We start from the raw sequence: 69,932 nt of genomic DNA on the forward strand, positions 1-69,932 counted from the left end.
GAATTGATAGCACATCTTTAATCACCTATTACAATTACATGAGAATATTGGCTGATTTAATTACAGGCCTTGTGGACATGAAACATTCTTGCTGGAAAACCAGCATATTGACTTTTGCTGGTTTTTAAGTGGACATATCATGCTTGTTTCTCCTTTTCACTATGCCAGACTAGGATGCCTGTAGAGCATTTCTGCCCTCAGTACAAGTCATTTAGTTCCTTCATTGCCCCACAATAGCGTTCTCAATATCCTCGTTTTAGGCCATTCTGAAGATCTTGTTGAAACGCTCCGTTTGGAGAATGACCTCCAGTAACCTCACAACGTCACAGCCCTTTGTGCTCTGATTGGTCAGTTCTATCAGAGGGGCGGAGGGGGTAGAGCCAGGGGGTGGTTTTTGCAGCATGGCAGCATTTACAAAATCGCCATATTGATTGGGGCAGACCGAGCGAGTTTGCTGTTTGCCAAAACTTCACCGTGAGGCATTGATAGCACTAATAAAATGGCAGAGTGTAGGATACGTCCTTTTGTTTTGGACCCCGAGTCAGACCCGGACGGTTCTGCAGCTCAGGAGGAAGAAAATCCACCTGGACACAGATCATCTCAGGACGCTTCAGTGTGGTGAGTCAAACCGGTACTGTAACATGTATAGTTTATACGTTTATACTCGGCTCTTGGTGGGTGTATCCCTCGGTGGTGGTTGTGTGACTAACTGACATCACAGAGGAGGAGCTGCTTTATCACATTACTCCAATAATAAGAAAGGATCCTCGTGTCGTCACAACGGTCGAAATCTTGCGGCCAACTGGCAATGACCTATTTTCAGAGACATCAAATCTCGTTCTAGGATATCAGAAAAAATACAATATCTCATTTTTTGAAAATACAGGGGGTGTAAGGTCTTGTTTTCAAATTTATTATATTACATGAAAGTATCAAATCAGGGATCAGCATGATATGTCCTCTTTAAGGAAGAACGAGTACAAGTCACTATACTCCCTCCAGGTCTGTGTACATAAAACCTTTTACTTTTTTGATTTGATTTTTTGAGTATTTATTTTAATTCCAGCCTGTGCAATTTGAAAATTGCCCTCTATTACATTACAATGTTGGTTTCAGTTCAGTTAATTGTTCATCCCTAGCAGAGAACCAAAAAGAGCACTCACGAGCAGCATAAAGAAAACTGAATGAGGGGACCAGGACCCTAGAGGTCTCTGTGGCAGAATGTTAGATGTAGACTGTAGCTGAATTAGGGCAGGAGGGATTTTTATACTCCAGTTAACCGACGACACCACGGGGAGACGCTGAATTCTGCCCCAGTTTGCTGCACGCGACTGTCAGAGAGGAGGGATGTCTCAGGTCTGAGTGAACGCATACAGTCCAGGTCTGAGGGGTCCTGGTACAAGGTTCAGACTAAAATCTAACAGGTACAGTTACTGCAAGAGAATACAGCTCAAAGTGAACTCTGAGGGGACTTGAAGGTGCACAAAGTGTTCATCGCTGTAATGAAACCCTGAAGACCCCTCTCTGCTCCTCACAGACAGCCAGTCAAAGTGAGGCTATGGTTTTGGACAGGGTCTGAAAACCTCACAGTAAGACTCCCTGAGGCCAGGTGGAGGATCACTATATAACCTGGTGTGGCCTCTCAAACAGTTTTTGTCATCATCCTTGCAGACTGAAGGAGTTATTAGTCTACCTCCTATTTCCCCTCTCAGGTTATTTGTGGAGCTTTTGCTTATTTTATAGTAATTAAGATCACACTTTGAGCCCCAAAAAATCAACCTCAAAAATACAGATGAACCCTTTAATATCGGTGCAATGTGCTCCTCTCTGTTTTAAAGACCACAGAGTGACCAAACCCTGCAGCTGTGTGGAAGAAATCAAGCAGGAAGAAACACGGCCCCAGTACTCCTTGAGCAGAGCTGGTAAACAGGCTAATCATCATGTAAAATGATTAAATTTACATAAATATTCAGGATTCTTTGGTCCTGGCCTAAATCTGTCTGCAGCTCAGCTTATCCACAACCATCAAAATCCCCAACCCTGGCATCAATCCTGCTTATTCAGGTTTCAATGAGCTTTTACAACCTGATGGAAATTCTTCAAAATCCACAATAAAGCCTGAACCTGTGACGAGGAGCCCAAGCCTGCTGCTGCTTTGACCAAACACTCATATTAAGGAGAGCGTGCCTGAACATCTCAGCCTGAAATTTAAGTTAGATATCAGATCTGAAACTTAGCTCTGAACGGGTTTGGCTCCAGATCTCAGGCCTCACTCAGAATCCCTGAATCCCTGAAACAGAATCCTCATTCATCCACTTGTTCATTCACCACCTCAGACTGAAGAGTCATTCCCAGTGATATGTTAGTCAAAGCTCAGTCCAACTCCATCTGCCAAATCAATCTATTTACCAATCAATCTTCAACAGACTTCCTGGTTAGTGTTTGTCTTCTGACTGGAACAGCTCTCTCCTCTCTGCTGCATTAAAGCTCTCAGCACATTAAATCCTTTCTCTGACGTCTGCTTATAATGCAGAATCATCCATGCACTCTGAGTTCCAGGCTGGCCTCAGTAAACTCCAACATATGATCACAGGGTGAGGGGGGACTGTGTCAGCGTGCAGGGGCAAAATTCAACAACATAACACATGTATGACCTTAACCCTTCACCTGAACATGCAGAAAGAAGAGGTTTCACCCTCTGTCTCTGAGGTGGAGTTAAACACTTCCTGCACAATGAGCATGGGTTTTGGGTGTGGGGGTCTGCTGCCCTGAGACATGACAGGTTCAGAGATTTACCTGCAGGACGTGAGGCAGAGGGGTTCTGTGTGAGACAGGCAGGCAGGCAGACAGACAGACAGACAGACAGGCCTGCATGTCTGATGATGCTGAATTTGAAATGACGCCCAAATGAAGCTTGCTGCTGATAACGGGGACAAATGAAGCTCCGTGGATTAATGCAGCACTCTGTTTTTGGGCTCGGTATCGGTGCATAGACCGACAATGATGTTGGGGACTTGCAGCTGCCGGAACACGCCCATGTAATGTGTAATGCTATATGAATGCCACGCCTTGATGCTGGTGTCAGCTCAGCTCGCCCGGCCTCCGATCTGCAGCACTGAGCGCAGGATCCGGCTGGAGAGGCGCTGTCAGCCGGTTGCTGCTCCCCGGCGAACCTGCGCATCCAGGCCGGGAGTGTGTGTGTGTGTGTGCTTTGCAGGCCCTGCGGCGTCACATTCAGCGGAATAACACACACATGTACTATGAAAAACGAGGCTCGCAGGCAGGAATCTAACATATATGCGCACATGCAGCGATGCACCGAAGCATCTGCGCTGAATGAGGCTTTTTTCTCTATGAAGCGTTTTCCCTGTCACCCCCACCCCTTCCCCTTTCTCTGCAGACACATGCAGCCTCTCAGGGATTCAGTCAGGATCAGGATGCCCCTCCAAACCCCCCTCAGAAAGGCCCACATCAGCTCTATTTACAGAGTTTAGTCCTCAACTGAGGCGGAAAGACCGGGATCACACAGGGTGACTGAGCCTGGTGGGGAAACGTTAAGGTGAAGGAGAACTGGGCTACTTACTGAGCGGGTCCAGCGAGAATTCAAGGGGAAAAACCGCAGCCAGCAGCCGGCAGACAGATGAGCTGAGTCGAGAGAGACACCTCCAGCTGGTCCCGTCAAAACCGCCTGCCGGTTTAGTCCCGGTTTTCACCGAGTCCCCTTTCCGAGATATCCCAGATTTCCCTGATTTCCTCTGGTGCTGCTGCCACACTGGATCCCAACACCGATCAGCTCAGGCGTCAAGGTCGGGGCAGGCGTGACGGATAACATCCGGGCGGCACTTTCACAATAAAAGCCTCCTTGAGTCTGGATAAAACTAAGTAAAGCTAAACATGGTCTTTAGTTTTTAGTTTGATTTATTTTTCACTCATATTTTTGCATTTCGTATGGTTGAATAAGGTTTTACTGGTTATCCGTGTTACATTGATTCGTTTTAGTTCAGTTTTTTCATTTTTATTATTGTTATTATTATTATTATTATTATTATTATTGTCATTATTATTATTATTATTGTCATTATTATAAGTTAAATAAAATGGGCCTTCTAATCAGGGCTTGACATTAACACCGGCCAACCGGCCAAATGCTGGTGGATTTCAGCAGTGGATGGTAACACCGCCGCTCCCACTGGCTACTTTGGCGGGTTGAATTTTTTCTCAAACATGGAGCAGAGAGACAAGCAAAAAGATGACTCTGATGATGAAAGCTCTGAGGAAATTTAATTTAACTCTCTTCATTGTCATTCTCATGAAAAAAGAAATGATTTTCTGATTACAATCGTTAATAAATATTTAAGCAGAGAGTGTCTCTTACTGAGTTTTTATCCGTTAAATTAATCCCCTTTACCATTTTATTATAAGCAATAAACTACTATTTTAATTACTATGTCATTATAGACTGCATATTTTCATATGAAAGCAGCACAATGTTACACACAGCTTTACCAGAGCTGAACACCTGATTAAGGACCTGTGGATTTTAACATTGATGTAGTCTTGTTTTGAGTGTGCATAGGGGTCATTTACATTTAAAGAGGTTGTAAATCTTTTTAAAGTAAACTCTAGCATGTCATCATCGGCTTTAATCATATTGAACATAATTATCCAACAACAAACTATGGCCAGTGAAAATACTGAGTGGCTAGTAACTCAGGGATACCACTAGCCACAGTGGCTGGTGAGCAAAAAAGTTAATGTCAAGTCCTGCTTCTAATAAAAAAATTAGACCACATCATTTAATTTAATCAAGTAAAAAAGATTGCTGACTGAAGAGCACTTTGGTCTTTGTGTTTGTGTTTGTGTAGCAAACTCACAAAGAAAAGGCTGTCTAATATTTTCTCCCTACGGCTTTGTAAACACAAACATGGTGGGGAAAAGTGAAGAGAAGTGGAAGTCCTGTGTCTGACTCAGCAGTTGCAAAGGGATTGGAATGAGACATCTCTGGAAGAATGAGTGTATTTCCAAATATTAAACCATGACACACATAACTTTCTGCTGAGTTAACAATTTAATCTTAAACTCTGAGTCTCTTCAGCAAAACAAGAAGCAAGATAATTTAATGAACTCTTATTACACGAGGAGCTGCGAAGATGGTCAACAATCAGTGTGTGTTGATAATGGGATTAAAGTTTCACTTTCACAGTGATATTATAAATGTATTCTCATGCGTTTGCTTATCTTGAAAGAGATTTTTAGAAAATGTTCTGTTCTCAGAACTTTAGATCAAAGTTACTTCCTTTAGTCAGAATCAACATCCTAATAATACCACAGTAACTGTAAATTTATGGAGAAATCTTGTGAATCACGTCATGGCACTGCCTGATAATTCAGGAGCTCAGCTCTAGTAGAAAATGTTCATTTAAAAATGAAGAAGGTATTTTTCCACCATCCCACCAAAGAAACTCAGCTTCAGTCAGAACAGGAAACGGATGAGCTGGTTTCTAACCGCTCTGGGTTTTATTTTGAATAATGGGTAACCTTATTTCCGTTGTTGTCGGTGTCAACTTGTTGTAGCCTGAGCTCCACACCGGATCCGAAAAAAGAGAAAAAAGAAAAAATCATCGGGAGCGCGGATCCGTGCCCTCCGCGCTCCCGATTCCTTGTTCCCTGTCCTGCCCAACCCAGAACGGGCACCAACCAATCAGGCCTGGTGATGGGCCTATTCTATTCTATTCTAATCTATTCTATTCTATTCTATTCTATTCTATTGTACATCATTGGGTTCTGTACTAATTACATCATTTTTCTGTTGAGCTGCCTAACATTCATTTTTACTCATTGAAGATGATCTTATAAAAGAGATGACTTTTGTTGTGATATGATTTGTCAAATTACGGTAATTAATTAGTTAATTAGTTAATTAGTTTTCGTTTTGGTTCGATTGATATATTTCTTGAGCTGCTCTCCATAATCCAACATCCCTTCTGTTTCTCTTTTTCTGGATGTCACACACACACACACACACACACACACACACACACACACACACACACACACACACACACACACACACACACACACACACACACACACACACAATTTGATTTAAAGCAGTTTATAAACCAAAGCCTGACCTCTAGTGGTCGCAGACTGTCAGTGTAAGTCTCAGTGAGGTGGAGGTAAAAAGATTTCCTGCAGTCTGAAAATTGTGCTGCTGATCTTTCACATATTTCTCATGGCCAAACATTTATCAGCTTATCCTGATCCACTGACTTAACTTAGAATATTTTAGCTTCTTTTTTTATTAGTCTTACTCAGAACCCATGAAACAAAAACTAAAGATACAAAAATTATTCATTGAGCATCTATGGAGTTTAAGATTTTATTTACTGTTTCATGGTGTAGTAAAACAAACAAAAAAAACCTCTCCCTGGTGGAAATCTTTCACAGACATTGATCCATATTTTAACTCTCCCAGGTTTTCTGTTCATAGATCTGGTTGTTTTTCATCTCTTGTTACAATACAAATCTTAGGTTTTTATAAACCTTGATTTTTTTTCCTGTAATCTTGGGCCAGTTGTTCAAATAATATAATCCGGACCAAAATGATCCGGATTTGAAAATCGCATTTCTTGCTATCCAGGATCAGGTAATCTGTCTCAGTTTTATACCGTTTTTTCAAAGCAACGCTGGATTGGATCACCCTGATCCAAACACACAGTTTTCAAGAATACCAAATCCAGATTACCATTGCTCTGAATGGGACAACATATCATATTGTGGGCTACCAGCTCCATAAAGAACAGCAGGTAGAAGTGCCAACATGGGGTCATTGTAGGTGTTTTTTTTTTTTGTTTTTTTTTTGATAAAAAAACAAAAATAACATAACATCCACTTCCATTTTCAATTTCCTTTATGACCCCTCATCTGATGCACAACAAATGAATAACATTTTTTTTTTTCAAGTGGATATTTTGAAACGCCTGAAATGTTAAAAAAAAGGCTAAATGTCCATTAGTTAGATAAATTAAAATAATAATAATAATAATAATAATAATAATAATAATAATAATAATAATAATAATAATAATAATAATAAAGTTAAGGGTTCTTCTTCATCTTTGAGGAGAGTCCAGCATTTTTAAGCTCTGCTTTTAGAAAGCAGATCTGAAGTTTTTCTCTAGTTTGCTGCAGTTTGCTCAGTTTAAATTGCTTCTGCTCTTTCAGTCTCCCTTTGTTTTTACTTTACTGTACTGAAAGGCTTCATTGGTAGCCTAAATTAACTTTATCTACTTTATCACTGTAACAGTAGACAAGGGTTAGATGTTTAAACAGGTCAAGTGCAAAATACAATTAAAAGCATCAACACTAAATTCTACGAACGTTGTATCATTTGACCAGTTTTAAAGTTTTACTACATTTCCTCCCTGAAATCCAGGTTGAAATCCTACCCCCGTTGGGATCCAAGTGATCCAAAACCTACCGAAGTTTTCTGAACAACACTATTTTAAGGTTTGATCTGGATTAAAACTAGGCTTGGATTACGTGATCTAATCTGATTTTGAAATTCTTTCCCTTTTGAACAACCCATTTTCAGAATTTAATCCAATCCGAAAACCAAAGTCTGATTGGTTCAGAGCCCACCACAGCACTGAGACTGCGCTGCTGAAAGTAACCAACGATCTACTTTTGGCTTCGGACAGTGGTCTTCTTTCTGTGCTTGTCTTGCTTGATCTTAGTGCCGCTTTCGACACTATTGATCATTGCATTCTTCTGCAGAGATTAGAGAGTCTTCTTGGTATCTCAGGAACCGCCTTAGCCTGGCTTCGATCGTATCTTTCGGATCGACATCAGTTTGTTCATGTGAACAACGTCTCTTCTTTGCACACCATGGTGCAATATGGAGTTCCTCAAGGTTCAGTGCTCGGACCGATTCTTTTCATCTTGTATATGCTTCCTCTCGGCACTATATTGAGGAAACACTCCATAAACTTTCACTGCTCTACAGATGACACTCAGCTTTACTTGTCAATGAAGCCTGAAGAAACCAACCACTTATCTAAACTTGAAGCATGCCTCAGAAACGTAAGGTCCTGGATGAGCAGAAACTTCTTACTGCTGAACTCAGAGAAGACTGAAGTCATTGTTCTTGGACCTTAACATCTCAGAGAAGCTTTCTAGAACAACATCGCCACCTCAGACGACATCAGCTTGGCTTCCAGCACCACTGTCAGGAACCTGGGAGTTCTTTTGGATCAGGACCTGTCCTTTAACTCTCACATCCAACAGGTCTCAAGGACGGCATTTTTTCATCTTCGCAATATCAAGAGAATTAGACACATCTTGTCTCGGAGCGATGCTGAGAAACTGGTCCATGCTTTCGTTTCTTCTAGGCTGGACTACTGTAACTCTCTTTTATCTGGCTTTCCTAATAAGTCTATTAGGACTCCTCAGCTGGTTCAGAATGCTGCCGCTCGGGTACTGACTTGGACTGGGAGGAGAGAGCACATCTCTCCAGTGTTAGCGTCTCTACACTGGTTACCTATAAAATCTAGGATAGAATTTAAAATTCTTCTTCTGACTTACAAAGCGCTTAATGGCATCGGGCCATCGTATCTTAAAGACTTAATCGTTCCGTATAATCCGTCTAGGTCTTTGCGTTCTCAACATGCAGGTCTGCTCGTTGTACCTAGGGTCTCTAAAAGAAGTCTGGAAGGTTCAGCCTTTAGTTATCAGGCTCCTCTTCTTTGGAATAATTTACCGGTTGAGGTCTGGGGGGCAGACACGGTCTCAATCTTTAAGAGTAGACTTCAAACTTTCCTTTTTGATAAAGCTTACAGTTAGAGCTGGGTCAGATCTGAACCAGCTCTTAGTCATGCTGCTATAGGTTTAGACTGCTGGGGGAACTGACACACAGGGCTCCTGTTTCCCTCTTTTTCTGTCAGTCTTAATGTCCTGCTATAGTAACTGACCATACACCTCTCTGGGAGGATCTGAGTTTGTCTTGTAGGTTCCTGGGGATCAGTGAAGTAGACGGTCTGCTGCTGTGCTCCTGTCCGACTCCTGCTGCTACGGCTTTGGATTGTTGCCGGGAACGGCCTGCTGGTTTCACCTTAACTGTCGCCACAGCGCCAAACTTCGGACTGCGTCTGTTTCTCTCCCCCCCCCCCATTCTCTCTCCCACTCTCTCTCCTCTATCTGTCTCTCTCTAACCCCATCAGTCTCTTCAGATGTCTGTCTAACATGAGTCTGGTTCTGTCCGCGGTTTCTGCCCGTTAAAGGGAAGTTTTTCCTTGCCATTGTAACTTGCTAAATGCTGCAAAGTCCTGTACTCATGGTGGATTAAGATAAGATAAGACTCCTTATCTTGTCTTGATGTTGGGTTTCTGCTAATAAAATTTTATTAACATTTACGGGTCTAGACCTGTAAACGTTTTTGTAAAGTGTCTTGAAATAACATTTGTTATGATTTGGCGCTATATAAATAAAGATTGATTGATTACATTTGAACAACTGGCCCCTTGGGATAATAAAGCTGGGTTTCCTGCTGTAACATGTCAATCCACCCTGTCATCATGAGTTAACAATGCCATCCCAACACTTCTACAGCTTACTGTCAGACAACATTTACTATGGGGAAAATGTTCATGCTGTTATGATGTTTTTCATCATTTTATTAAAAAATAAAACCCCTCATGGATTGAGCTTTAGTCTTCATGTTTGATGTGTGGAAGTGTTTGTGTGTTCAGTTAAAATCCCAGGGTGACAATAGGCAGAGAGCAGAGGAAGGAAGAGGAGGTGGAACAGGCTGCAGTTTAACCACAGAGTAAAACATCACATCTGCGTGTGTGTGTGTGTGTGTGTGTGTGTGTGTGTGTGTGTGTGTGTGTGTGTGTGTGTGTGTGTGTGTGTGTGTGTGTGTGTGTGTGTGTGTGTGTGTGTTTGTGTGTGTGTGTGTGTGTGTGTGTGTGTGTGAAATACGATAAAACACATGCCTGGTTGGTATTAAGCTGCTGTAAGAACAGAAACTCTGACTGTGAAGGCATTAGACGTTTCTCAGATCAGTAACTGTGATGTGTGTTATCACCTCGGTGCGCTGCAGGAGGAAGACTGACCTTTTTTTTCTGGCTGTCAATAATAATAATAATAATAATAATAATAATAATAATAATAATAATAATAATTATTATTATTATTATTATTATTATTATTATTATTATTATCAGTAATTCTTCATGCTTTTTTACAACAATCAAGGTCACTTTACAATCATTTATATAGAGTTCAAACAAAAGAATACAATAAAATCTTATCAAAACAGACAAAGAAACATCAAGTTGAAATAAGTCAGTGGGGTTGGAAATGCACTGAAAGGTCTTTGTCTTGAAATTTGTTTTAATGTGAGGGTGGAGGGTTATATCTCTCAAACACTGATAGGTTTGTCTTTAATCTCATTCACAGGAATTTGGAGACAGAATAATGAAGTGAAACCACAGACAGAAATTTTCCCCTGAAGGGAAATAAAATGACTGCAGGTCTCCGTATGCTCTGACAGGTAGACCTTTGTCTGCAGCTCAAACACACCCTGCAGTTAGAAGTCGGGGAGTATTTAAGACGGATTAGATAAAGGACCAGAGATGTGACATGGTCTCTTTCAGGACTCTAGTTGGGACCACATCCAAAGAGTCCAGAAAGTGGCACTGAGGTCAAGGACCTGAGGGCTGGAGCACGGAGCAGTCTCAGACTCATGAATCCAGGGACAGGTGGGTTAGGAAGGCTGAGCTGGTGGATTTGAGTTGTTGGAGGGGGAACAGTGGGTCTGTCACAGGTCTGACCATGATTCCTTGGTTCTGGGTGTGTTGAGTGATCTGACACCAACAGCAAGTCATTATTTCATCTGATATTCATTTGATATTCATGCTGTCACTTAACTCAGGCTCATGATGATTTTTCCACCGAAGTCTTAAAATGTGTGATGATACCTTCTTCTCTTGGTTCTGTAGAAATACTGACAGCAGCAGACTCTAACCACGGCTCTCGGGGTGACTGGATCCAGTAGTGCTGACTGCACCTCCTGTAAAAACAGGGTTTAACCCCACAGAAAGTTTCCAGGCAAAACAAGAGCAGTGACGTCAGGAAGACACCAATATCATCACATCAGCACTTTCAGCACTGAGACGCAGAACTGTTTCCACTGTTAGTGCTTCATGTGAGAAACCCAGCGGCACCATCACAATACTCCGCAGAGGCAGAAAAACAGAGATTAGCATGTTGAGATCATCTTTCATATGAGCTGGCATGTTTCACCGTCATCTAATCTTTAAAGCCTGAATAACTCTGTTTCAGGGCTGCTGACAGGTTTTAACCTGGGATCCAAAGTCTCACTTTTCACCTCCTGCATCCTCAAATGAGATTCCTTCATGAAGTTGAGTCTTTCTGCTCCAGTGAATGAATTTTATTTTACATACCAATGCACAGCCTTCCTGATGTCAAAACTGAAGCCTCAAGGTCGACAACAACACATCCTTATTTCAAAATCATACTAAAGAAGGCTTATTGGAGGGTGGTGTGCATGTTTCTGTGGAGGAGGAAACTAATTTTTAGCCAACCAGGAGCAGATGAAGACATGCTCGGACAGACGAAAGGTTACAATATGAAAGCAAGGTCTCCAACCTGGGTTAGAAAACTTTTTTTTTTTTTTCATTCCTGTTTTCACTGGGAAATAACTCACTGAGGTGAAAAGTCCCCCCTCTAAGAGTGTGCTGAATGAGATCAGTTACTGAGTCTCTGACAGAAGAACAGCAGACACACCAACAAATGTGTTTCATCATAAAAACATTTAAATACATGACGCAATGAGAAATACATGACCAGTGTTTGTCTCTAATCAACCAGAGAACTCTTACAGCCTGACGAGTCTGACACAGAGTCAAAGGAGGAACTCTAAAATGGCCCTCCTCTGACCAAAGTTATAATAGTTTTGGATTTGTCATTATAGTTTAGTTTTAGTTAGTTTTGACATTTTATTTTCCATTACAATTTAGTTTTAATTAGTTCCAGAGCGGACATTCTAGTTTTTATTTAGTTTTGATTTTTGCAACAAGGCTTAGTTGTAGTTTAGTTTTAGTTTATTTTCAGTTTAGTTTTAGTTTTTCATACCTTATTAACCAGGTGCAGGATTCAAAAAGGTCAGAGTAAATTTTTTGTAATACTGTTTATTTTCAAGTCAAACATAGTGCTGACTGCTCAGTCAATGCTGATACTGAACTGTTTGCTGCTGCCTTAAACACAAGAAAATAATATAAACTTGATATAAAAAATATAACATAAATTATATAAAATAGTGTTTACATAAATGACATAAAAATAATATTAACAAAAATTATTTTAAAAATAACAACAATATAATATGAGCTTCAATAAATAAAATACGTGGACTCTGTAACAATTAAACTATTTCAGATGCTCTGATTCATTGCTTCACTATGTTTTGTCGCAGCACAGCGCACAGCCAGTCAGTGCAGTAAACAAGCACGTCCCAGTGCGTCGCTATGATGGTGCTGTGCGGCACCGACAACTGCCGAAAACTGACAAAAATGGTTGGGAAAATGTGTCAGAATAATTCAAATCCTAAAGGCTATTAATGTTGTCAAAAACTATAACTAAGGACATTTTGTCTTTAATTTTAGTTAGTTTCAGTTAGTTTTGTGAACACAAGATACAGTTTTAGTTTACTTATTGTTTTTGTTTTCTTTTCTAGTTTTTATTAATTTGAGTTAACTGCAATGTATTTTAAATTTTAGTTTGTGTTTTTAGTTTCGTTTTAGTTAACTATTACAACCTTGCATCTGACCCTCCTCTGACCCTCCTCTGACCCTCCTTTGACATTCCTCCGACCTTCCCCTAACCTTTGTAGCCAAAAAGACCCCAGGAGAAAGTTCAGTAAGTTTCTGAACTCTTCTGTCTGATTATGCAGTGACGTGCTGAGACTTTTTGAAGGACATACAGCACGTTCCACCTTATCAGTGATTTGGCTTAAGGGAGGTCAACAGCACGCAAGGGGGCAACTGCGCCCCCTTCTTCCCCCCTGTTCACATCACTGGTCCAATGAAGGTGAGGAGGTTTGAAGGACGCAGATTTTAGACAGACGTGTGCCAAGGTTATAATAGTTTTGGATTTGTCATTATAGTTTAGTTTTAGTTAGTTTTGACATTTTTTTTCATTACAGTTTAGTTTTATTTAGCTTTGGAGCGGGCATTCTAGTTTTTATTTAGTTTTGATTTTTGCAACAAGGCTTAGTTGTAGTTTAGTTTTAGTTTATTTTCAGTTTAGTTTTAGTTTTTTCATACCTTATTAACCAGGTGCAGGATTCAAAAAGGTCAGAGTAAATATTTTGTAATACTGTTTATTTTCAAGTCCAACATAGAGCTCACTGCTCAGTCAATGCTGATACTGAATTGTTGGCTGCTGCCTTCAACACAAGAAAATAATATAAACTTGATATAAAAAATATAAACAGAAATTACATAAAAATAATGTTAACATAAATCATAAAAAAATAATATAAAATGAGCTTTAAAAATGAGAAACTTGGACTCTGGAACAATAAAAGTAGACTCAAATACAATTAAAGTCAGACTCACATGCAATTAAACTATTACAGATGCTCTGATTTATTGCTCCACTACGTTTCGTGGCAGCACAGCGCACAGCCAGTCAGTGCAGTAAACAAGCACGTCCCAGTATGTCACTATGATGGTGCCGTACGGCGCTGACAACCTAAAACAGCTTAAAATTGTCGTAAAAATGGTTGGGAAAATGGATTAATTTAAATCCTAAAGGCCATTAATGTTGTCAAAAACGATAAATAAGAACATTTTGTCTTTAATTTTAGTTAGTTCAGTTGGTTTTGCGAAAACAAGATACAGTTTTAGTTTACTTACCGTTTTTGTTTTTTTTTCTAGTTTTTATTAGTTTGAGTTCACTGCAATGTTTTTTAAATTTTTGCTTTTGTTTTTAGTTTTGTTTTAGTTAAGTATTATAACCTTGACGTATACATGTGGAGGACTGAATGATGCTTCACCACGTTCAAGCTGGACCAGTTGCCTCAGATCAACAGGTCTGGGGCTCCTGTTGGGTCTAAATAACACAGTGTTTATGTTTTCACTCTTCGAATTTCATGTTTGAAACGCTACCGTTGGTTTTCTTCTTTTTATCCCCACTCTTTGACTCTTTGACCCTTCCTCCTGAGGACTAATAAAGGTTTGAATTTAAAGACTCTTTTCTGGGCCTTTCCTCAGTATTTTATAAACTTTTAAGAGGAAAGTTTGAACTCTCTCCTGAAGCCAGAGTGGAGGTTTAAACTGTGATGGAGCTCCAGCTGTTTTATTCTCCTTGATTAAACAGATAAAAATCATTTTAAAATTACTCTTTTTTTTTTACTGTTTTAAATTATAGTGTGTGTAATAAAGAATGAGTCTTCTCTTCTAGGTATTTTAAAACCAAAAAATTCTTTGAATTCTTTGAATGTCAGTGTCAGTTTCTGTCAGTTTCAGTCTCTGTGTTTTTTTAAGATACAAAAAAAAAAAAAAACTGAAGGAAAAAGTTTCTGCAGAAGCTCAAGCTCTCATCGTCTCTGCCGGTAAAACACCTTCTCATTTCCTGCTGCCACGCACTTTCCATGACAGCTCAGGTTGTCTCTGCTCCGTTATAAAGGGTAGGCCTCAGGGTTTCTGCTCTATTTAATGACTTATCTGGAGTGTGTGGGTGTTTTCACCACACAGTGAGATTTTTTGAGCGTCTGTGTTTTTCGGTGTATCTGTGAGACCAGCAGGATGTTTCTGATTCAGTGTGTGATGCTGTGCAGTGTGTGTCTGCCAGTGTGGAGCAGTGAGTATCCTCTCTTACTGATGGATTTATCGTTTGATTTTTTCAGCTCCCATAGAAACATCAGTGTGAGTTCAGTCTGCTCACACAGTCTCTCAAACAATGGGGCCGTTTGCTGGACCTCAATCTGGACCCTGGAGTGCAAAACCTTGTTTGGGTTTTTATGTTTGGAGCCGGGCAATGAGACGCAGAGAGAGGCAGAGAGAGGGGGAGTTATTCCATGGATCTTGGACTTACACATGACACAGCTTATCATGTAAACTTTCATGTTTCTGCAGGACAGCTGGCTGGTTTAAGGGGGTTGAATGGACTGACTCAGTGCTAGAGGCTGCCCCGTGTGGTCATTGAAAGAACTGCAGTTTGTGACACTTTGCATTGTTACCTGTGTCTCTCCCTCTCTTCACAGCCCTGCAGGTGACTGTGACTCAGCCATACAGCATGGTGAGCACCAATGGCTCAGCTCAGCTTCGATGCTTCGTCCACCTTCCTCCCTCTCACCAGCTCCCTGAGCCGGAGGAGCTGCGGGTGAGTCTGCTGAAAGGCCTACACAGCTCTCAGATGCTCTGTGTGTCCACACTCAACTCCACAGAGCCGACAGCTGCAGGTGTGCAGAGAGGACAGGTGGGCACAGTCATCCAGATACTCTGACCTGACTGCAGAGAACCATTTATCCACTGTTGGGGTCGAACTCAGTATGCATGTGTGTTTTCAGGTGCAGTGCTCTGCTCAGCTGAGAGATCGTGCTGTGGAGCTGTCAGTGACTGGGCTCAGAGCCACAGACACTGATCTGTACCGCTGTCAGATTGAGGTCTTATTCCCTCCCCCGTACCTGCAGCTCAGAGGAAACGGTACCCTCATTCACGTCCTTGGTGAGACCTCTACTGGGTTTAAAGCCCTGTGATTCTTTATCCACAGTACACTCTGAACCTCTTTGTGAACCTGTCTGTGAACCTGTGTGTAAACCCATAAGTGAAACTGTTGGGCAACCTATTTGTGATCCTGTGTGTGAACATGAGTGTAAACCTGTGTGTGAACCCACAGAGAGCTCAGAGTGTCCTGTGCAGGAAGCTCAGAGAGGGACTGCACACTGGGCCGAAGAAGAGGGTGAGGAGCAAGATGAGAGGTCAGCTCCAGCCAGTGTTCCTGTGGTTGTCCTGGTGATACTGGTCACTGTCGCTCTGCTCTTCATCATCTACCTCCAGGTGAAGGTTCTTTATGTCTTACTCAGGTCCTTCTTTAATTTCTAACCATCAGTGAGTGGTGGTCTGCCTGCTGTCTCTGTGTTAGTCTGATGGAGTTGCTGTTCACTGCGTTAACTCTGACTGTCCACCACCCACAGGCCCTGCAGTGTAAAGATCGGAGGAGGGAGATGGTCAGACCTGTACCTGTCCCAGTCCCAGTCCCTGGAGTGGTTTACAAAGGAGACGCTGCCTTTTCCTGTTAGACCCTGAGTCTGTGTGGTCTCCTAGCACTCACTGTGGGACTGAAGCTGAGTTAATCTGCCTGAGAAAACCACCAGGCTGTGATCCTGGTGTGTGTGCATGTTTTACTTTATAAGTATGAAAATAATGTTTACGTTGTAGTAAACAGGAAATGATGTCACCCTGATCTGGTATCTTTGTGTAAAGAACTTAGCTAAAAGTTTAATACCTCAACATGCGAGTGTGTTTTGTGCTTGTAGATGTGGTTTGTCTGTCAGTGTCCAGTCTGTTACCTCGGGTCAGTGAACCCATGCCCTGACATGTCACATGATGCTGCCTGCTTTGAATAAAATTAGCGGCTGAAGAAACAAACCTTTGACAGACCTGATGCTTTAAAAAAAAAAACGACAGAAACAACCAACTTAAAGCTCACAGATCACCTGCACAGAGATCCACGAGACAGCAACGTGTGAGGAATAGATGTTCTTTAGGATGGAGCTCAAAATGTTTCTGAAGCAGTGTTAACCAGAGAGGAGAGTGTCATCTGCATACAGGTTAACAGCCCTGCAGGATTCACACAGATGGATGTGCTTTATTAACAAGAAACAGTCCAAGGACTGATCCCTGGGGATCCCCTGCACAGACAACACTAACAGTAGGGCCCCACTCATATGGATTTTTGAGACTGGTGTCAATTCTGATATTTGGTGGAAAGAAATTCCGCTAACTGATTATTTGGCCGATTAATATTTATCAGTCACTTAATAAAATAACTTCTCCTTTGGTTCTTTTTAACACTGACAACAACATAGATGTGAACTACATGTGATGGTTTGTAAACCAGCTGGGTTTTCTAGGACCCAAAGGGAGACGGAGACAAGAGCAGAGCAGGTTTGGGGGATTTTATTGTAAGGTTTGGTTCAGATGGTGACAGAGAGTGGGGCTGTTGGTGAGCTGCTGCAGAAGTAATCCTCAGAGGCACTGGGAAAAGAAGGAGTGTCATCAGGAAATCCAAAAAGACACACATGCACCAAAAAACATGAGAGATACTATCACAGCCTGATTACCACAGTGAGAGCAGGAATTGACTGGCGCTGGCCCATTTCTCCAGCAGAGCTTAAGAGCCGAAGCTCCTAATCAGCCAACTCAGGGCAGGTGTGCAGAGTGACGCCACAGGAAACCTCTGGACAGCTCCACAGAGAGGGGAGGGGGGAGGAGAGAGGAAGAGCAGCCTCACCACAGCCAGGATCATGACACTACAGGCTGATCATTTTACTGTTTTACTACACTTGGTCCTTTAGTATTTGTTTAACTTCACATTAGAGGGGAACTTTCAAGAACAAAATGTGCAAAAAAGTATGAAACCCAACAAGTCATAACAATGCTTTGAGTTGTTTGGAGTGTAGCATCTTTTTCTTGAAGGTGGATTAGGGGCTCAACATCTCCTGCAGGTAGGGTCTGGATAGACCCTGAGTTAAAAACCCCCGCCCAACTGTTTTCTAAATTAGTTGTCTAAAGCCCTGATCCTCTCTGTCCCACATAGGGATTGGCTGTCTTTCTATGGGCAACAAGTGTTTGGGCAACTGACGCATTTGTCTTTAGGTGTATGTGGCACTATAATGGTGACAAAAATACTAAAATAGTTGCCCCCATTTCATTTTTTTAAGGTCACACAAGACTACTGTTAACATCTGTCTTCTTAAATTATAATGTTTCACCAGCAGAGGGCGCTCGGTGCTTTAGGTGCCGCATCAGTAGCTGACGTGAAGAAGCAGAAGAAGTTAGTATTACTGAGACCGAATGAATGCACCGAGTCCTCCTGTTTACTGTGTTTTGTTTTGCTTTACAGGTAAGGTTGGGATACAGACAACATCTGAATGACAGAGAATAGTAGTTCAGGTTACAGGTTAAGTGCCTTAAAATGTGTGACTGAGGTGGCGATTGGGAGTGAGTTTGTTTGGTTTTGTGTATGACTCTGTGCCGCGACTGCTAAGCTAGGCTGTAAAATGGCGGATTTGTCATTTGACATGTTCAAGATGTTGATGGTCAGCGTGTGTACACAAGTCTGCAGCCGAGGCGCATGTGTGGTAGTGTGGATGTGTCTGTGTGTTTGTATGCCTGGTAGAGCTGAGGCGTGAAACAGAAGTGTGGTCCTGTAAGAGCGCGAATCTGTGAGTCGCGCTAGAATCAGTTTGGTTTTTTCATGCAGTGTTGAATTAAAGTAGCAGTATATAATTTTGTTAGTCAGAGCAAAGAGACCTGCGTCATGTTTAATTCAGGTACATGATATTGATAAATAAATACAGCTCATTCATTTACATGATATTGAAAATATGTCATTATTTTTATATTTCATGAATGTAAGTTAAAAAGATGTTCAGTTGCAGAGAGTATGAGACTGGACCAATGTATTTCAGTAGCTGATGTGAAGAAGCAGAAGAAGTCAGTATTACTGAGACCGAATGAATGGACTGAGTCCTGTTTACTGTGTTTTGTTTTGCTTTACAGCATCATTAAATGTGTTGCATCAGAGATGACCTGGCCCATCATTTCATAAGTGTAACATGTATATTTGGAAGGTTCATGATGGTTTTTGGTTTCTGAGTGTTCTGAGCGGGCAGGCAAAGGGGAAGGACAGCCATGTGAATGTTGGTCGAGGCCTTGTGGGCTGTTTTTGTCTAACTGCCTTTACTGTGCTGAGCCAGGGCTGGATGAATGTATATTTAAACTTCTGTTGTAAACCAAATTGCCTTTAGGGGACATTAAGGACTGTTAAGTCAATTATTTTTGTTTTCCAGACCTTATTTAACTTTTCTTTCTACACAGCAGAGTTGTACTACAAGCTCAGGTTCAATGGGCGCAGCTGTCCTCAAGTTATTTTCTGTCCTGCATTTTAGCTGACTCTACAAGAGGGCAAAGGGTGGGGAATTTTATGGTTTTGTCCATTTTGGACAGGAGCTGGTCAGCTCACTGCTATATTTAAGCCACTATGCAACTTTGAACTGTCCAATAATCAAGTTTTTCGACAAAAGTCCTCTACAGGAGCCCTGAGCTTGACATAGCCAATGCTGAACTCAGCCATGAGTCAGCAGCACCTTTTCTTTTCCTATCCTGTTGAAAACATTTACCTGTTAGTATTTTGATATTAACAGTTTTCAGTGTTGTTAACAAATAGTAACTGGGTGTGTTTCTGTGATTAAAGTTGAAATCCTGTTGTAAAACCAAAGTAATATCAATATATGCTAACCACTGGTATATCAATGCAATTTTTCATATATGTTAGCATCAAGCTAGGGCTAAGTTTTCAGTCAATTAGAATGCATCGTTTTCAGCAAGCTCAACTCAGCCCAATGCTGTGTGTTAAGGAGAAAACAGGGGTGGGGATGAGGACTGAATGGAGTTAGAGCTCCATGTAGTAAATGAATGACACAAGGACATCATTCTGCTTGACTCCAACAACTAACAGCATTTACTGTAGTGTGAGAAATAAAGAATATATCAGCAATGCACTGCCAAACTCTGGCTGGTGATTGTTTTAAAGAGAGCTACAACCAGCCGATTAAATCGTCTGGGTCCCTCTAATCAGAGCTTGTCTCACCCAGTGAGGCTGAAGTTTTGGACCTCTTAGCCAACAAATAACTGCGCTTTAACTGGAGTTATTTGGTTCAAAGGGTAAAAAAAAAAGTTCCTTCACCTCTAATTGCAGAAAACAAAAAAGATAAACCAACAAACTGCTCTGTGCTCTGACAGGAAGACTGAGGAAAAACTTGGGGTTTTATTTGGTCCTGCAGTGAGATCAGATCTCCAACAGACCTGTCTGAAGTCTGAAGTCAAGCTACTAATGAACCGTGTCTGTCGTATGTTTTCACACGTAACACACAAACATTTCCTTAGACATCACACCCAAACAGCGCGTGTGAAAAACAGGATGTTACAGAAATCTGATGACTGCTTCAAACCCCACAAATCTGAACGTCCACTTTCAAACAAAGAGACCAACAGACCGCATGGAGGAGACCACATGGAGGGGACCACATGGAGGAGACCACCTGAGCCATGAAACAGAGCTTTAGCTGCTTCAGCTGCTTCAGCTTTGTCCCATGCGATGGGATGACCGGATACTCATCTTACAGGAGAACACAGTGCCTCTGAAGTCCATCAGGTGGTCACTAGGGTGAGCATGTTATTTAACGCTTTATTCTGCTCACCTTAAATCTGCTCAAAAAGATGTTAACTTCCCCTAAAAGTTCAGGGGTATCCTCGTTTCAAAACTGACCCATGTTAACATTAAAACCTGTTGAGAGTCAGTTCAGGGCTGCCCTCCTCCTGCTATGGTCCAAGCCCAGTAAACTGTTCAGGATTCATATTTCTGACCTGGAATAAAACATGGTGATACCTTAAAATCACTCTTTGGTCTGAAATATTGTCCAAGATCCAAGAACCCCCATTCTAAAAGACTGACTTGAAGAAATGGTGTCATTGCTTCAGGTAATGAAGCATACACCTGTAGATTTCTTTCTCTCTAAGGCCTGTGCACAGGTCTGCTGGTTCAAAAACCCAAACCATTCATTTGTTCATTTTTGGAACTGCTTATCCTGTTCAGAGTCACGTCAAAAACCTAAACCAGGTCAGGTTAACCTCCATCTCAAAAATACACAGCCTCAGCAAACAGAAACAAATCTAACGTCTCATCTGCCACAGGAAGCTGTGTGATTAAACTTCATTTCCTCTCAAAAAGTGTTGAGATCGCATGACTAACATCAGCTGCAGGAAAATGATTTACACGCAGACAGCAGAGAAAGGCAAGAGTGAAGGTTAATGGCGAGTCGGTAACACAGAAATGTGGTTAGATCAGCAACCTCTGAGTTTCCTGTCTAATAAACAACAGTTCAGCCGGTGATGCTGGTGATGAGCAGGTTTGAGCTCCAGCGGTAGAACGAGCAGAGAGCTAAACCATGACAGCCTGCAGCTCCATTATCGCCTCCTTTACTTACCTGACCATCATCCTCCAGCTGAGCCCAGGTAAGAGCCAGACCTACAGTCCACTCATACCCCTCTTTAATCCTGCTGCTGTGTTAGCTTTCACTATGCATCCATCGTGTTAACAGGCCAGTTCCCACCTGAGTCTTTAATCAGCTGTAAAATAAACCAAAAAGAATAATCTGTCCTCCAGTTAGCTTCTCATTGGTCACCTTGTTCAGCTCGTTACCCACAAAAAGATTGGTTTGAATGTTTGGTGTCTGCCTCTGAGCCTTTCTTTGTTCATGTAAAATGAATTTCAAGAGAGTCATAAGAGTAAGAATAAAGGTCGTCATGTTACCTGACTATTACTGAGGGGTATATGAACATCGCTGGTATAAATTTGTTTTACTTTTTTTTCATTTTACTGTTACCAACTAAAGTAACCGGTCAGTTTTGACCCACATACGTATGTGTTTACTTCAAGAAAAAGACTAACTTCGACTACTGCTACTACTACTACTACTACTACTACTGCTACTACTACTACTTATAATAATAATAATAATAATAATAATAATAATAATAATAATAATAATAATAATAATAATAACAGCAACAACAACAACAGTAACAACAAAAACAATAAGTAAGAACGCAAAATATAGATTTTCAAGGTCAAACCAACAACAACCATACAAGCAAATCAGACTTGGCCCAGTGTAATTCTTTTTCTCATTTTGTAGGCTGCAAACTGGAGATGAAAACAAGTCCCTAACTCTATACTGAACTGCCCTAAATCTAGATGATTGGAAGAGCGTCAACTGCCAGTGTGTTGGCTGACAGAGCACTTATCATTTCAGTTTGGGCTCTAATTATTGCTTTAAATTCTTATTTTTCTAACCAGGTTGACAACGACCAGAAAAAGACAAGGGCCATAATTTTTTCTTTCCTTCTTTCTTCTTTCTTTTTTATGACTGACATTTTTATTGTTTTCAAATGTTTCATAACAGAACTTGATTGTCCAGAAACCAGACAATACATTATATAGAGCAAAACCCAATAGGGATTACACTGTCAATGCAAAGCAAAGACAAAAACACAAAAAACATTAATTTATTTTCCCCACTTAGCATTGAATAAGTCTAATCTATAATATATATATAAAGTCTACCATTCTATATATTAATTCTTCAAAGGCTGCTACAATACTTCACTGAGAAAACCAAAAGCTGCATGGAGGGAGATCCTCTGACTTCCATTCTCTGATTAGGAGTTTTTGGCCCAGTATGATGGCTATATGGATCCACCCCATCTGAGATTCAGGAATCCCACTCAAAGGTGTAGAGTCCCCAAGTATATATAATCTAGGTATAAATGGGCTGTCCTGTCCTACGACCTACTTCATGTTCTCATGCATTACTGATCACCATCTCTGAACACGTGAACTAATGTACCTGGGGTCTCACCACATCTCCAGCATGCTGGGTCGTCTGTTAACCTCGCCTTGTGTAGTTTTGCAGGGGTCCAGTAAACCATTTTGCAGAATTTTAAACTGTATTAATCTGGTTTTAATCTCTCTGGATGATATTGGGGGATTTTGCAGAATGGTGACCTATTGAGATCAGTCTCCCATAACTGTCTGAGGCTCCTTGTGTGATGTCCCAACCTATCAAGTAAAACAGAATAGTATTTTGAGGCTTCCCCTTACCAAAAACATAAAGTATCTCCTTAAGAGAATCAGATTTGAGAAAGTCACCCAAGGGCCCAGAACAGCTTGGTTGAGTAAATGTCTTATTTGGAAGACATCATTCCTTTCTCAGCCCATACTTTCCAGTATTTTTTATATACCTAAAGTAAGTTTTGGGTTGAGCCATAGCCATGCTGAGGGAAATAAATGAGGACCTGAACTGTACCATGTAGACACTTTTTTCCATATTTTCTGCAAATGGGCAACAATGGGGTGGTTTTCAGCCTCTGGCGGTAGCTGGGCATAAATCAACAGCAGAGGGGGTGGAGTGCCAATAAGGGAGCTCTCCATCTGAAAAACAATGAGCTTTGGTTTCAAAAGCATAACAAGAGAGTGCGTGAAAGCCTTGGAGATCACAATCAATGCCTGCTGCCTCTCCCTGGTAATCCACCTCCACTGGCCCTGCCTGGCTGTTCCCTGCGACCTCATCCTCCACCCCCGACCAATGTTCCCGGAGGTCTCCCTGGAGATGATGAAGGGGAAAGAGAGGACTGCAGACAACTTCAATCTTCTCCCTGGCTCTGCCTCTGCCCCGCTCCTTCCTCCTCTCTATCAGGCTCAAAACTCCGCTGAGGAAAACACAGTCGGACTCAGTGATGACCCGTGCAGGCAAATCCAGCTGGGAATGAATTTTTACAGAACTTACCTTCAAAACCTGTCTCCTCAGAGACTTTCACCCAAGCCTGCTCCTTTTTTTCCGGTCTCTGTGGAGTACACACGTCATATCGTGTAACTCTGGATTTTTCTTTTGTTCAAAAACAGGTTCCTCACAGAGAAAAAAAGCCTTGATGCATTAATAAATAAATTTGTGGTTCAGTTAGGCATTTGAAAAAATTTGGTGTTGATGGTTGGTGTCGACACAGGACTAGGTTAACTGAAATTTATTTTGTCATCTGTAAGATTTAAAGAACAACAAAGCACTGTCATTAAACTTGAATGTTCAACTGAAATGTGAGTCTACTTGATGCAATTTGAGATATTTCCACGGTTTGAGGTCAGGGTGTCATTTGCTGACATGGAGCTGGAAAAGTTGTATAACACAAAAACTAAAACTACATTTTCAGTGTGAGTATATCTCCTCTGATTGTTTTTTTCACAACAGGTTATAAAGTGTTTCAACCACAGAACCGGACCATAAACCCTGATGGATCAGTCATCATCAGCTGTGAACACAACGCCACTGACGCCTCTGTCATTGATGCTCGGCTCAGCAGTGTGGAGGAGTATGTATCCTGATGTTCCTGAGAGTTTAGTGATGTTAGCTGGGCTGTTAGCACCCAAACACTCAGCTGAAGGAGCTCGCAGCTGAAGGAGCTGGGTGGCTCCTGCACTTTGAAGTGCACGCTACCTCCTCGTAGCTTCAGTCTGAACCTCTCTGTTGCTATGCCCCTGATGCTATCAGAGATTTTGAATCTTCTGCTTTGACTTCTCTTTCCTTTCGTCTGCTGTTGCGTCTTGCTGTGGTTGACATGATACATGAGCCTGCTGTCGTTATCTGGTCTCTGTGGAGGCAAAAACAGGTTGATTCAACACAGTCTGACAACCACTTAATGGTGGACGCCTGCACAGGACCTTATCCTCCTTCAGTGTTAACAGATAGTGTAATCACGTCTTGTGATGACAATAACAGGAAGCTTGTGACTCGCTTAGATTTATCTGAACACAGCTGTTTAAGAAAGAAAGTTTTAGAAACAAAAAGCTTTCCAGCATGAAACATGAACATCCCAAACAACAGCACTCTGAACCACATGAATCTGCAGCGCTCTGCAGTGTGTACAGTCACTGCACCAACGTAGCGTACCATCCATGTCTCAGGGCCTGCTCAGACCTCAATGACTGGAAGCTGGGCATGTAAACTCACTGACCTTCTCACCATGATACCGTCTCAGATCTTAAATATGAAGCCAACACACAGGACTGTTAAAAGTGCAGTCCCTCTGGTATCCATTAGAGGCTGTTTGCTGAAACCACATACACTCCCATTCAAAAAGCCTCTCTTCACAGCAGACATAAACATGTTTACAGCCTGGATCAAAGAGCTTCACACTGGTTAAAAACAAGATCAAGAAAGTTAGTCATGCCTGTGACAATAATCTGCTCATTCAGGGCATGGAGATCAAACTGCAATGTTCAGATTTCAGGGGAGGCATCCTCTGAAGGCCTATTGCTCTCTTTCTCAGCTCTTCCAGAAAGAAAACTCTGCTCTGCCAGATTGGAAAACCAGGCTGCGAGAACATCGTCATCTATAACGCGAGCCCCACCAAGTACCTTTTCATCCTGTTAAACAATCGGCCAGAAGCGTTCAGTCTGGGGTACCAGTGTGAGTTCACCTTGAAAATAAACGACATACACTTGACCAAGGTTGGAGGGCAAACCCAACTACTGCCAGGTGGGTTTATCTGAGATGAACATATAACCAGCTAGAGGACTTCACATATAACTCCCCCTGGTAGTGACATGGACTGTTGCAGTGTTTCTGGGTGTGTTTGATTTATTCAAGAACTCCTGACAGAAACAGATTTGAAGGGTTCACTTAGTCTTGGTGGGAATTGTCAGGTCTTCTCTGCTTCTCTGTTTAGACAGCAGAGAGAGAGAGAGAGAGAGAGAGAGAGAGAGAGAGAGAGAGAGAGAGAGAGAGAGAGAGAGAGAGTGTGTGTGTGTGTGTGTGTGTGTGTGTGTGTGTGTGTGTGTGTGTGTGTGTGTGTGTGTGAAAAGCTGTGCAGTCTGAACAATATCTGGTCTCACTTTGTCCTTTTCAGCTCTAAAGGAAGCAGGAAGCAGAGCTCAACCTTGGACCCCTCCTCAGGTTCCTCCCCAGGTCGATGGGCAGAGGTGGACTCTGCTGGAGTTTATTCTGATTGGTCTGCTGGCTCTTACACTCCTCTACAGCTGCATCTTCACCTGGTATCACATCAGACAGAGAGGGGAAGTAAGACACTCTGAACTACATTATCAAATTCACAGACACCTCACATTTAAAGACTTGATGAGGGTTTATCCACCTGCAGCTTGTTTGAAAGGGACGAAAATGAGATGAAGTTTGACACCACAGGAATAAAACAGAGCATGCAGGTGACATATGGGTCAGAAAACACAACAAAGCCCGTTTAAGGTTTCATTCTTGTGTTCCAGGCCAACATCAGTGATCCAGAAAACTCCACGTACGTAGAGATGAGGAAAGCGCCTCCTCCCAGGAACCATGTTGGAGGGAATGTTCACTGTGGGTAGCTCTGACAGCCTCAAACACAAATAATGAGAAACACAAAGACCTCTTACAGAACTGTACTGTGTTCATGCAGCAGGTATCAATAAATCTGCCTAGCTGCTTTTTGCTTCATTACCTCGACTGTCTCTACCCTGAGCTGAAAAAACAAAACATAAACAGGTGTGCTGCAGAGGACGACCAGCAGGGGGCCACAGAGACTGCTGAAACGCTGCAGCACTCGGTTATAATATCAGCCTGTGTGTGGGAGATGAATGAATGTACAGATGAAACAGAAGCTATGAACCTTCACTCTGTCAATCAGAGAGCTTTAAGAACATGTTCTGATCACATGTGAGCGGCTGAATGAGGGACTTACTCTTGTTTCTCTCTGTATAGATGCTGAAGTCAGGAAACACAGGAAGTCACGCTCACCCTGATGTTAAACAGTGAAGCCAGCTGAGCTCTGTTTGCTGATGGAGAGTTAATCACAGGCTGTTTCACAATGTGTCATCTGTTTATTGGTTCAACCTTACTGAGCTCTGATTCACAGCAACATTGAAACAAAACACCGGCACAATAAAACCCTCCTTATCAGTATTCATACAACTCAATCTTATATTTAACACATTTTGTTTCTAACATATAGGCCCCTTGTGGTTTTAAGTTGTTTCTCTATCAGGCCAGAGTCAATTATAGTATATCATACTTAAAAAGGACTGATATTTGTTGTTAAGTGTCTATATTATATCATGTTTCTTTTTGTTGGGCTTCTTTTTTTTCCTTTTGTGTTCCTTTTTATCTGTGCAGTAATGTATTGCCAACCGTCTGTTCTGTTTAAATAAAGCTGAACTAATGGGGTTAAATCAGAAATAAAGAGAAAATACACCCCGTTTGGTCGGCTGCTTTTTTTGATCTGCAGGATAGAATAGAAGCCAGGCAGCAACCTCTGGTCTTAGGGCCCGATCTCCTAATGGTCTTTGTGTATAAAAACAGGTGCCAACTTGGTAGCATGTGCCAAGTTGACTTAGGGTGTATTCACACCTGTGGCTTATTTGCCAATCATTTTTTTTTCTCTCATTGGTCAGAAATCAATCCTGGAAGTTTCCTTATCTTCATTCATTTATTCATTCATTCATTCTTGTTCTTACCTGCTTTCCACAGGGAAGAACAGCCATGGAGCATCAACTATGTGTGTGGCTAATTAGCGTTATAGCGTTTATCTGGCTCATGTACAAGTATGCACAATATGATCAACATTTGTGGTTTTTAAAAGTCCCGACTGTGTTAGGGCACTTTGATAAGGCACTTCATTTTCTGCTCAGACTGCTCCATGTGAGCCCACGACTCATTTTCTTCAGTTTTTCGGTCTTCCTCAGTGCCCCCCCTGTCTCTCTGTTAGCTTCAGGTTGCTAACTTAAGCTGTGGTTAGCCTGTTGTTTTAGCCTGTAATGTTATGGTAAATGAGCTTTGCTGTTTTCTAAACATTGTGCACTCAGAGCTTGTAGCGCCGCTCTCAGTGACGCTGAAGAGCGGGGCGGTATCAGCAGTGGCTTATTTACATATGAAGGTCACGCCCACTAAATCAGAGTGTTCTGAACAGAAATCATTTTGAAATATTTAGATATCAAATCTTAATTTTTAGAAATCTTGGAGAAATATTTATTCTTATCTAGATTTTAAGAATGTAAACTAAATGTTTAGAAACATAGCTAAATATTTGTAAACAGGACATTAACCTATAACATTTATATATAACATTTGACATTTAGATTAAAAAAAAAAAAATCAACATTTATGTATAATCATTTTCAGATATATTTTTCTGATATTCCTCTTAATCTGCATAAAACCTGATGTTATAGAGCTAAATGCAGAGAAATGCTGTTGTTATTTGAAGTGTGTGCAACTTTACAATTAGTGCCCCATACATCTGAACGCCCTAAATTCTGGGAGGAGGAGATGAAAATGAAAACATTTAGCGCTTGCAGTGTGATTTATCAAACCTGAAACTATTAGCGGTCACTGTTTTTGTGTCTATATTTATCAAGTTAGAAAGGCAGGTGTAAACTGGCACAGTGTTATAAACAGCTCAGGTCATTGTGCCGTGGCGGTGCAATATAAGACAAAGGAGAGATAGAATCTTCCGTGTGCATATCAACACAGTTGAACTGTCAGAAATAAAAATGGTGGGGACATATCGTCTATCCAACAACACCATTTCTGAGCTTTGATTTTTTAACTCTTTTTTCGCCAGCTGCACTGGTCTCCACCTTCAGGTAATGAACTTTCATACTTGTGCCGTCAGGAGATGAACTGCCCTCTCCATTCGCCGGCGGCTCAGTCAGAGGACCACTGCCACTGGATGACCTCTGGACTGTTGCCAGGGCATTTACAATCACTGTCAGCCCAGACACAGCACCGACCAGCTGCTTTGTGTGAGCAATGTGTGGCCTGAGATTCATGGTCTAGGGCTCGCACCACAGTGGATACAGCTCTCACCTCCTGAGTGAAATCCTGCGACCCATCGGTCTGATTTCTCCACCTACATGGCTTCAAACTTCATTTTTCCTTTACAGCCACTGTACTCTCCAAACTCTCCATGATCACAGCTGCTAAGCACAAGCTAATGCCTTATTAGATAGATCAGTTAGTAATGGATGCACTGTCTTTGGAGATCACCTGCAACAGGCCCACTAACACGTGCAATCTTTGGGTTTGTAAATGCAGTGTAGTGCTGGTTATTTGTGCCCTTAAAGAATGAACCTGGTGCAGAAGAGTTCAAACTGCAGTTTCTGCTTGTTTCCTCAGTTCAACTACAGATCAATGTCCTGCTTGATTCTAATCAATCTGTGCCCACAAACTCTGCAAGAAATCTGGGTGTCATGATTGATGACCAGCTGACCTTTAAGGTTGATGTGGCCTCGATTTCACGGTCTTGTCAATATGCTCTCTAGAACATCAGGAGGATTAGACCCTACCTGACACTACAGGCCACACAGCTTCTGGTACAGGCCGCTGTGATATCACGCATCAACTACTGCAACTCCCTCCTAGCAGGCCTTCCTGTATGTACGTTTAAACCTCTGCAGATTACCCAGAATGCAGCAGCACGTCTGGTCTTTAACCAGCCCAAAACAGAACATGTCACCCAGCTGTTAATCTCGCTTCACTGGCTTCCAGTAGCAGCTCCAATCAAATCCAAAGCTCTTCTTCTGGCTTACAAAACATTGACAGAAACAGCTCCTGCCTACCTGGGGTCCCTCATCCAGGTCTACACTCCTTCTGGTCGACCACGCTCTGCTTGTGAAAGACGCCTGCTGCTCCCAGCCCAGTGTGGCTCCAAATCTCTAGCCAGACTCTTCTCCTCTGTTGTGCCCAAAAGGTTGAGTGAATTACCTAACTCTATACGATCCACAGAGTCCCTTTCTACTTTAAGAGATGTCTGAAAACTCATCTGTTCAAGGAACACTTAGGCCCTTAATCTGAGCCTTCTCCTCTTTGCCCTCAGGGGGAGAATGAGTCAGTAGGTCTAAGACTCAGCTCTTATGATTTTTTAGCACTATTACTGAATGTTGTTGAAGTTTGAAGTTTACAGTTGCCACAATTAATTGTGGTTTGTTGGCTTGTTGATTATTGTACCCCCCCCCCCCCCCCCCCCCCCCAAAAAAAAACAAAACAAAAACAAAAACAAAACAAAACAAAAAAAAAAACTTGCACTTAATGGCAGCACCTGCAGCCGGATAACTTGTAGCACTGTTGTCGCACTAACTAGGTGTTCTTCCGTCTAAATTCTTGCTTGTGTTGTAAGTCACTTTGGACAAAAGTGTCTGCTAAATGAAACTGTAGAACTGTAAATGAAACTGTTTCTGGTTTGTCCACTGGGGCTGTTCATAAAAACAGCAGGAATAAACATGTTTACAGCCTGGATCAAAAGCTGATTTCAGTCAGAATATATCATTTCTGTATCAGCACACTGAACAGTGGAGGGGTTACAACTTTTGTCCACATGAGGGCATGGCTGGTCTGACAGACAGGTGGGCTTCCTGTAGCCTTGCAGACATTTGGTCAACAAAGAAGTCAGCAGCTGACCTGATCCATCAGTCTCTCTCTCTCTCTCTGCAGCAGTCTGAGGTCAGACCTCCTTTCAAGCTGCGTTCACGCTCCAGAGAGGATGAATGAAGCAGCCAAGATCAGTTCTGAGGGCTCCTGAAACCATCACAGACCACTTACAGAGGGCATGGAGCCGCTGAGTGACAGCTGAGCATCATTCAGTGGTTCAGGTGGAAACATTCCAGCTGTCAGGAGTTAATGACAGGAGCAGCAGGTAGAGAGACGTCTGTTGTTAACTCTCCCTGCTGTTTGAAGGTGATGTAATCGGGAGGTGGGGGGTAAACCTGTTGGACAGAAAAGTTCAGACTGAACTTCGTCCACTTGTTGGTCTCTGCAGCATTTTGGTTGCATCATGTGTTGACAGTCTGTGTGTTTCCATCCTGTGTTAACTGTAGGAGCGTGGATGTTTTCTTCTCACCTCTGATTGGCCTGGGCCCTCTGTAACCTGCTCCTGGTGTCACCTGACAGCTACAGAGGAAGGTGTGAATCCTCTGTGAGGCTCATTAGAGAGCCATACCTTAGGCTGTGTGTGTGTGTGCGTGTTTCTGTGTGTGTGTGTGTGTGTGTGTGTGTGTGTGTGTGTGTGTGTGTGTGTGTGTGTGTGTGTGTGTGTGTGTGTGTGTGCACTTGTAATGAGGCAAGTTTTGTTTATGAAATCAGTCTCAGTGATCCGGAACTTTCTGACCCCCTCTTTTCCTGGTCTGGTCTCTTGTCCTCCATCTGTTTGACCTTTTTTCCTTTAAACTGACCACAAACTGCAGTTCCTCAGGTTTCCATTAGGAGCCTTCTCTAAGGACATCATGCTGATTTCCTCAGCAGGTGCACATAAACAGACTTTGGTGTTGAATTGTTTCATAGCTCATCCTGTTTGACCAGATTAATGCATGAAGCCATTTTTCAGCCTCGTCGGGGGGACACTGATTTGTCTGACAGGTTGGTGTGTCTCCACACAGCTACGCTCTTTCCAGCCTCTTCTCTGATTGCCATTTGCTGGATGGTGATGATCTCTGGGCTCTGTAACGCCTCTTCAGAATCTGACAGATAGAGTCATTCAGGCAGGGCAGACTCAAATCCAGACTGATTCTGACCCCACGTTTTGACGTGCCTGTCTGACTGGAGGTGGGTCTGAATGTAGCGCTCTTTGGTGCATTTTGCATAGGAATGATCTGGTCATAGCCTGATCAGCTGCTACTGACTGACTGCTCAAATTAGTTTCCAGCTTGGCATGAATTTTGTTCGTAGACTGCACAGACCCACCCAGTGATAGAAATGATCAGTTGATAACACAATTTCAGCTGATTTTTCCTGATTGCACCAGTGATGGTGCTGCACCCCGTCAGTGCAAGGAGTCAGCTTCAGAGTGCACAATGATAACACAATGTACATGAAATGAAGTACATACAGGGGCACACAGGACAGAGGAAGGTAGATGCAGGACCCTAACCAGTAGGTCCCTTTCTCTGCAGGACCTGCACAGCCCCTGATGTTCAGAGTGAATGTGGGGGAATAACCAGGCAGGGGTTGTTGAAAGAGTCCCTGTGATGGACCTTATAAAACATATTCTTCACACACATTCTGACTTCACTGATAAACTTGACTCTAAAACACAAGGTAGAGACAAGTTGGGAGACCACATATGGCAAAGTAGATGCATGTGAGGGGCCTGTCAGGATCCTGTGAGGGAGCCTGTGTTGGGCCTGTGATGAACCTATGAGGGGCCTAATGGTACGGCCACACCGGACATGAATTTGTCGAGATTACATACCAAGTCAATGCAAAGATGCGTTTGGACGCCGATTTGCCCCTGACGGCGCGGTGGGCGCGGCGCGTTTGGGTTGAAAATATTGAACTTTCGACGCGAATTCGCGTGAGGCTGTGCCGCGGCAGCCAATCAGCGATGACATTTCCCCACGACGTCATTGATTTGATGACGTTAGGGGAAACCGCCACCTGCTCCGACTCCAACCCTGCCGGACGATGGAGGAGAGAATAATCTGTGCGGTGTGTCATCATCCAGAGTTATACGATATGATGTGTGTACTCTACAGAGACCGGAAAAAAGGAGCAGGCTTGGGTGAAATTGGCTGAGGAGACAGGTTCTGTAAATATTTGTTTCCAGCTGGATTTGCCTGCACAGATTATCACTGAGCTCGACTGTGTTTTTTCTGTGGACTTTTGTCGTAAAAGATGGAAGAGCCGGGACACCTACCTGATAGAGAGGAGGAAAGTGTGGGACAGGGGCAGAGCCAGGGAAAAGATGGAAGTTCTCTGCGGTCCTCTCTTTCCTCGATCCCTTCATTATCCCCTGGAAGACCTCCGGGAACATGGGTCAGGGGTCGAGGATATGGTTGCAGGGAACAGCCTGCCAGGGCCAGTGGAGGTGGATTACCAGGAAGAGGCTGCAGGCCTTGGTTGTGATCTCCAAGGCTTTCACACACTCTCTTGTTATGCTTTCAAAAGCACTGCTCATTGTTTTTCAGATGCTTTTTTGGGCTCTCTGTCTCTAAATGAGCGGGCTCTCTACTCTGCCTGCATAGCGATGCGCGTCGCCCCTCAGCTTGTCAAAATAGTCCAGTCCAATGATAGTCCAGACTCGGGTGTTCATACAGCGTTTAAATTTGCGAATTCGCATCCGGTGTGGCATGTAAGGGGCCTGTTAGGATCCTGTAAAGGGCCTGTGAGGGACACAGGAGGATCCTGTGAGAGGGCCTGTGAGGGGCCTGTTGGATACTGACAGGATCCTGTAGGGGGCCTGTGAGAAAATTGTGAGCGGTGTTGTGGAAGTTTTCCTGTTTCTGGTGAAGAATGAAATGAAGACTTCTGCCAGCCAGCAAGGTTTTATTTTCTTTGCAAAGAAAAGGCCAATCAACATGCAAGTGGTCAGAGTGAAGGAAAGACCTCGAATGCAGGTAGTGTAAAACATTTATACTTACGCCCCCTAAGGTACTCTTTCTTTCTGCTGCAGGAATCCACATTGCAACCAAGCCTTGAAGCTTGGCAAAAGGCGTGAAAGGTCTAGACAAAAGGGTCTGGAAGCTTATTGAATCAGGAGATGGTGTTTCAAGGAAGCAGGACATGGGGGTCTCAGGCACAAAAAGGATCGTGAGGATCCTGTAAGGGGCCTGTAAGGATCCTGTCAGGGTCCCATGAGGATCCTGTGAGGATCCTGTGAGGTGACGGTAAGGGGCCTATGAGCTGGAGCCTGGTCCAACAGGAACAGGTCTAAGCTGACATAAGGAGACACTAGATTGACAGAAAGTGGGGTTGAGTGTGTTGTAGGGCTGCAGGATTATTGCAATCGAATGTCAGCACATGCAATTCAGATTTTTCTCCATGATAACCAAGCAAGTCTGTAGACTCATCATGACACAACTTTGCAGGTTGTGTGTGTGTGTGTGTGTGTGTGTGTGTGTGTGTGTGTGTGTGTGTGTGTGCAGGCTCTGTGTACAATGTGTGTGCGCATGGTGTGTGTGCATGGTGTGTGTACAATGTGTGTGTGCAGGCTGTGTGTGCAGTGTGTGTGCAGGGTGTGTGTGCAGGCTCTGTGTACAGTGTGTGTGCAGTGTGTGTGTGTGTGCAGGGTGTGTGTGCAGGCTGAATGTGCAGACTGTGTGTACAATGTGTGTGCAGTGTGTGTGTGCATGGTGTGTGTACAATGTGTGTGTGCAGGCTGAGTGTGCAGGCTGTGTGTACAATGTGTGTGCAGGCTGTGTATGCAGGCTGTGTATGCAGTGTGTGTGTGTGTGTGTGTGTGTGTGTGTGTGTGTGTGTGTGTGTGTGTGTGTGTGTGTGTGTGTGTGTGTGTGTGTGTGTGTGTGTGTGTATGTGCAGGGTGTGTGTGTTCAGGCTCTGTGTACAATGTGTGTGTGCAGGCTGTGTGTGCAGGCTGTGTATGCAGGTTGTGTGTGTGTATGTGCAGGGTGTGTGTGAAGGCTCTGTGTACAGTGTGTATGCAGTGTGTGTATGTGTGCATGGTGTGTGTGCAGGCTGTGTGTGCAGGCTCTGTGTACAATGTGTGTGCGCATGGTGTGTGTGCATGGTGTGTGTACAATGTGTGTGTGCAGGCTGTGTGTGCAGTGTGTGTGCAGGGTGTGTGTGCAGGCTCTGTGTACAGTGTGTGTGCAGTGTGTGTGTGTGTGCAGGGTGTGTGTGCAGGCTCTGTGTACAGTATGTGTGCATGGTGTGTGTGCAGGCTGTGTGTGCAGGCTGTGTGTGCAGGGTGTGTGTGCAGGCTCTGTGTACAGTGTGTGTGCAGTGTGTGTATTTGTGCATGGTGTGTGTGCAGGCTGTGTGTGCAGGCTGTGTGTGCAGGCTGTGTGTGCAGTGTGGGTGCAGTGTGTGTATGCAGGCTGCTTGTCCATCACCCCCTCAGCGTCACAGGAGGGCTGGATCAGGAGCAGGTGGATAAAGCTCTGCAGAGGATCTGTGGTCCTGCAGCTGCTGGCCCTCCTCTCAGGGATGGAGACCTTGGACCGGACTGAGCTCTGCTTTCCTCGGCTCCTCAATGCATCCTGCAGGAAGCCCATCAGACCTGTCTTTGAGGTCATGCTGACTTACATCCTGCTGTCCACCATCTCTGTGGTCACTGCAGCTCTAAACCTGCTGGTCATCATCTCTATCTCCCACTTCAAGTAGCTTTTTGTTTCATGGGTTTATGACAGCTGTCTGTGCTGAGTCTGACTGTGTGTCTGTTTGCTCTGGATGATGTGAATACTCTGAATAATGCTCATCATGCTCATCATGTCCTCCACAGGCAGCTCCACACTCCCACCAACCTCCTGCTCCTGTCTCTGGCGGTCTCAGACTTTTTGGTGGGTCTCCTCATGCAGTTTCAGATCATGCTGATTGATGGCTGCTGGTTTCTGGGGGACCTGATGTGCACTCTGTATCAGTACATGGCTTACATGGTGATCTCTGCCTCAATTGGAACCATGGTGCTCATATCCATGGACCGTTATGTGGCTATCTGTCACCCTCTGGTCTACCCCAGGAAAGTGACCCGTAAGAGGGCTAAGGTGTGTGTGCTTCTGTGCTGGATGTGCGCTGCGCTCTTTCAGAGTCTGGTTTTGAAGGACATCTTAGAGAAACCAGGCAGGTACAACTCCTGCTTCGGGGAGTGTATCATCTTCATTAACTACATCACTGGCATTGCAGACCTGATTTTCACCTTCATCGTGCCCATCACGGTGATTGTTGTGCTGTATCTCAGAGTGTTTGCTGTAGCTGTGTCTCACGCTAGAGCTATTCGTTCTCAGGTCTCACAGCAACAAAGCAGAGTAACGATGAAGAAGTCTGAGCTGAAGGCGGCCAGGACTCTGGGCATCGTAGTGATTGTGTTTCTGATCTGTCTCTGTCCGTATTACTGCACTGCTCTAACTGGTCAAGATAACCTGCTCAATGCATCGTCTGCTGCCTTCGTCATATGTCTGACTTACTTCAACTCCTGTGCTAACCCCGTCATCTACGCACTCTTCTACCCCTGGTTCAGAAAGTCCATCAGACTCATTGTCACCCTGAAGATCCTGCAGCCAGACTCCTCTAACACTCAGGTGCTATAGGGACACAGGCACATGCATAGTCACACAGAGTCACACAGAGACACACAGAGACACACAGAAATACACAGAAATACACATAAATACACACAGAAACACACAGACACACAGACACACACAGACACACAGAGACACACAGATACCCTTTTTCCACCTAAGTGGTACTGGTGCTAGTTCCAAGCCAGTTCCTGACATTGTTTTTTTTTTTTTTTGTGCTTTCACAGACAAAGCTCTGGCTCGAGATAGAATAGAATAGAATAGAATAGAATAGAATAGAATAGAATAGAATAAAATCCCCGATCCTAAAAACTGTATCTTAGCAAACACCAACTCTTTGCTGGGCCAAAGCCAAGCACCAGCTTTGTGGTAAAAATGTGAAACAGTCATTGTTTAAAAGGGAAGCTGCTGGGCGAGTCGTCCATTGTTTTGTCAGTTTCCTGATTCATTTGAGAACGAGTCAAAATCAAAGCACCAAAGCCTTTTCTCCCTCATAGATCAGCTTTATACCTCATCATTTTATTACACAGACTAAAAAGTCTCATGTTATTTATCATTCTTAAAAAGCAAAGCTGCCGAGTGAGTCGTCTTTTTTGTTGGCGTTTACTGGTTCATAACTTTAACTGGAGGAGAAACTGAAGCAGTAATGCATTGTCTCTTATAGATCAGGTCTGTACCTTATTATTTCATTTAACAAACTAAACAGTCTGATGTTATTTACCTTTACATGACGGGGTCACTTTTGCTTCATGTTCACACGTTCACATTTATCACCTGCTCTGTATTGCGCAAGGCAGAGATCTGCTCAGTTTACCAACACACAAACAAATGCACACACATGCGCAGACACACACACACACAAACACACACACACACACAGGGAAAGAGAAAAAGAGGGACGAGCAAACTCTCCGTAGCAGACGTACTGACGTTTTATAGTGGAACAATGAAACGGCTCAACTTGGCTCTTTGCTGATGGTAAACCAAACCGGTAAACCAGCTCTTAGGAAGAATGTGATTAGAACCGACTAAGCACTAGCGCTGAACCAGCACAGGAGGGAAGGGGCAAAGAGAGACACAGAGTCACAGAGGATGACAATGACACTATGATGTGAATCCTGACAGTACTGAGTGAGCTGTTAAGTCCACTCAGGTTAAAGGAGTAGTGACAGGAGAAATGTGAATGAAATGTTTTCTGATATGACATGTTCTGGCTTTGATGCATCATTTGATCTGTCTCTCCTTTCACAGGTTCAATCTCCTGAAAGTTTCTGTCATCAGTTGTTTTGTTTCTGAGCAGAGTGATGCTTTTCTGACACTAACATGGTCTTATCCTGAAACAATGAATGGACAAGCAGCCAGTTTCTACACTAACTTCACTAACCTTCTTTCACTGACTCTAGAAGTTAACATGAGTGTGTTTGTGTACGTATGGCCCTCACTTCACGGCTGAACCAGCAGCAGAAAGTCATGATGCTCTTTTTGAGCTTTGATATTAAAGTTCATATTATCTACAACCAGTACCACTGTCTCACTGATCTGGAGTCCTGTTCTAAACCAAGGGCACATTTACACTTTCTGTCAGGGTCTCAAACCAAAGTCTATCTGTGAAGTCTCTCTAAACTCCATGTGGACTAAGAACAGGCCGCTGGTCTAAAGCTAAAGCTCTGTCAATTCTTAACACCTTTTTAGCTGGCGTCTTCAAATAAATAGATTTATCGGGATGAGTTCAAAAGCACATCAGAGGACACAAGAGTGGATTAAAGTGATGAAGTGGTGCAGGAAAGACAAAAACTGGAGCATAAGAAAGAAGACATTAGAGAGATTTGGGGCTGAAATACAAAACCATGCACTTTATTATTCCCCAAAGAGAAATTCAGGGTTTTGAGGGTTTGAGGTCATAGGAAAAATACAAAATCGAAAAACAAATCCTAAACCTGATCCTGCCATAAAAGCATCCTGTCATATCCAGCCCATATCGCCCCCTAATGGAGAACATGTTCCTTGGTCAGAAACAGAGTTTGCTGATGTTTAACCTTCCTCCTGTGTTAGTTTTCTGTTACCATCCCTGGTGTTAATGGGTCGGTTTCGACCTGTGTCTTAAATCAGCTTTAAAATACACTAAAAACAAAAAATTATCATCCAATTTTTTTTGTCATCTCTTGGTTACCTTGTCAGGCGTCCTTATCCATGAAAATGTTGGGTTTAATATTTTTGTTGTGGGTCTCTGGGCCCTTTTTTATAAGTATACCTCCCGATTTCAACTAAAAAAAAAGAAAAAAAGAAAAAATAACCTTATAATAATATCCCTGAATATTACTAAAGGGTATAGAACACATCTCTGAATTGAATTTGCTTGATTAATTTTTTCATTTTGAAATGATTAACTATCATAACATCTATGGTGTTAGGGGTCATTTTCGACCCATGTATTTTCTTCAAGATAATGAACAAAACAAATTTACAGCAGTAGAACTTTGATGTGAACATATTGAAACACAGAACATGTTATAACACAAAGTATTAATTTAGAAGTTGAAACAAATAAGACCCAATCAAACCTTTAGAAATCGATTATTACTTCCAAAACTATTAGAATGCTAAATCAGTTAAAAAAGTATCTGCGTGCAAGAATTTGCCTTTGTGTGTGTGTGTGTGTGTGTGTGTGTGTGTGTGTGTGTGTGTGTGTGTGTGTGTGTGTGTGTGTGTGTGTGTGTGTGTGTGTGTGTTTAGATACATGTGTGGCAAAAATAGCTCAAAACAAGTTTTTTATGTCAATGACTCTGGCACAGTAAAAATTGAGATACCAGGAGTCATTTTGATGACATTTTCAGCAGTTGCCCTGCCATGTGCATGTTGAGGTACTAAAATCTAAAAGATCCTACCATTTTTTGACTTGAAACCTTCAACAGGAGCAGCCTCAGCACCTCCTCATCAGACTCAGATGTGTCTGTGTCTTCTGGCTGGTACTCTTTATTGTCCTCTCCCTCAGAAACTTGCTCCTCTACATCGCTATGCTGATCTGTGTCTTTTTCCTCATTTTCTCAAAAAAATTTATCTAGAGTTTTGCTCACCGTAAATCTTTTTATTTTTGTATGCTGCAAATTGGGGATGTGCCATCTGCAAGTTAAATGAGTGAAGTGACCTGACATGGTGGACATGCCATTTTTTTTTTTTTTTTTTTTTTTTCAGCAATACTGGACAATTGGGCGTCCCCTGAAGCTCGCATGATTGGGAGAGGAGATGGCTCTGAGTGTGTTAGCTGACAGTACACTTAGGATTTCTATATTGGCTCCTACTATTGCTTTATAATCTTATTTTTATAACCAGGTCAAAACCGACCATAACACTACAAAGGAGATAATTTCAACCAGAGCATTTTATAATGTTGTGAATTTTTTTTTTTTTTTGTTAAATTTTTGTTGAAATCAAGGTTCCTGACAAAGTCAAAAAGCCCTGATGCAATAATCACATTTTAAGTGATTCTTGTATGCATTTAGGAACTAAAACGGGTCGGTGGCGACCCTAACACAAGAGGGAGGTTAAGCAGCATGTAACGCTGCAGAAAACTGATCACTGATCATCTGGGGTCTGAGACACCTGAGTGACAGGTGAGCTGTGATGTCATCAGTCTGTGATGTTGAAATTAAGAGGTTTGAGCTCACTGAGGGACTGATTTTACAGAATAAAATCATAAACAAATAAAAGTGTGTGTTGGGGCTGCTGGCCCTCAGATGGTCCTAAAAATGACATGTGGCCCTCTGATAAACATCTGAGACCTTGGTTTAGACTGTGAGGGTGAGGTTTATTTATGCATCACTCTGTGACCAACAAGTCATCAGTCCATCTGAGCCTGAACACATCACTTTGTTCAGTCTGGTCTAATAACAGAGCACATGAAAACTCAAAAAGGCTCTGACATCACTTTATTCACATGTCTGTTGAACATACAGTGTCTGTTATGCTGTTGTATTACCTCCTTTAGAGTGAACACATGAGGGGAAATAATCATTCAAACCTTTAAAAAGACAGACCTGTCATAATGGTTGTGTTTCAATGGGTCACATTACTGAATATCTGTGCTTTTATATATGTAAACAAACCAGTGTCTTCTGTCTGTAGATCAGATAAGATTAGACTGACACATCACTGTTAGAGTAAATATTGCTGGAGGACTTTTCATTTCAGTCATTCACTCTAGGTTGGAGTATTTCAGCAGCTACAGCCACAGTGAAGACATCATATGAGCTGGGAACATGATGGCACAGGAAATAAGAAGTTAAAATGAAGGCATCTTTCAAATTAATCAGGGTTTAAAGTGGTGATTTCAAAGTACGGTGTCACAGGAGCCGGGCTCCAGAATCTGCAGCGTCACAATGAGTCTGATGGTTTTTCTGAACCAGGGGTAGAAGGCTGCGTAAATTAGAGGGTTCAGACATGAGTTAAAGTAGAACAGGAAGATGATTAAGGCAGAAGATGAAGAGTCGAGCGCCATGCTCTGACCTGAGAGAGCAATGCAGAAATAAGGGCACACACATAACAGAAACACAACCACCACCACGCCCAGAGTCCTGGCTGCCTTCATCTCAGACCTCAGGTTCACAACTTTGACCGAGCACTGCAGGGTGAAGGATTTCACATGAGTCCGCACCGCTCGTGCCTGAGACACAGCCACAGTGAACACTCTGAGGTACAGCACAACAATGACAGTGACAGGACCCAGGAAGGACATGATTAGGTCCACAAATCCAGACACATAGTCAATGACAAGCACACACTGTCCCACACAGGAGTTAAACTGCCCCAGGTACTCCAGGTTCTCTCTGAAGCGCACACAGTGAAAGAGGAGAGACAGCAGCCAGCACAGAGACACAGACAGCTCCATCCTCCCCCGAGTGATCACTCTGCAGTACCACAGGGGGTGACAGATGGCCACGTAGCGGTCGATGGATATAAGCACCATGGTTCCTATGGAGGCAGAGGTGAAGGTGTAGTCCAGGACAAAATAGAAAGCACACATCGCATCCCCCAGGTACCAGCACCCCTCCACCAGAACCACCTGGAACACCATGAGGAGGCCGATGGAGAAGTCAGAGAGAGCCAGAGAGAGGAGGAGGAGGTTGGTGGGTGTGTGGAGCTGCCTGTGGAGGTGTGAGAGCAACATGTCAGTCAACAGAAAGCACAGCATCCAGAAGGTAAAGCAACACCTGTAGGCAGGAGGATGATCTGTACTTGTAGTGAGAGATGGAGATGAAAACCAGCAGGTTGAGCGTGGTGGTCAGCACACAGATGATGGACAGAGCGATGTACATGAGCGTGGATATGAACCTAGGATGAAGGGTTTTTTTACAGGAGGCATTAAGGAGATGAGGAAAGCAGAGCTCAGCTTCCTCCAGGGTCTCCATCATCTGAGGGCGGAGGGGCTGCTACGCTGCTGAACTCCAGCAGCTGTCCTCCAGCAGCAGTCCTCCCCCATCCCTTCGCTCCCCTCCTCAGGTTCACAGCTATTATACCTGAAACACGCTCTTACATCACCCACCTGCCGCTCACCCCGCCTCACTGTGGTCCCCCCCGGTAGTCTCCTTACATCATCTCTACAGTGCCATGGATCTTCGGCAGAAATTCTTATCTTTAAACCAGAGGAGCTTTGTGATATCTGCTTCATCCACTGCTCAGATTAAATGTGCATTAATAAACTGATATGATTTACTGCAGACTTCCCTAAAGGCCCTGTGAGGACCTTTCTATGCGACTTTAAATAATCTGACTTTTATATATATGCTTGTTCCTAATCCAGGGTTTAATCAGATGATCAGCACCACTGTGTCATTTCTACATGTCATTTGTTAGTGTCTGTGGTCGGGTTGTGTTTTCCCAGAGAGCATGAATCTATTTACAGTGTGTAGACTAGACAGGTTCAGCAAGAAGTAAAGTCTGTGTTTTTCTCTGCTGAAAATGATTTCTGTGATTAATTTTGTAGTGATGGTGGACACTGGAGCCTAATTGTCAGACAGAAAAAGGGCAGAAGAGCAGAGGAAAGGTAAACAAGAGAGAGACAGAGCACGAGCTAAAACCATACTGGATAAGATACGGATGTAGTCTCTGTGATGTCACCTGTCTGTTTCTGATGCAGAGTGATGAAGCCGATTGTTTACGGGGGCCATACTGGAAACACTGACACAAGAGGCAGAGTCTGAGCCTCCTGAGTAAAAGCTTTAGGGCGCCCGCCAGTCACGTGAGCTGAGCTGCACCTCTGAGTGGATAAGTTTAGTGTTTTAGACCCAATTCTTTTTTTTCCTTCACCAGGCTATAAACATGTTTTAGATTATGTAAAAGTCTGTTTCTTAGGCTTGGTGTGTGCGTAGTTTGTGTCTGTACTTTCTGCAGCCAGCCTCAAACCACAAATTTCAATATAAATATAATATTTATATAAATATAAAAGGATAATATGATTTTAAAAATACATAAAAATTAGCAAGAACACAAGACAAACAACTATCTACACAGTGCATGTAGTGCAAGATATAAGATGTGAAATATATTTAAGCTTAAAGGCTAAAACGTGAGCTACAGACTAAAACACAAGCTAAAATTTAAAACATGAGCTAAAGACTAAGACACAAGCTAAAATTTAAAACATGAGCTAAAGGCTACAACATGAGCTAAGGACTAAAACACAAGCTAAAATTTAAAACATGAGCTAAAGGCTAAAACATGAGATAAAGACTAAGACACAAGCTAAAATTTAAAACATGAGATAAAGGCTTAAACATGAGCTAAAGACTAAGACACAAGCTAAAATTTAAAACATGAGATAAAGGCTTAAACATGAGCTAAAGACTAAGACACAAGCTAAAATTTAAAACATGAGCTAAAGGCTAAAACATGAGCTAAGGACTAAGACACAAGCTAAAATTTAAAACATGAGATAAAGGCTTAAACATGAGCTAAAGACCAAGACACAAGCTAAAATTTAAAACATGAGATAAAGGCTAAAACATGATGTAAAGGCTAAAACATAAGCTAAAAGTTAAAACATGACTTAAGGGCTAAAACACACGGGCTAAGCTGTTTGTGTGCCAGTGTTCATATCAACCCACAGTCAGCAGTTACTTTGCAGGGGTTTATTTAAGCTTGAGAGTCTATCAATAAACTGAAGCGCTAGGTTATGTTAGCTCTGCTTGGTGAGGTTGGAGTTGGTAGATGAGCTCTGGTAGGACAGAACCAGGATTCACTAACGTTACTCGTTACAGACACGTCTCAGAGCACCGGGCTGTGAGGAACACTTTGTCTGCTCACCGTCTAGTCACTAAACTACTGTCTGAATTTACAGAGTTTGACTGTTGTCACCTTTTAAACCACAAATAATCCATCACCATGTTGCTTTGTATCATGAAAAAAGCTGTTTTGAACAAAAAAAAATAGAGTTAAAAGAAGATCACGCAAATGCCCTGGTAAGACTCACATCATCACACTTCAGATTTCAGCCGGGTGCAGTGTTGCCAGTTACCTCAAAAAAATGCATCAGATCACTGATTACTCTTTTAAAAAGTAGCTTAGTTACTTCACCAGTTATTCAATTTCAAAAGTAACTCAGTTTGTCCAAAAGTAACTTTAATCGTTACATTCACCAGCTACCAACACCTGCAGCTGCATGATCTGGCAAAGTTGTGTTTTATATATAAATATATATATATATATATATATATATATATATATAAATATATATATATATATATAATTATTCTACATGTTTCATTTTAGAGGAATATGCAGACATAGTTGTGTAATGTGTACTGTAGAATTAAAAACAAAAATATTCATTTTAAAGATTTTGAATTTCAAAATACAACTAAAGCTTTTACTGTACTATTTGTGGTGAATCTCACTTGTTTGGAGTGTTTTCCCCTCTTTCCCCCCCACAGAGTCTTGGGCTTTTCCCTCTCCTGCACTGGCTCCCTCCTGCAGCTCTACACATGTAAGCTTAAACCCTCTTCAAAACTGCATTTAACCGGGTGTCCGCGGGGTCTTAAAAAGAATTAAAAGTTGATAAATCAATTATAGGAAAAATTAGGCCCTTTGAAAGTATTAAAAAGTCTTAAGTATGGTTTTATGAGGTATTAAATTCAATTGGTGTTCAAGCTTTGACCCTAAAGTATCCATAAATTTTTCTTTTTCTCCTTGCAACTGTCCCCTGATTGTGCCGTTAAGCATTCAGCCAGTGAAGCTGTCAGCTATTGGAGCTTGGCAAAATGGACATGCAAAGTTTCACACACTGAACCATTCAAGTCCATCTGGATCGCCTCGGAGCCGCCTGCTTACATGTCATCAATAGCATGCCAATGGTGGACACAGGAAGCGGATGGAAAGCAAATCACACAGTCTGACGCACATGTGCTAAATTTTGATAACGATGAAATAAGTTCTTGTTTTTTCAGGTAGTTGGCCTTGAATAATTGCTGTTGTATGGGAACAAAAATGTGAGTGTCAATAAACCTGCCAGTAGTTTCATTTATTCTTTCAAGCTTTATTCCTTCACAGCTTACCTCAATTCTATTTCAATTCAAACCACAACTGCTAAAGATGGGCTGTTACCAACAGCTTAAAATAGTGATGAGGTCTTAAAACTTTTTAAGGGTTTTTTAAAAAAGTCTTAGAAAGGTATTGAGATTAACCTCTGGGTTTCAGCATATACCCTGATTTAAGCTCTGGGAGGAAAAGAGTCCGGTGCCAGAGTATTAGTACTTCTACTGTGTGCCTCCACGAGCCCTCTGCACACTGCCCAAGCTCTTCCACTCTGCCAATCTCTTCCCTTCAGCAAATAAAACCACTTCAACTGCTTCCTCTGTCTCAGTTTGCTTTTGGATCCTGGTCAATTAAGCTGGTTTACAAACCGTAACACTGTTTTTGGTGCACTCCAGCACTAGTCTGTTCAATTTTGGATTCACTTTTTTTTTTTAAATGCTTCATTTTGGTCAAGTTTGGTTTCTTCCTTTCTTTCTTTCTTTCTTTCTTTCTTTCTTTCTTTCTTTCTTTCTTTCTTTCCTTTTTCTTGTTTTTTTTTTTTTTTTTTTTTTTGTTAAAGAAGCTGTAGTCCTTTGTCCTTTCGTTTTAGTACAATAAGCCAAAATAAATTATGCTGGAGTGTGGGCTCACATAATCCTCAGTATGCTGCTTGGGGCACTCCAGTCTAAAAAGTCTGGGCACCCCTGCTTGTCATCGAGTGCCTTGATGTAGCCTACGTTATGTTGCTCTGCTCATTAACGATGGATTTATACTAAACAGAGGGCTCAGCTCATGGAATGGAGGGAGCTACAGTAAAAGACAAGACTCGTCTTTTCCCCGGTAAAAGTCGAACAACTTCTCCAGCCTTTTATAGCCTCGGTGTGCTGATCTCTAATTTCCTAAAAGTTTCAGCTAAGGATCTTAAACAAACTGCCAGCACAGAGCGTATGACAAACCTTATGTAATCTTTAACTGACAAACTCAAAACAGTGTGTTTCCAGCTAAAAAACGTGCATCTCTCTGTTGTTTACGTTTCTGTAGCTGGCTGATATTACACATGAGTTGTCCACATGCTGAAAACATGATGAATACGCTACTCCTGTCATTCCCAGAGAAGCAAGAAAAAGGTAGATATATGATTTTACAAGAAAGATGAAAAGAGTATTAACGCACAGTGACTTGGATAAGTAAATTTAATCTGATTACGGGTTTAGAAAAAGTAACGTGTTGGATTACTATGAAGGTATTTCAGGTGCAAAAGGTTTGAGAACCTGTAACATTGAATTTGTAGTTGTGTACATTGAATTTGTATGTGTATCAGTAAGTATGATTTCCAACACTCTATGAGTGGTGTACTTGTAAAATAATTTCTTGTATGTGTCGATTTTTTTTTCTTCCTACAAATACAACACAAACATACGCATTCACAGGTGCACAAATCAAATTTCCAGGTGCATGAATCATATTCACAGGTTCACAAATCAGATTTACAGGTGCACAGATCCTTTTCTACAAGTCACATATTTCAACACTGACATGCTCACATTTTGCACCTATTGTTGCAGCAGGTGCAAAACATACTTGTGCACCTGTATTTCATGAAGTGAAGGTGCAGCGAGAATTTGAATATGTGCAAATCTAAGTGTGAACCTGTGCAATAAGTATGTGAAATAATTTACCATGAAAATAGCTCTTTCCTTTAAAACACAAACACAAACTGCTACTTACAACCACCGACTGAATCCTTTGCACGAGTCACACATGCTCTGTTTTCTAAAAGTGCAAATCAGAAATTGTACTTCTGGTTCCGCCTAGATATTTGGTGCCAAACTACAAAACGATCTGTCCTGCTCTGAGATTGACAGGTTTTTCGGCCAGTCAGAGGTTTTTATTCAATCGTCGTTCCTCCCACAGCCAGTTGACCCATCACTATCCTGGGTTAAGTTACCGTGTTGATAACTTGCTTCGTGCTATCAATTATCCTGATTGCCATTGTTACGGTTACTCAATCCTGGATAGATCTGAGTTACCTTGGATAAGTTCACCGCGCTTCGTGCTCTGGCCTCAGGGCCAGAGGTTTAAATCAGAGGGATCAGACAGGAGTTAAATTAGAACAGACAGGTGAAGAAGGCTGCAGAGGAGGCACTGATCTCACCGTCCTGTCCCGACAGAATGACACAGAAATAAAAACACAGGCAGAAAAAAAACGACCACAAACACACCCAGAGTCTCGGCTGGCCTCACTTCACTTCTCTTCAGTGTGATTCTGACTGACCTCTGCTGAACTGCAACGAGAGAGCGCATGGCCTGAGCCTGAGACACAGCCACCACAAACACTCTCCCATACAGAACCACAATGACGGTGAAGAACACATCTGCAAGGCCTTCAACATAATCCATCACCACCACACACTCCCCAGAGCAGGAGTTAAACTAACCCAGCCGTGTGAAGTAGTTCCTGGTTAAGATCCCGTTATACAGATTGGCACAGAGCCAGCACGGACTGGCACAGACTAAGACCCCCTTCACCGTCACCTTAGAGGAGTAACGCAGAGGGTCACACACGGCTACGGATCGATCCACTGATATGAGCACCATGTTCCCTGCAGACAAGGACGTGAGGATAAAGTCAATCGTACAGTACAGGTTACACACGAGGTCACCCTGGTACCAGCAGCCATTGATGAGGATGATTAAAAGAACATGAGGAAGCCTATGAAGAAGTCTGAGACCGCCTGGGAGAGGAGGAGGACGTTTGTCTGTGGAGATAAGACAGAAACTTTCAAACATGAAGAAGAAGAATGAGGGACAGCTCAGAGAGAGTACCTCCCATGGTCAGGGTGGAGGAGCCACAGGGCGAACCAGCTCGTACTGTTTCACATTTAGTAACTTCATCAGCTCTGCCTTCATATGTCATCTAAACACAGTCTCCCTCTGAGGAACTCTGTATCATTCTTCACTGTCTTTACTCCTGCAAAGATGTCATGTCATCCAAAGGCACAGGGACAGAAACAGTGATGAAAAAATGAGATCAAAACATTATGTTTCAGTTAAAAATGATTTTTATTGATGCCAAAGTATCAAAGCAAAGGAATCTAACCCATACAAAGAGTTCCACCTGTGTTTATGACACAGACTGAAGGTTGGGATCATAACATCAGATGTGTTGATGTCAGAAAACCAAAGATAACAGAAGCTCTGAGAGTTCATGTGCAGAAACAATCAAACCAACATCCAGCGCAGTTTATTCTTCTTTAATGTGGAGGATAATCCCCTTTACAGACTCCACTGATGTAGACCTGAACCATGGTTTCTGATCTATCCCGTAGTACCTACTGTTTTCATGCTGCATGTCAAACCTTCACCTTTTTAGCCCGACAGTCACCATCAGTCAGAAAACAAACCCAGACACCCAAACAGAGATAAAACCACTTCCTGAGGCCAGAGAGAAGAAGAGTGCTTGTCTAGGTGTCCAGACCCCTTCATCAGGGCCGATCCAATAGAGGAACGGGTATGCTTTCTGATCCCAACTTGAAGGAAAACCTACAGACACAAACAACTTTAAGTTCAGTTGAAGATTTGTGAAACACCAGGTTGGTGTCTGATTCATCCCCGTCCTGCTGCGTGTTGACTATGCTCTCTCTTTCTCATCTATCAGCTCATGCCAGCTGTGTGTTCAGACTTTTTAAAAGGTGCATACAGCGTGCATCTTTGTCAGTCTATCATATTTGAACCAGGGGCAGCTCAGTGTGTTTGGCCAATCAGGAGGGCATTTAACACGTGTTTCCCAACAACTGGGCCACGAGGGGGTTCATTTCAGAGAGGTTTGTATGTTTTTGCTGCACTTTTGCTCAGACTTGATTTAAAAAAGGGGGCATTGTGCTTTATTTTGATCTTATGTCCCTCTGGTGCCCCTGTAGTATCTCTACATGATCTACAGCTCAGGCTGCTGTCTTTTCAAAGCTCCACAAACCCTGTTCACTCTGATTAGTCAGCTCTCTGGAGGCCATTAAGGGGCAGAGCAATAGGCAGATCTGCGTTTGAAACCTGACCCCTATCATTTCATTCATTCATTCAATCATTCATGCATTCATTCATTCATTCATTCATTCATTCATTCATATATTCATTCATGCATTCATTTCATTTCATTATTTTAATTCATTTCATTTCATCCATTCATTTCATTCAATTATTTCATTCATTTCATTCATTTCATTCATTCATTCATTCATTCATTTCATTCATTCATTTCATTCATTCATTCATTTCATTCATTCATTTCATTCATTCATTTATTCATTCATTCATTCATTCATTTCATTAAATTAATTAATTAATTAATTAATTTATTCATTCATTCATTTATTCCATTTCATCCATTTCATTCATTTATTCATTCATTCAGTCATTTTATTTCATTCATTTCATTTCTCGAATTCATTTATTTTTTAACATTTATTCATTCATGCATTTATTCATTCATTTCATTTCATTGATTTTCTCGATTGCCTCAGTGATGTGAAGGCTTGGATGAGGGAAAATTTTCTAAAACTCAATGAATCTAAGACAGAGATAATTTTCTTTGAAGGATACACCCCCACAACGGCCTGCTTTGCAGAAAATCTGGGCCCCTTGAGTTCTAACATTCAGACTAAAGTTCGGAACCTTGGTGTCATCTTTGATAACCATTTTAACTTTGACAAGCAGATCGGTGCCGTTGTTAAAGCAAGCTTCTTCCAACTCCGTCTGTTAGCTAAGACTAAGGCCTGCTTTTCACAGGCTGATCTTGAGAAGACTATCCATGCCTTTGTTACATGTAGACTTGACTACTGTAACTCTTTATACATCGGCATGGATAAGTCATTAATTAACCGCCTTCAGCTCGTTCAGAATGCTGCTGCTCGTCTCCTCTCTGGAAAGAAAAAACGTGACCACATTACACCAGTCTTGGCGTCCCTCCACTGGCTCCCAGTCCGTTTTCGCATTGATTTTAAAATTCTTTAAATCGCTTTTAGAGCCCTCAATGGTCTTGCCCCTCTCTACCTGTCTGAAATGCTACATCTCTACTCCCCAACCAGAGCCCTAAGGTCTTCTGACCAGCTGCTGTTGGAGGTTCCCAAAACCAGACTGAAGTCGAGAGGTGACAGGGTCTTTGCAGCGGCTGCCCCCAGACTGTGGAACAGTCTCCTCATCCATATAAGAGCCCCCCTGGACCATAGAGATTTTTAAATCTTCCTTAAAGACCCACTTTTTCTCCCTGGCGTTTTATCAATTAGCTCATACAAGTCACAGGCACCTTAGTTTTTAGCTTTTTAATTTTTACTGTTTTATTACAATGCTTTTATATCTTCTTATTGTTTTTATTGTTATATTTACTTATTTCTTTGTATTTGTGTACAGCACTTTGATCGACTGCTGTCTTCTTGAAGGTGCTCTATAAATAAAGTTGACTTGACTTGACATTCATTCCTTCATTCATTCATTTCATTTCATTCATTTCACTCATTTCCTTCCTTCATTCATTCATTCATTCTTGATAAGCGGGCTGACAGCTCTTGTTCTGGAGCTGTTGGTTCTTGCTGTCATAGTGAGAGAAGTGTTGTGAAGTTACCTAAGAAGTCCAGCCCATGGTGATGAGGACGGGGTTCTCATCCAGATAACCTGATGTGACTGATCGGCGCCATCTGCCGTGCTGGTTGCATCTCTGAAAGGAAAACACGTGGTCAGGGTTACGAGGGTCAGCACCAGTTTTTAAAGCCACAGACTGTGGTTAGACGTCATGCCTGACATGTTGTAGTTTTCTCAGAGCTCTGCTGAGCAGCGTACCGGCACACAGCGGTCCCCTTCCTTCACACACAGCTGCAATTTGCAATGCAGGTAGACATCGCCCGTCTTACCGCTGAACTGGAACGAGTCGAAAGAGAACACGATGTATGTTCCCATCCCATTGTTAACCACCTCCACTGTGCCGTCAACGGGATTAGGGCAGCTGCTCAGAAATATGTAGAAAGACGTGAGAGACTGAGACACAAAACCATTAGAGACAGGTTTAAAGACTGGGAGCATGTCTCACCCGTTAATGACCAGATCATATTTCAGCATCCCGCTTGGGGACGGCTGGCTGGTAGCCCAGCAGGACTGAGCCACTAAGTTGATTAGGTTTTCATCCAGACCTTCAGTCTTCAGCTGCACCCAGATCCTCTCATCCAGCTGGACTCCAGTCCCAGATTCGATGGGGGAAGAGAGCATAGGGTCGGTGTAGCCCCTCATGGTCAGGTTGTATCTCCAGGCTCCAGAGGTGATGCGCTGGTCCACGGAGCTGAAAGCAAACACTGGGTCATTTTCAAACACCACAGCTTTTGCAAGAGCCTCTATAACCTGCACTGTGTCTGCGTACCTTTGTTTGAGTCTGACCGCCATGCTCTTGGTGCCTGGCTGGGTGAAGAAACAGGAGAAATCGATGTGCAGCATGTCGTGGCGGTAGACCTTGCCGTCTGTGGAGATGTTCTGAGTCATGATGGTGTTCTTGTAGATGATTCTGCTGTCGTTGACCTGGACGGACACGAGAACAGCACAGTCAGCTCTTTAGTACTCATCCTATGATCTGTTTTTCTGCTTTAAAGCTGAAAAAGAGCTCAGATGTCAGAGCTACAGTGAAGAGATTCAATCCTCAAACCCACAGGTTTAAAATCATCCTGCAGACTTCATCAAGCACTGAGCTACTGGATCAAAGAGACTTGACAAATAAAGGTGACCCACCTTGATCACCGTACCGCAGGTGTTGCTGCTGTTAAAGGAGAAGGTCACCATGTGTGTCTCCTCGTCCTCCTGCCCTCTGCAGGCCTGATCGTTGAGGTGTAAGATGGAGGAGTCGATGCCGTGGTCGGCCAGGAGACACTTTGCTAAACTCACTGAGGCCGACTTGTGCTTGCAGACTGTGGGCTCACCTGAATATAAAGAACCAAACAACCAAAATCAGCTCCCCCTCGCTGAGAAACCCCTCCAGACTCTGATGTGACATGGCTCTGAGAAACTGTGGAGGCCTGAGGGACTCACCATACGTGTTGTCTGAGCTGTACTTGGATGCAAAGAGGGCGCGGCAGAGGCAGCGAGGTCGAGCACCGCTGTACTTCTGACTGCAAAACTCATGATCGCTGCAGAACGTATCCTGACAGGAACGCTGAGCGGCTACACACACACACACACACACACACACACACACACACACACACACACACACACACACACACACACACACACACACACACACACACACACACACACACACACACACACACACACACACACACACACACACACAACTGTGATCCTTGATTGGGTTAGTTTCAGATAATTTGTTAAACCAAGTTTTGTGTTTGAGCAGCATGAGGCCTCCTGAGCCAGAGAGGTTAGTTATTGGGCTGTTGGTCATGTGACATTCAACTGTTGGAAAAAGCCAGCCCAGCTCAGGAGTTTATATCAAAGCACAACACAACCTTCCATCCTGAGTCATCCTTACAGCAGTGGGTTGTCTTCCTCCACTCCTCCATCTTGAGGCTTCCTGTCTGGCTGCAGAGCATGGCGTAGGCCTCCAGGGATTTGCACTGCAGACCGTCCTTTGCAGGATACTTGCACAGCGTGTTGCTGCAGGCTGTGATGAAGGGCTCAGGGTCAATGAGCTTGTTGCAGGCGCTGAAAGGAGCCTGCTTCAGGTGACTGCACCTTCATGGGGTCAAATCAAAGCATGTAGTTATCCAGGGATACATGAAGATCAGAACATTAAAGAGTTCCCTCCAGTTTATTAATGTGTTGGAAACCACAAACTTGAATCATTGTTTACCATTTCTTTGCAGCTTCACAGTCTATAGAAGTGTCAGCAGGGTCTTCATGCTTCACTTCACACCTGAGGAAGAAAACAATGAGAAGCCATGGAAGAACTCTGTCTTCAAAGGTCATCATCAATGCTTCTCCATCCAAAAAGTCAGACAGTGGTCTCAGTTTGAGAGCTTACCCTCTGGAGCTGAACTCAGCCACCTTGTCTCCACTGAAGCCTCTCCAGTCCCCACATAAACCCTGAACAGCTGCTGTGAGCCCTGGATAGTTTCAGGAGGAAACGTGACTCCCGTGTTAGCTTCCTTGATGTTAAAACCTCTTTCCAAGTAACCACTGATATTTATACATACCTGACACTCGGATGAGAGCTTTGTCCCCATCAAATAAGACATGAACCGTGTGGCTGGAGGTGAATATTTTAACCTTCACTCCTGTCAGGTCCTTGGAGAGCTGCACACCTCTGAACTCCTGAGCCGTGGCGTTGAGCTCCAGCACGTTCCCGTTCAGCTGGATGAAACCAGAGCAGCAGAAACAGTTTAAGATCAGCTGGTGGAGCGTCCTTACCGACATTGCAATCCTCTTAAAAAAGATGAGACCCTGAGAGGTCTGACAGGTGCAGAAACAGTCCGTGTCTTACCCTGACTCTGCTTTGTTTCACGCTGATCTCAATGCCTTCACCGTCCAGCTTCACAATGACGTGGTCCAGAAAGCTGACGTCCTTTCGCTGTCTTTCCCTGAACACCCCGTGTACTTTGAGCCCGGGCATGGACAGCAGCGTGTACCCACACCTGTCTGGGACCTTGAGGACTTTCCCAGAGAAACTAATGACAGCAGAAGCAACCACGGTGCACGAGCTGCTGGGGACACAGCTGACAGAGAGGAGAGCGAGGTTAGCGGTTAGCCACAACAAAGCTAACGTCAAAAGAGCATCTCAGCCTGAGCTCTGCACGGACAGTGAAAGAAATGGATGAACTTTGAATATTTACCTCCCTTTGTGGCAGCTCTGCATGGGTCCACACTTACTGACCACTTTAGCTACTCCATCCGGCCCACAGGTCACCATGGAGCAGATTTCAGAGTCATCGGTTGTGTTAGCCTTAAAAACGGTGCCTAAGAGTCAGGACGAGGCCTTTAGGGTCAGAGTTATACTCAGTAATTCACGTCATTACTGCTCCCGTTGAGAGACCGGCTGACCTGACAGTCTGCAGCCGCTGATGTCTGTGATGACTCCGTTACTCGTTTCAGACGTCTGAAATGTCTTTTTAGAAACAGTCTGTCCATTCACTTGAGAATCTGCCTCCTGCAACGTGTCAAAAAGGAAAAAGGTTAGCTTCTCTGTTATCTGTAGGATGAGACGGGCCTCAGACACCAAGGTCAGATGTTTCACTATTTTCATTATCTAAGCAATTTATTTTCCTCTTTGTTTTCCTGAACTTAGTATTTTAGCATTTTAAACAGTAGACATTTAAATTGTAACGTGCGGTACTGTCTGTCTGTCCGTCTGTCTGTCTGTCCGTCTGTCTGTCTGTCTGTCTGTGCTGTTTGTTTTCTTTTGTCAGTTGTTTACATTGTTTACTGCTCTTTGTGCCTTTAATGCTCCTCAGGGATAAACAAATAGATAAATAACTTCTTTGAATTGAATTAAACTGAATGGAGGTCTACTCATAGCTCCGCCCCTAACAGGCCTTCAGAGAGCTGGCCAATCAGAGGGAAGGGGGTTTGTTGTGTGTGGCGCCTTAAAGAGACAGTGAATCATGTAAAGCTACTACAGGGCACTGGAGGGACTGCTTAAAGACGAAAAAAGCTCTTTGGTGATAAAACTTTTGGTCCACTTTTGTTATTTCAAGTAACAAAATACAGTAAAGCCTGAAAGCTTTGAATCCATGTGAGGAACCCTCCGTCACGCTCTTTTAACAAACTCACAACGTCTGCTCTGGTGTAGCCTGGAAACGTCTTGATCCCCAGGACAGCCTGTGCTCCAAAGTTGCCAAGTTCAACCTGCTGGATCTAAAAACAGGACAGAGGTCTGTTCATGCTGTCAGCAAAGACACATACTCACTCTGCAGCCAGACAAACTCCAAACAGAAGCTCTTCCTCACCTCAGCTTCTTTGTTGTCCTTCAGAGCGATCACGTTCACACACTCCCCGGTGGACTCTAGGTCTGGCAGGACTTTATGAACACCTGATCCAAACGGGATCACTCTGCTGAACACCTCCAGCTCTCCTCTGTCAGCCGAGCCTCCTGACAGCAGGATGCAGCTGTTTGGGAGTCCAGCTGAGAAGGCACCACCGAAGCAGAAAGCAAACCTGTTAGCATCAAGGCTGACCTGTTCAGAGGATCAGAGGGGCCACGTTTCAGGAAGTGGTTTGACATTCAGATCAACACCTGCAGGGAAGGTGAAGGTGTGGACGGGTTTGACTCACAAAGACTTTCTCATATCTCTGTCCATAATAAGAAATGGGACAGGTGGTGATGTTCACCTCTCCAGGACTGATGAATGTCTGAGACACCGCTTCAGATCCTGAGGACAGAGAGTAAACATATGACAGCTCCCCAACAGTGAAGACAAAACAAACTGAGCTCTCCCTACTGGCTGACAGGCTGCAGTTCAGGCAGGGTGGAGGTGGTGAAGCTTCTCACCTGTCAGGAGGCTGAGTGCAGCCAGGTACAGCACAAAGCCAAACATGTTGGTCATCCAGTCGCCTCAACCTAAAAACAAAGTTTGAGATTTAAAAAATAAACCTTTTATTTTTTCTTTCGCTGAATGCTGTGATCCAGATATGTCTACATTCTTTTCTTATGTGTGTGTCTTTACATATTCATGTATGTGCATATTACACATGTGATCCTTTCATGTGGTAATTACCTTTGATATATACTTCTTTACTTCTTTCTCTAATGTGTTGTACAGCCACGCTTTGTATTGTGTTCTGGTTGTCTCCCCTCTTTTTTTTAAAGAAAACTTGAAACTACTCAGCTATTTTACTGGAGGACCTGTCAAACATTTATTTTTTGTCTTAAAACTCAATTTAAAAAAGTGCTGAAAATACATGAACTTGGTGCTTGAACAAAATGACTTGTTGTGACAACTTTTTGGTAGTGTTGTGATTTTTTTTTTTCATTTTGCAAAAGGGAAAAACTGAAACACATAAATTCAGTTCAGAGATTGTGTTTCAGGCTAGAGCACAAAGTCCTCTGATCTGCATTAGCAAGTGCGTAAACAGAGAGCTGCTGCTGCTGATGATCTGTAATCTAACACATCTGGACTCAGCTGTGCATGAATCCTGCTCTTTTTTTTTACAAATGCCTGGACACTTCCACCCTCCTGTGTAGGACTGAAATCTGACCACATGAAATAAGTGAAATGATGCAGGAGGTGAGTTCCTTACCGTGTGGAGGAGCGGGTGCAGGCAGTCAGCCGTGTGCTCTGAGTGTCTCTGTGGATGCTTCAGGACTCAGACTCTCTGTGTGAAGGACAGCACTCCCTCCCTCCCTCCTCCCTTGCTCTCAGCTCGGTCGACTCCCCATCAGGCAGAAAGCTGTCACGGATTCTTGAGGCCTTTTGTCTCCTCAGACTGACTTCTGTCACGAAACATTCCAGTTACTCTGTAATTAGCTAAGATTCCATTTTCCTGTCAGCTCAACACCTCATTATTTCTAGATGAAGACAGACTTACAGGAGGAGAGCAGGGTATCTCGCTCTGACTGTCTCCATCTCTTACTTTGACTCTATTTCTGGTAGATTTTTCTTTTTCCACACTTTACTTTTTCTTTTGTTCAATGAAAAATATACAACAGACAACTTCAGCAAAAATTGTCAAATAATTACAAAACTATACATACTTACACATATATACACATATATAAACAAAGGTGGTTTAAGGTCAAATGTATTATTATTATTATTATTATTATTATTATTATTATTATTATTATTATTATTATTATTATAAAAAGGGGGGAAAGGGGAGAAGTGCTACCTGATGGTGTGAATTTGTAGTGATGTAGTGTCAAACAATGTCTTTCAACTCCTCAAGGGTCCCACCAGTAGAGGAACTGGTAACGCTTTATATTAAGGTCCTGTAATAAGCATTAATAAGACCTTTGTAAGTATTTATAAGATGCTTATTAACTTAATCATTTGTTTATAAGACTATATTACTGCTTAATAAGTGTTTATTAAGGTCATTGTAATAGTTAATACATGACAACTTAATCTATGAGCTATATGGAACCTAACCCTAACCCTCTTTGTTATTTGTCTTCTGCTTTTGTCTCTCATGAGCCCTACCCCAGCCCTTCCCCTAAGCCTAACCATTCAGGGCCCCATGCCTAAACGTAACCATTCAGGGCCCCATGCCTAAACCTAACCTGTGGGGCCTCACGCCTAACTCTTACAATGACTTTATTAAACACTTATTAAGCAGTTATATAGTCTTATAAAGAAATAATAATGTGAATAAGCATCTTATAAGTACTTACAAAGGTCTTATTAATGCTTATTACAGGACCTTAATATAAAGCGATACCAAGGAAGGGTGGGGAGAAGGATGTTTGTTTGCCTCACTAAAATGCATGAGCCTCAGGTAAATTTTGCAGAGTAGCTCAAAGAACTGTAATCATTTTTCCTGACTTGAAATCACTGGGTGGTTGATTAGAAGTCACATTTGCTTCATCCTGTCTTTAGATTGATTTTTCATGTTACTAAATGATCATTTATGGAGCTCCTGCAGCCTGCCAATGTTGTAACAAACAGCTATTGATAAGTTCTCTGTGTTTCTTGCTTCAGTCTCTTGCATTTTGACCTAACTGGGCTTCAGAACATAAATATTCACTCGTGATATTTGGGTTCTTGGAGATAATTGATGATGCCTGCTGTGTGTCTCGGAGTCATGTATAAAACACAGAGTTGTGTTTTGGGGTCTTTTATTTTAGAGGACTTGATTATGCAACAGACAGACTTTGATTCATCTTCTACACAGTTTAACTCCACATCGGTGGAAAACCCCTTTGAGTTTTAATAAGAGTCCTCCAGTTTTATGGGATGAGATTTTCTGCACAGTAAATGTTGAAAGCTGATAATGTCTTATTTGAGAAATGCTATGAACACTATTTATTTCCCTGTCTTCAGGTGGAGCTGATTGAAAAGCCTAAAACAAACAGTGAGTCTAAAAACAGCCCGAGTGTCTGGGTGCTGACAAGCTGAGATGCGTTAAAGCATCCAGCGTGTTGAGAAGAATCGTCAGAGACATTCAGGTTAAATTATCCTTCTATTGTTCACGGTGAACAAAAAGTGTTTCTTTCGTCTGTCGGGACAAAAGAAAATATCCTGAGGCTCAGAGTGATGAGTGAGGAATGTCACGGGGCAGGAGGAGTTGACACTTCATCACCACACCATGAATCTGACCTGCAGGGAGGAAGACCTGACAAGTGCAGAGGTGTGCCCATCATATCACAAAGAGGATCCATGTGACAGGAGAACGCAGGGTTCAGCTCTGCTCATCACACACAACGATGAAATATGGTGATGAAAGAGTTATCAGTGTTTCCTCCAAGTTTTTAAAGTGTGTGAAGTACAGCTGATGTTAACTTCAGATATGCTTCCATCCCTCTCTCTTCTCCTCCTCTTCCAGCTGCTTTTTTTGTCAGCGGCTCAGAGAAACTGCTTTGTCAAATACCTATGAGTAAAACCTGCTGCGGGCTGAGGGGTTGATGGTTGTCGGCCTCTCACAGGTTTGTGCTTTTGTGCTTTTGTTCATCTCAAGTGCTGGAAGGACAAGTGTTCAGAGGTGTTATGTAAGACAAAAAGTCTGGTTTTTTTTCACACTGAGCTGAGTTTAAAATATCTGTTTCTTTCACCTTTTCAAGAATTAACCCTGTGATGGCAGTCCGTGCATTTCTCAGGTTTTTGTTTGTTTGTTTGGTTTACCGAACAGATGCAGAGCTCAAAGTCAGCTGAAAGGGTCAGAGGTCTCCTCTGTGTCTGATTCCTTGTCATTGGTCACCATCAGCAGAGTGGGGACAGTCCCACACTCAGGGAGCTGTTTGCATTTCAGAGATGACAGAGAAACCTTCTGCTCAGCATCAGCTCACCATCAGGTCTGTGCTGAGAAAATGAGAGCTGCAGTTTGGAAACTATGCAGGAGATGTGGTTTTTCTGGTCATGCTTTTTGTCTAATTCTGAGAAAGCTGGCTGAAGACTTTGTTCAACAATGAGGAACCTTTGAGGGTCTGTGAGATCAGAGCAGGCTCCTCTCAGGAGGAATGTGCTGACGGACACAGCATGTCAAACGTCATATCAGAGAACATGACAACAGCACGAGGAGTCAACAGGTGCTCACTGAGAACCTTCACATGTGATCCCAGGAGCAGTCTGATGATTGTGAAATGTTTTGTAATCTGGCGTTCTGGCCTCTTACCCAGCCAGAGGAGATTTTCTGTTCTCACTGTTGTTTTTGTTCAAAGTTCAAACTCATTCATCAGAGCGTGACCTCCACCTGGCGCCTGAAAAACAAGTCCACCAGCTTTTTATAGTCTCAAAGGAATGAAGACAAGTTCACCACACCTGGAGGCAGACTGAGTGTTAGTGTGGCCACACTCAATGTGCATCTTCATCTCCCTGCTTGTGAGGGATCAGTTTGACACAACACATGTTAAACCTCTGTAGCTTTGATAAAAAATAACATCCTCCTCAGGGACATTGTATTACTTTGACCCTGCTGCCAAAATAAGATTTATGGTGAAGGTGAGCTAGAGGATAAAACTCTGTGAAGAAGGCAGATAAAGCCTTCATAAGAAGTATGAGTTCATTGAACAGGAACACATCCTGTTAAAAGCAGAAGGTGTCCGGTAGGGGACCAGGTACTCAGGTATCCCACCTGAGAGTCCAACCAGGAGAAGAGTGAAGCCAAGAGCTGAAAACCATGATCCACACACACACAAAAACACACAGACACACACACACACACACACACACACACACACACACACACACACACACACACACACACACACACACACACATACACACACACACACACACACACACACACACATACACACACACACACACACACACACACACACACACACACACACATACACACACACACATACACACACACACACACACACACACACACACACACACACACACACGCACACACACACACACACATACTAACACACAAACAAACATACATACATGCACACACAAGCACGCTCTCATACACACAAGCATGCACACACACACACAAACACAGACATACACCAACACACACACACAGTCACATATTAACACACAAACACACACACATACACAAACACAAAGGCATGCACGTGTACACACATGCACATACATGCAGACTAACACACACCCACACAGTTACACACACACACAGTAACACACACACACACACACACACACACAGACACTCACACACACACACACACACACACACACTCAAACAAATGCACATGCACACTCACATGCACAACACATACACACACACACACACACAAACACACACACATGCAAACACACACACACACAAGCACACAAATGCAAACACACACACATGCAAACACACACATGCACTCACACATATAAACACACACAAAGACATTCATGCAGGCAAATACAGGCACACACACACACACACACACACACACAAACACACACACACACATGCACACAGTCACATATTAACACACAAACACACACACATACACACACACACACACACACACACACACACACAAGCACACACATGCAAACACACACACATGCACAACACATACATGCACGACACATACATGCACCCAAACACATATACACACACACAAAGACATTCACGCACACAAATACAGGCACACACACACAAACACACACAACATTAACACACACACACACACACACACACACACACACACACACACACACACACACACACACACACACACACACACACACACACACACAAACACAAGCATACAAACACAAACACATGTAGACACACACAAACACACACACACACATGCACACATACTAACACACAAACATACATACACTCAAACACATACACGCTCTCATACACACAAGCACGCACACACAAATTTAACAGGGCGAGAAGTCTAAGAGAAGAAGATTTCCTTCCAGAACGTTGGATTTGCGTCTTCCTTCAGTCCTCAGGGGCAGGTCCTGAGAGCTGGGGCAGTGGCTGAATGGAGGGATGAAAAAGAGGGCGGGGTCTTAAAGAGGACTAAAGGTGAGCTGTGTGAGAGTGGAGGTCAGGGAGCTGCCTGGCTCTGCCGCTCCTCTCCTCTCAAGTCAGGGATCATGACAGAGGCTGAGCTCTGCTTCCCACAACTCCTCAACCATTCCTGCAGAGTCCCACAGACCCCCAGCTCTGCCTTTTTGGTTCTCTACATTGTTCTGTTCTTTGTTTCTGTCCTCACTGCAGCTCTCAACATGCTGGTTATCATCTCCATCTCTCACTTCAGGCAGGTCACCTCTGTTTGTTTACTGGATACCAATCAGTCATATTCATCATATGCCTTGTGAATTTCTCTGCAGCGTGTTAATAACACACACTGTTTGTGCTCTATGGGTGTGTGTCAGTGCTGATGATGGTTTGATGATGTCTCTCCTGGTCTCTTCCCCCTGTCCCTGCAGGCAGCTCCACACTCCCACCAACATCCTGCTTGTGTCTCTGGCAGTCTCAGACCTCTTGGTGGGTCTGGTTATACTGCCCATGGAAATCCTCATAAGGGAGACCTGCTGGGTCCTGGGTGACCTGATGTGTGTGCTTTATTTCCTGATACCCATCACCACCATCTCTGCCTCTGTGGGGAACATGGTGCTCATTTCAGTGGACCGCTACGTGGCCATCTGTGACCCTCTGCATTACCCGAGGAGGGTGACGCTCAGGCTGGCTTCAGTGTGTGTCTCTCTGTGCTGGCTCTGTGCTGCTCTCTACAGCATCACCCTGCTCTATGAGAACCTGGTGGATTTGGGGAGGTTTGTCTCCTGTAAAGGGGAATGCTTTGTGGTCATACCAGGAACAGTTGATCTGGTTTCTAGTTTCATAATTCCCATTTCTATCATCATTGTTCTGTATCTCAGAGTGTTTGTGGTGGCTATGTCTCAGGCCCGGTCCATGAAGCTGCACATTGCTACCGTCTCACTTGGGCGTTCCAGACCTTTGAAGGTGAAAAAGTCTGAGCTGAAAGCAGCTGGGACTCTGGGGGTCTTGGTCTGTGTGTTCGTGGTGTGTTATTCTCCGTATTACTGCGTCTCCCTGTCAGGTCATCACATCATGATTGGCTCTTACGTGGAGGTCCTGATGAGTCTTCTACTGTACTGTAACTCCTGTCTCAATCCACTCATCTATGCTTTTCTCTACCCCTGGTTCAGGAGAGCTATCAGACTCATAGTGACAGGTCAAATCCTTCAGCCGGGCTCACGGGAGGTCAGAGTGCTGTAGAGACAGATGTGGAGGAGGAAGATGTCACATGATGAGTTCTGTGTGCTTAGACAAACGTTTCTCCCATGTTTAAAAGAGCAGAGCCATAAATGAAACCCTGATTTGATGAGTGAATGATTCACCCTCAGACACTGCTCACACCAGCTCCCCATGCTACACACAGACTGTGAATGAGTGAAAAAGTGTGTGTTCACTTATTTCCTGTGGTAATATATGAACCTGTCTGTCATTAAACATTTCCACTGTCTGTTTCCTGCGTCAGAGTTTTAAACATTTCCACCTCCACCTGATCCAGTTTGTTGCCCTTCTTGGGATGTGAGCACCATGCTGTCCTCCTTTGCAGAGCTGCAGAGCTGAGTCAGAGTCAGAAAACAGTCTGATAAGTCCACCTGTGTTCAGAGACTGACACTAACTCTGAGGCTGTTAAACTCTGTGGCTAATGTGGAAGCTAAAGGAAGATAGTGAAAGAGTCAAACTTGTCTTTAACTCCATCAGTCAAAGTTGAACTTTAGAAAAAAACACATGAAGGGTTCCGTCCTCCAGAGCTGGACCAGCAGACAAACAGGGAAGAACCCTGTGGGGCTCTGCGCTGCCCTCAGTGTGTAATTATCCACCTCTGACGTTCATCTTCCCCACTGTATGTTTCACACCTGCTGTCATTAGTGAGGCCTGAGGACATCTCTGCAGTCAGAGGTGTTACTGTCAGACAGCATGCTACCACATCAACACATGATGCAAGCCTGCAAACACTTAGACTGAGACCTTTAGTTTCATCAGCAAACAACTATGATGCAACCCTGACTCAGCTCCACAGGAAGCAGACTGTGCATTCAGAGAGGACTCAGAGAGAAAAGAGATTCACTTTAACCTCCTGTATGACTGTAAAATACTTAATGACAGGAACATGAGGCGCTTTCTAAACCACACTAGAGGAACGGTGGAAAGCATGTTAATGCAGACACAGCAGAGAGCACAGGATGTGAGCAGGAACTGATGTCAAGTTAAACAGATTCAACGTTAAAACTCTAAAACCAGGGCAGAACGTTTTTCTGTCTGAGTATAACAGCTGAAGGGACTCTGATACAGTCATCAGGTGCAGAGCCATGCAGAGGTTCGTGAGATGGAGTAAAGTGTAGATATTAACCCTACAGGACACAGAATCAGCCAGGGTCAGACTAGACAGTGACACCAGAGAGGATTTTTACTCCTGTCCCATCCCACTCCCAAAGAAAAAACCCTGCCCCATCCCAATCCGGGGCCAGAGTAACAGGGAACAGACATTTAGAGTACAGACATTCAGTGGACAGACATTCAGAGAAAAGTGAGTCAGTGGACAGACATTCAGTGGCCAGACTTTCAGAAGACAGACAGTCAGAGGACAGACAGTCAGTCAGTGGACAATCAGTCATAGGACGGACAGTCAGGGGAGAGAAATTCAGAGAAAAGACAGTCAGTGGACAGACAGGCATAGGAAAGAAAGTCAGTAGACAGACATTCAGTTGACCAACAGTGAGTGGAAAAGACAGTAAGTGGAGGAACAGTCAGGTGACAGACAGTCAGTGGACAGACATCCAGAGAATAAACAGTCTTTCTACAAACATGTATTTATTTATTTATTTTTCCCCCTTGTCTGCATTATTTTTTCTGCTGCGCACTGTGTCATATGACAGCGTTGAAAAGACCAATGCATTTTTTTTCTAGCAGTCAGAGAGATGTGAATATGATTAACTGCTAGTGACCATCACCAGCCCTCCCTGTAGGCTACTCCATCATTCTAAACTTTATTTAACCTCTGATGTGAGCTGAAGGGGAAGGCCGTGCCACACCACAGTGTGAAAGAAGGGGAAATAATGACAGGCAGGACGAGACAAGACAAACAGAGGGGAGGACAAACGTCCACTATTGTTGATTTAAGATAGCAGTTCAAGTGCTGGGCTAATTCAAGTCAATACAGGAAGTAAAGGTTGTACGAACCCAGGGACACCAGAAATGTTGGGTCTTGATAGTGTGGGGAGTGTGGGCCTACGTGGATAGGAGATGGAGTGGGATGCATCACAAGAGAAGAAGAGAAGATGTGTAATAGTACCCGACTCAGCATGCTCTGACGGGATCTATCATGTCTCTTAGTTAGTCTCGACAGAAGCTTGAGTATCTGCATGCGTGTGAGGTGGTCATCCATTACCCAGGTAAGTAAAACACAGCCAAGGGCGCCCCCCGGGCCACCAGGGGGAACCAGCCCACACAGTCCCCAAACTGACAGGCCCAGGGACAACCCCAGGACTCAAGGGGGCACAGACCTGCCTCCCCGCCGATACCAAAGACAGCACCCAGGGCCCAGAGCAGCGGCCCCCTCTGCAGATAGCACCCCCCCTCCCTGACCACCCGTCCGCCCGGCCCCAAGCCACCCGCACCCCCAGCACCCAGCCACCCCCCACGCCCCCCGCGGCAGGCCGGAGGCCCCAAGCCACCCAAGAGCCAGTTCCCCTAGGACCAGACCTCTCCCCAGCGGGGAGGCCAAGAACCACAGCCAGGCCAGGTGGGGCAAGATGTGGGCATGTAGCGGTGGGATGGAGGTCACAGCCCGTCCCCCAGAAAATCCAAGGCCATGAAAGGCCTTGGAGACCACTGCCCAAGCAACAGGATAGCCCCCCTGGCAGCCTGCACAGGGCAGCTCCCCCACAGGGAGCCCGCCATGCCGAGGCCCCCAGCGAGTAACAGGCCAAAGGATCACGCACCACAGCCCACCAAGGGATACCGGAGCCAGCCGGGCCTACCCGCCCCCCAGGGCCCGCGCCAGACCCCTACCCACAGCTACCAGAGCCCAGCTGCACCTCAGAAGCCACCAGCACCACCCGCCCCACACAAAGTCATAACCAGTGAGGCCCAACCCCCACAGCCGCACCAAGCCTATGCCTGTGACAGACCCTTTACCACCATCAACGTGGGGCTCAAAACACTGCTCATCATTAAAGACTACACCCTGGAATTTGTAGCTCGCCACCGTCTCACTCACAGCGCCTCTGATAACTGCTGATTGAGGAAAGACGTCCTCAAACCAACAATCAAGTCTGTGGTTTTCAACACATTCAACTGGAAACAAAACTCATCACAAGCCACAAAGTCCCCCACAGCAGGCCCATGGTCCTGCTCATCCCCCTGAGTAGGACTAACTAGAACTCTACCAGCAGCAAACTTAAGATGTGTGTGTTACTGAAGCTGCTACGGCAACTGTCAGGGTACAAAATAAAGAAGAAGCTCATTAAAGTTCAGCCAGATGACCCTGAGCGCCATATTAGTCCCACTTCAGAGGACAGGACAGGATTTAACATACCTCTTATATGAAACTCTTGTATTATAAACCTTCAGGAGACTGAGATAAGATGGATTGTGGTTGAAGTGACATCAAAGTTGCAGGATAGAGAAAAGAGAAAAAGCACGAGGTAAGGAGTGAGGGAGGGACTTCATGGTTCACGTCAGGAAAATGTGAGCTGTGGCTCTGAGGAGGTTAAGCCTGGAGACTGATAAAAGAGCGGACTGACAGAGGGATCAGGTCAGAAATATGCTGAGTGCCAGAGGCTTCTCTCATGAAACAGAGGCCCCAGCAGGGGGCGAGCTCTGTATCCCTCACCTCAACTCATCCTGCACCAAACCTTCGCATCCTCACTCCAAGGCCATGCTGGTGTACGTGCTCCTCTCCTGTATCTCTCTGCTCACTGTGGCTCTCAACCTGCTGGTCATCATCTCCATCTCCCATTTCAGGTAGACGCTCAGAGCGCAGAGTGACCTCACAGAGCGTGTGACCACACAGAGCGTGTGACTGCACAGTGTTTGATGGAACACGGTGTGATGGCAAAGAGCATGTGGTCGTTCAGACATCAGAGGGTTTTTCTGAAGAAGTGTTCCAGTTAGAGCAGACTGTCTGTTGGTCCATGTTAGAGCTCATGTCTTTTAACCATGTTTTCTAATCTGTGTGCTGATTCCACCCTGTGTTTGCAGACAGCTCCACACCCCCACCAACCTCCTCCTCCTCTCCCTGGCTGTCTCAGACCTGCTGGTGGGTCTGGTGCTGATGCCAGTTGAGATCATCTACATTGAGGCGTGCTGGACTCTGGGTGACATCCTGTGCACCATATATTACGTGATGGACTACACCATCACCTCTGCCTCGGTGGCTAACATGGTGCTCATATCCATTGATCGTTACATTGCTATCTGTGACCCTCTGCGCTACTCCAGCAGGGTGACTAAAAGCCGGGCACGGTGCTGCGTCTGCCTTTGCTGGGTCATCTCGGTGCTCTTCAGGCTCCTCCTCCTGCAGGATCACCTGGCTGAGCCCGGCAGGTCTAACTCCTGTCTGGGGCAGTGTGTGGTTGTGATTAACTATATTGCAGGGATTTTAGACCTTGTGTTCAGCTTCATCCTACCCATCACCTGCATCATCCTCCTGTACACCCGACTGTTCTTTGTGGCGCTGGGTCAGGCTCGGGCCTTGCGCTCTCACGTTGCGGCCCTGCAGCGTTCAGGGGCTGGGATGGTGAAGAAAACGGAGATGAAAGCAGCTCGAACTCTGGGTATTGTTGTGGTGGTGTTCCTGCTCTGTTTCTGTCCTTACTATTACCCCGCTCTGGCAGGGGAGGACACTTTAGTTGATGCTTCATCTGCGTCTGCAGAGATCTGGTTGGCTCATTTTAACTCCTGTTTGAACCCTCTTATCTATGCCTTCTTCTACCCCTGGTTCAGGAAATCCATGCGGCTCATTCTCACTCTGCAGATACTGAAGCCTGGCTCATGTGACATCAACATGATGTGATAGGGAGGCGTCTTTGGAGAGAGGAATTCATGTTTGTTTTTTTAATGAATATATAAAAGATTTTACTTTAGAAGAGAAAAAAAAAACGTTTCCATCTTCACTGATGACTGTGTATTTGTGTAAGAAAACACACAAACTGCTCACTCCTCCAGTTTTACACACACACACACACACACACACACACACACACACACACACACACACACACACACACACACACACACACACACACACACACACACACACACACTGATGAACCCCACAGGGCTCCAACACATGTTGCAAGCCTGCAAAAATTCAGACTGAGGTATTTTCTGTTCTGACTGAATATTGATGATGAAACCCTGACACCACTACACAGGAAGCAGACTGAACACAAAACAAAGAGTGAAGAGATGTACTCTATCCTCTCTAACCTCCTGTCTGATCGTTTAACACGTTATGACAGCACCATGAAGCTCCTCCTAAAACCACACTGAAAGAGAAATCATGAACATGTTCACAGACACACCACTGTCCACTATGAAGGTCTGTGAAGTGACTCCTAAACAGGATGGTAAAGCTGGAAGTTTCTGACTGAGGGTGAACATGGAGACTGTGTGTGTGTGTGTGTGTGTGTGTGTGTGTGTGTGTGTGTGTGTGTGTGTGTGTGTGTGTATGTGTGTGTGTGTGTGTTTCTTCTTCAGAGGAAAATAAAAGGCTGTAAAACACTCTGTGTGTCCTCTTCTTCTTTTCTTTCATCACTGTTTTTTTTTTTTTTGTTAATAAAAGTCAAACACAACAAACAGCTGGTGAACCAGACAAAACTAAACTCATTTAACAATGAGACACAGGACAGTCAGGAGTAGACATGTAACAGAGAGAGATCTGCTTCCACAGCTTTACCTTTTCATGGTTCAGGTGACCTAAACAGCTGCTCCACATTAGAGGTGAAGAGTTGCCATGTTTGACCAAACTCCTCTGGAGTGTTTAACTTTTCTTTTATAAGAATATCATCTCACGACACAACCAAGAAAGAGACGCTTTGCTCAAAGGCCGAGCAGGCTGTGTGACACAGCTGTACTTTTGAAACTTCACCTGACAGCACCAAAAAAGACCTAGAAGAACAATAATCAGAATAGACGTGTGATCTTTGAAGACATCAAACATTGCTGACCAGTAGGCTGTGTGTGTGTGTGTGTGTGTGTGTGTGTGTGTGTGTGTGTGTGTGTGTGTGTGTGTGTGTGTGTGTGTGTGTGTGTGTGTGTGTTTGTGTGTCTTTCTCAATTGTTTACACACATTTTCTGAAAGGAAATCAAAAAATCACTCACACATTTCTCAAAACCCCTCAATTCTCCTGCAAAATGAAACTTTACATCCAAAACAGTCTTTATTCTTCTTAAAATGGTGTTTTGTCTCCAAATGACACACACAAACCACTATATGAACAAACATTTATATGAACCAGTTGAACACTGATGTGCTCAGTGTAAAACACTGTGATTACATAATATTCATCACGACCCTGGCCTTTTGTGTTCAGTGTGACACTGGAATTTTCTTTCTTTTTTTCTTTTTTTTTTTGACTCAGAACACAAAATGGCCGATGATGTTCCTTCCCCTTCTACGTCTTTTTGTGAGGTTGAATCCAACTGTGACGGTCAGTTTAACCAGCTGGGTTTTCTTGGACCCAAGGAGTCGGAGGCAGAAGCAGGTTTGAAAGAATTTTATTTCTCACTTGAGTTACGGTTGGGGGAAGAGAGTGTGACTGTCGTAGGCGGCTGTATCTTCAGAGGCACACTGGGAAGAGGCAGAGGAGACATCAAGGTTAGTATCACGGGTATTCAAAAAACACACAAGCACCAAAAAACATAATGAGTACGTTCACGGCCTGATTACCACACAAAGAGCTGGAATCTACTGGCGCCGGCCCATCCTTCCAACAGCGCTTAAGTGCCGGCACTCCTAATCAGCGAACTCGATGCAGGTGCGTGAGGTGCAGCCACAGAGGAGTCAGCGCAGCTGCTCAGGAAGGGGAAGGGGAGAGGAGAGAGCAGCCACACTGCAGCCGGGGTCACCACAGTAGCCCCCGCCCCCCCTCAAGGAACGCCTCCTGGCACCCTGCCTGGCTTGTCAGGGTGGACCTCGTAGAAATCCTCGAGGAGGGAGTCATCCAGGATGAGCTTCCGAGAGATCCACAATCTTTCCTCGGGACCGTACCCCTCCCAGTCCACAAGGTACTGAAAACCCCTTCCTCGGGGTCTGATGTCCAGGACTCGGGACACGGTGAACGCAGGGTGGTTGTGGATGATCTGGGGGGGTGGAGGGGGAACGGCTGGAGGCCTCAGAACACTGGTAGACACAGGCTTCAACAGGGACACATGAAAGGTGGGGTGGGCCATTAGTCTGGGGATGGTACCCAGAGGAGAGGCTGGCTGCTGCGCCCATAGCCGAACAGAAGTCTCTCCACACCTGAGAGACAAACTGGGGACCACGATCAGAAACAATGTCAACTGGAATGCCATGAAGTCTGATAACATGTTTTACTAGGAGGTTAGCAGTTTCTAAAGCAGAGGGTAACTTGGGGAGGGGCACGTAGTGGACCATTTTAGAAAATCTGTCAATTATGGTGAGGATGGCAGTGTTACCCTCAGAGGGGGGAAGTCCGGTGATGAAGTCCAGGGAGATGTGTGACCAGGGTCGGCTCGGGGTTGGGAGAGGGCGCAGCAAGCCAGCAGGGGCCTGATGGGAGGTCTTGCCCCAGGCACAGATGGAGCAGGTAAGGACGAACTCCCTGGTGTCCTTAGCCATGCTGGGCCACCAAAAGTGCTGCCTGAGGAACTGGAGAGTCCGGGTTACTCCGGGGTGGCAGACCAACTTGGAGGCGTGTCCCCACTGGAGGACTTGAGCTCCGGCAGAGTCAGGAACAAACAGCCAGCCTGGGGGTCCAGTACCGTGATCGGGATGCATCCTTTGAGCCTCTCGGACCACCTGCTCAATCTCCCAGGAGGCAGCTCCGACTACGCAGGCAGGGGGCAGAATGGGCTCGGGTTCCTTCTGAGCTGAGGGCGGTGAAAAAATCCGGGAGAGGGCGTCAGGCTTGATGTTATTTGAACCGGGGCAGTAGGAAAGGGTGAAAAGGAACCGGCTCAAGAACAGAGACCAGCGGGCCTGACGGTAGTTGAGCCTCTTAGCTGAGCGGAGGTAAGCGAGGTTCTTGTGGTTGGTCCAGATGATGAAGGGCACCATAGCGCCCTCCAGCCAGTGCCTCCAGTCCTGCAGAGCCCACACGACAGCCAACAACTCTCTATTCCCCACATCGTAGTTCCTTTCGGCTGGAGACAGGCGACGTGAGAAGAATGCACAAGGGTGAATTTTCTGCGTCAGGGGATCACGTTGGGACAGCACAGCTCCAGCTCCAATATCTGAAGCA

The 69,932-nt window shown here is 43.8% G+C and overlaps 7 protein-coding genes and 1 pseudogene across 11 annotated transcripts in view; 4 read left to right on the plus strand and 4 right to left on the minus strand.

Moving 5' to 3' along the window:
• Window positions 1-3,800, minus strand: part of LOC141808089 (ras-associated and pleckstrin homology domains-containing protein 1-like) — an 80,268-nt gene extending 76,468 nt beyond the window's left edge. For all 4 annotated transcript variants that reach the window (XM_074694446.1, XM_074694444.1, XM_074694445.1 and 1 more), the window contains exon 1: window positions 3,584-3,800. The gene's annotated coding sequence lies outside the window, so the exon portion shown is untranslated. The remainder of the gene's footprint in view (window positions 1-3,583) is intronic.
• A 14,292-nt stretch (window positions 3,801-18,092) lies between these two features.
• LOC141808768 (uncharacterized) lies at window positions 18,093-27,023 on the plus strand. 2 transcript variants are annotated; one of them, XM_074695471.1, is made up of 6 exons: window positions 18,093-18,156; window positions 24,119-24,239; window positions 25,197-25,405; window positions 25,776-25,945; window positions 26,149-26,236; window positions 26,618-27,023. In XM_074695471.1, the coding sequence occupies exons 1-6, from the start codon at window positions 18,108-18,110 to the stop codon at window positions 26,656-26,658; spliced, it is 678 nt and encodes a 225-aa protein (XP_074551572.1). In that variant the 5' UTR covers window positions 18,093-18,107; the 3' UTR covers window positions 26,659-27,023. The 2 variants fall into 2 exon arrangements, with proteins under 2 accessions (XP_074551572.1, XP_074551571.1); XM_074695470.1 differs by lacking the exon at window positions 18,093-18,156 and adding an exon at window positions 21,217-21,329.
• Window positions 27,024-34,789: 7,766 nt separating this feature from the next.
• On the plus strand, window positions 34,790-35,889 carry LOC141808326 (trace amine-associated receptor 13c-like). The gene is made up of 2 exons (XM_074694868.1): window positions 34,790-34,962; window positions 35,085-35,889. Exons 1-2 carry the CDS (start codon window positions 34,790-34,792, stop codon window positions 35,887-35,889), a joined length of 978 nt encoding a protein of 325 aa, XP_074550969.1.
• A 4,321-nt stretch (window positions 35,890-40,210) lies between these two features.
• LOC141808325 (trace amine-associated receptor 13c-like) lies at window positions 40,211-41,291 on the minus strand. Its single transcript, XM_074694867.1, has 2 exons — window positions 41,116-41,291; window positions 40,211-41,024 (listed from the first exon to the last, which is right to left on the minus strand). Exons 1-2 carry the CDS (start codon window positions 41,289-41,291, stop codon window positions 40,211-40,213), a joined length of 990 nt encoding a protein of 329 aa, XP_074550968.1.
• A 5,175-nt stretch (window positions 41,292-46,466) lies between these two features.
• LOC141808691 (trace amine-associated receptor 13c-like) lies at window positions 46,467-49,587 on the minus strand (annotated as a pseudogene).
• Window positions 47,668-54,920, minus strand: LOC141808692 (alpha-tectorin-like). The gene is made up of 18 exons (XM_074695366.1): window positions 54,866-54,920; window positions 54,649-54,746; window positions 54,324-54,551; window positions 54,148-54,231; window positions 53,419-53,524; window positions 53,211-53,334; window positions 52,862-53,093; window positions 52,575-52,731; window positions 52,403-52,484; window positions 52,232-52,294; window positions 51,911-52,113; window positions 51,448-51,579; window positions 51,151-51,338; window positions 50,789-50,943; window positions 50,465-50,710; window positions 50,218-50,380; window positions 50,003-50,095; window positions 47,668-47,931 (listed from the first exon to the last, which is right to left on the minus strand). The coding sequence occupies exons 1-17, from the start codon at window positions 54,918-54,920 to the stop codon at window positions 50,003-50,005; spliced, it is 2,409 nt and encodes an 802-aa protein (XP_074551467.1). The 3' UTR covers window positions 47,668-47,931.
• Window positions 54,921-60,563: 5,643 nt separating this feature from the next.
• On the plus strand, window positions 60,564-61,710 carry LOC141808545 (trace amine-associated receptor 7f-like). Its single transcript, XM_074695195.1, has 2 exons — window positions 60,564-60,731; window positions 60,904-61,710. The coding sequence occupies exons 1-2, from the start codon at window positions 60,564-60,566 to the stop codon at window positions 61,708-61,710; spliced, it is 975 nt and encodes a 324-aa protein (XP_074551296.1).
• A 3,673-nt stretch (window positions 61,711-65,383) lies between these two features.
• Window positions 65,384-66,520, plus strand: LOC141808454 (trace amine-associated receptor 1-like). Its single transcript, XM_074695071.1, has 2 exons — window positions 65,384-65,469; window positions 65,707-66,520. The coding sequence occupies exons 1-2, from the start codon at window positions 65,384-65,386 to the stop codon at window positions 66,518-66,520; spliced, it is 900 nt and encodes a 299-aa protein (XP_074551172.1).
• Window positions 66,521-69,932: the final 3,412 nt, after the last annotated feature.

The sequence above is a fragment of the Halichoeres trimaculatus genome, unplaced genomic scaffold (genome assembly GCF_033239565.1).
Source record: "Halichoeres trimaculatus isolate MK-OKI-2021-1 unplaced genomic scaffold, fHalTri1.1 fHalTri1_scaffold_19, whole genome shotgun sequence".
Lineage (NCBI taxonomy): Eukaryota > Metazoa > Chordata > Actinopteri > Labriformes > Labridae > Halichoeres > Halichoeres trimaculatus.

What these genes read in the sequence shown, in the direction of transcription:
- LOC141808768 (XM_074695470.1), top strand. Translation starts at nt 21,263, where the DNA reads ATGACAGCCTGCAGCTCCATTATCGCCTCCTTTACTTACCTGACCATC. An exon ending in CATCCTCCAGCTGAGCCCAG is followed by an intron (nt 21,330 to 24,118) that starts GTAAGAGCCAGA and finishes TTTTCACAACAG; the next exon opens with GTTATAAAGTGTTTCAACCA. An exon ending in TGTTGGAGGGAATGTTCACT is followed by an intron (nt 26,237 to 26,617) that starts GTGGGTAGCTCT and finishes CTCTCTGTATAG; the next exon opens with ATGCTGAAGTCAGGAAACAC.
- LOC141808326 (XM_074694868.1), top strand. Translation starts at nt 34,790, where the DNA reads ATGGAGACCTTGGACCGGACTGAGCTCTGCTTTCCTCGGCTCCTCAAT. An exon ending in ATCTCTATCTCCCACTTCAA is followed by an intron (nt 34,963 to 35,084) that starts GTAGCTTTTTGT and finishes TGTCCTCCACAG; the next exon opens with GCAGCTCCACACTCCCACCA.
- LOC141808325 (XM_074694867.1), bottom strand. Translation starts at nt 41,291, where the DNA reads ATGATGGAGACCCTGGAGGAAGCTGAGCTCTGCTTTCCTCATCTCCTT. An exon ending in ATCTCCATCTCTCACTACAA is followed by an intron (nt 41,025 to 41,115) that starts GTACAGATCATC and finishes ACACCTCCACAG; the next exon opens with GCAGCTCCACACACCCACCA.
- LOC141808692 (XM_074695366.1), bottom strand. Translation starts at nt 54,920, where the DNA reads ATGACCAACATGTTTGGCTTTGTGCTGTACCTGGCTGCACTCAGCCTC. An exon ending in TGCACTCAGCCTCCTGACAG is followed by an intron (nt 54,747 to 54,865) that starts GTGAGAAGCTTC and finishes CTCTGTCCTCAG; the next exon opens with GATCTGAAGCGGTGTCTCAG. An exon ending in CAGCTCAGACAACACGTATG is followed by an intron (nt 51,339 to 51,447) that starts GTGAGTCCCTCA and finishes CTTTATATTCAG; the next exon opens with GTGAGCCCACAGTCTGCAAG.
- LOC141808545 (XM_074695195.1), top strand. Translation starts at nt 60,564, where the DNA reads ATGACAGAGGCTGAGCTCTGCTTCCCACAACTCCTCAACCATTCCTGC. An exon ending in CCATCTCTCACTTCAGGCAG is followed by an intron (nt 60,732 to 60,903) that starts GTCACCTCTGTT and finishes CCCTGCAGGCAG; the next exon opens with CTCCACACTCCCACCAACAT.
- LOC141808454 (XM_074695071.1), top strand. Translation starts at nt 65,384, where the DNA reads ATGCTGGTGTACGTGCTCCTCTCCTGTATCTCTCTGCTCACTGTGGCT. An exon ending in ATCTCCATCTCCCATTTCAG is followed by an intron (nt 65,470 to 65,706) that starts GTAGACGCTCAG and finishes CTGTGTTTGCAG; the next exon opens with ACAGCTCCACACCCCCACCA.